General features: G+C 48.5%; 1 protein-coding gene across 2 annotated transcripts; it reads right to left on the bottom strand.

Moving 5' to 3' along the window:
- Positions 1-472: 472 nt before the first annotated feature.
- On the bottom strand, positions 473-52,693 carry LOC149362583 (uncharacterized). Of its 2 annotated transcripts, none has more exons than XM_089573109.1 (4): positions 52,363-52,693; positions 10,980-11,162; positions 8,242-8,546; positions 473-5,796 (listed from the first exon to the last, which is right to left on the bottom strand). In XM_089573109.1, the coding sequence occupies exons 1-4, from the start codon at positions 52,408-52,410 to the stop codon at positions 3,000-3,002; spliced, it is 3,333 nt and encodes a 1,110-aa protein (XP_089429235.1). In that variant the 5' UTR covers positions 52,411-52,693; the 3' UTR covers positions 473-2,999. The 2 variants fall into 2 exon arrangements, with proteins under 2 accessions (XP_089429235.1, XP_089429234.1); XM_089573108.1 differs by having other exon boundaries at positions 10,692-11,162.
- Positions 52,694-72,089: the final 19,396 nt, after the last annotated feature.

The following is a 72,089-nucleotide window of genomic DNA, read 5'->3' on the forward strand; positions in this document are numbered from 1 at the left end:
CCTTGGAACGAGGTTTATTCTTTAGAATGTGCTACGCCGGTACTGCAAAACATTTAATGCTTGCGTCTACTCTCTACCACGAGCGAGAGTGCATTTTTTAAAATAACTTCCGCATTGCGCAATCTTGTTACATTAATGTAAGACCTTCTCCATTCGATTTCTCTGTTTGTATACTATCTGCCTAGGATCGGGCACCTTCTTGCCTAGGTTGGGACAGTATCTACCGAGATTCGGGCGCAAAAACTCGGACACAGCTTTGGCCACGGGATTTGCCAAAATTTGAGAACTCGTATACTTGACGGATACCGACCTGAGGGATACCGACCTGAAAAACTACCGGGTGTTGGGGATTAGGCTGCCAGTGCTGCCCAACCGCAAACATTCCAAAAAGAATAGGCACACAAAAGATAACAAATCATTTTTTTTATTTCAACAATAAAGTAAAACCTTGTCGTAACAAACACGGCAGTCACGAAGCCTCATATATATCATATTCTTGATTTGCTTTATGCACAACACCTAGAGTGACATATATACACATTCTTTCTTAGCGAAATATACTGAAATAAACTTAAGGTTACATGAGTAAACAGTTTGATGTTATATATGAACTAAGGCACATCATTATCAGCACAAAAATCATCTAAGAGCTCCTCCGCTTCTCCGAAGTGCCCACGACAGTTGAAATGAAAGCATGCACACATCACTTTTAGAACCCTGTACCGCGCGCTTACGCCTTCAATAACAACCTTGGGTGTCGTTCCGGTGCGAAGAGCTGAAAACAGATTTCCGTTTGCTACGCTTACTGCGGCTGATACCTTCGGGTGCAAAACGCGTCCCCTGTCAGGTGGTGTGCCCTGCACAAGCTATCGCCATAATTAAGAAGCGACACATAAGCTACAATAGCTCAAGTTCGCATTCACTCGTCATAAGAGCGTGACCAGTGAGCGACTTGTTAGCAATGTTCAAACTCTCTCAGATACGCCTAGATTTTCGTTTAAGAAACCGTATAAAGTGTGCATGATATTAAGAGTAGTTAAGTCCGAAAAAGGTGAACCAGTTTGCGTCGAAGAGCCAGTCGTTTGGATAGCCGCAGAAATATTTGTCGTGGGCAGCTACCAATGGCTTACTTTACAAGTTTGTTCGAACAAGGCTTTACCTTTTCACACAAACAAATCACAAATACGACTCAGTCATTCCCGGATCACGTCACTCACGCACTCCGGAAGCGTCGCTATATTGCGAGCAAATGAAAAGAGCAACGTGCAAAAAAAAAAGCAGACACATCCTAACGTAAAGCACATATGGGAGAAAACACAGACGTTTGAAAATACTGACAGTGGGAGGAAGAAAACGAACTTTCAGCGTCGTGCTTGCAGAACAGAGCCAAACTGCCTGGAGTAAATAAATCTTCATCGCGCTACGACACGCATAAAGTACAGACTGAGGAAAATTCGGATACTTTGCTGCCTTATCTTTTTAGCACTCTTTTCTCAGTTACACATGCAAGATGGCATGAAGAAACGGATTTTTCTTAACACAATTGACGGTCCTTACTTAAAATAAATCAAATATGGCAGTTTATTTAGTATTAAGCAGCCAGAATACCGCGAAAACATCTGTTGACACTATTCTCGTGGGCTAAATGAGCGACACCGCAAGTATGAAGAAACTTGTAGCGAGCACTCCTAAGTCTACCAACATGAGACATCCTATACATCCAACATCCTACCAGATAAGAAACACCAGTGCTGCTTTTTGAAATCTGCTTTCTATTCCTAGAAGCAACGGCGAAGGAGAGCATTGAGCAAAATACATGGCTAAGAGAAAGAAAAGATGGCTGAGTTAAGGTAGTTGTACAGTTCAGTGACAAGCACAAGACAATACCAAGAACATCATAGATGATAAGACAAAACTAGGAATTTATATTCCAGTGCTTATCCAGGCAGCATAATTGGAGGCAAAAATGTTTACAAACAAAAGAAAAAGGCACATTTTTCTATTGAAAGTTCTATGGCGGATAGCCATCATCTGTATTGATTAGTGTACAAGGAAGCTACCAAGAATGGCACCCCATTTCCTCGCAGTGTCTACTTCAGCAAATTATGGACATTATATTCTTTACTCATCGCAGGTGTGTTCGGTGCCCCTGTAACATTCAGCGGGTGTAAGGCATTCAATTACCGCCTCGAAATTAGCCTATTTCTTATGATACGAATGGTTCCCAAGCAGACCAGCAAACTGGGCACTTTTGCAGCTTGATATCTCTAGAACTTTGTAATCGAAGGGAAGCTCAGAAAATTTGTTAGAGCTCATTATTGCTCTATTCTCATGCAGGCGGTTCCTCTAATCGTTTTATGAAGCTCTCCTGGCGTTATTTAGACCCGGATGTGTACCATCCCACGCACAAAAATATGGGCAGGAAGGTTTGTACAGCGTCGTGTAAGGATATTAGCTCATGCAAAGCTCGAAAGACAAAGAGTAATTTACAAAAATGATTCCTTGAACAGCGCACCTCCTCTTCACTGACGTGAAACCAACGTACCCTCTACTGTCCAAGGACAGCAAATTCATCGCAAGGGCAAGCAGCTGGAGAAACTCTAAAATACTCCCTAACGGGTAAGGTGACCGTTACTGTCAATTCTAAATTCCACAGTACCACAACGCCTTTGAACCATTTCTCAAAACTTACACTTTCAATCTTTACGCAGGGCGACTATAAGATGTTTCGATCGTTACACTGCTGTCGCAGCATCGCGCTTGTGTCAAAGGAAAAACGCTACCTGTGCGCCAAAGTTGATGTCATTGAGCGCGCATACCCGTTACTGTGCTGCGAAGCGATACTCTTGGCTTCTCAACAAGTCCAGTGTCTAAGAAAAGCTCTTACAGCCAGCCAACTTCAACACTCGCTAAGCTGAAATCCTAAATGCCTGCAGTTTACACCTGGATAAGTAGGTTTGTAAAACCGAAACTTTTCAGAAAATGATGTAGCCTGACGACTATGATCTCAGAGGTACCCCTATGTCATATGAAAGCAATGTTCTGTCGTAAATGGGAGGGGCTGTAGTTCTGTAGCCCTGTACAGTTCCTTGCTGGTTCGATCCGCTACCTCTGATGTCTCCCAGACCCGAGGTTGTCTGGTACTGCGGATAACCATCGATAGTGCTGTACTGAGGCTGATAAGGACCTCCAAACTGGGCCTGGAATGGACCTGTATCTGGAAGCTGGTAGCCACCTAGGTCCTGAGACGTCTGCTGGGCGGGATTGAACAGGGTGTTTCCAACCTGGTAGCCACCTCCATACTGTTGGTAAGGGTCGTAGCCCTGCTGAACGCCTGCAATGCTGTTGAACTGCGGCTGGGCACCGATCGCGTTCTGCTGCTGTTGCTGCTGCTGTGGTGCGCCGAGCCTGAAGTGACTCTGGCCTGAAGCTGGCGATGCCGGCGCTGACGGCTGTGACTGAGGAGGAGCTACTGTCGGGCGTTGCTGCGGCTCGAGAGACTGCTGGAACTGCGGCGCCGGTCTCGGAGTAGTCTGGTACTGTGGTAAAGCAGGCGATGTCGCGAATTGCGGGCCAGGTCTAGCGGGACTCTGATACTGGACGATAGCAGGTCGCGGCGTCTGGAATTCGAACGGAGCTGTCGTTGTCCGTTCGTCATCCAGCGTCGAAAGAGAAGACGCTGAAGGGGGAGCGGGCGTGGGAAGCTGCACAGTTGTTCCAGCATCATCGACAAATTGGCCTTCTGCTGGAGTTGAAGGTGTGCTCAGAGAAAGGGGCGTGGTTCCCAAATCGCTCACTTGGGCGAATGGTGTGGCTTCTGTGACGTAAGTGTTCTGCTGTTGACTGGGCGTTGTCTGAGACGGTCCCCCCTGACTGGGAAGTGATAATGGATTCTGGCGCTGGAACTGCGAATCGACTACTCCTGGTGCTGGTAGACCGCGGAACTGAGCACCGGGATACTGGTCAGGAAATCCGCGGAAAGGCGGAGCATTAGGACCTGGCGGTCCAAATACGTGAGCCGGCTGCACAGAGGAGAATGGGTTCGCAAATGTTGGCCCTTGCTGTCTAAATCCACCTTGTGGTGGGACGTCAACAAAGCGCTGAACTGGCAGAGGAATAGCTTCCGACGTTCTGTTTCTTACAGGAGGCGAAACTACCGTATCAGGTGGCACTGTCCTTCCTTGGCCTGGTATTGGAACGTCTTGCGCCAAGAATGTATTGTTTCTTGGAATGAATGGGGCGGCAGGAATGTAGTGTTGCGGGATGGGAAGTCGCTGTCCAGGAGTGAATCCGGGAAGCTGATAGATAGGCCTTTGAGGGTATGGTGAATTAAGGCCTGGTGGGGCCTGGCCTGGGAGCAGCGAAGGGGACTGTCCGAGTACAGATACTTGGCGTTGAGGAGGCAATGGAAATTGCTCCAGCTGCCTCAAAGGAGGTCTCTGCAGCGGCGGAACTGGATCTGGTCTGTCTAGAGGCCTCTGTGTCGGAGCGAAAGACTGCTCAACTACGGGCGCAGGAGTTTCTCGGGGTGCCGATGTCACTGGAGGAGTTACCTGTTCGGCAACCGAAGGAGTGAAAGGGGATGGTTGAGTGAATGGTGGCTGTGGTGCAGTGACGCCAACACCGAAGGCATTGTATGGGCTTGGCGGGAGGCCATGCGTTCTGTAGAATGACTGCTCGGCAGAGGGGAACAAAGGCGTTACCAAGCCGGGCGTAGAAGAAACTGTGACAGCCGGCAACGTCAGCGGTGTCGCTACGCTCGTAGTGGTCGTTGGTGGGGGCTCAGGCGTAGTAGTCGTCGTGGGTGCCGGCGTCGTGACTTCCTCCTCAGGAACGACCTGGGCGAGTTGTACAGGTTTGGAGACCTTGACGCGCCTCCTCTTTGAAGACAGACCGCTTGAAAAACGATGTGGTGCCCTGGTCACTGGAAAATTTATGGGATCAGCAAACTCGGACTCGATGGAAAGCGTCGGGCGGCGAGATCTCCTGGTAGTCTGATAGCGACTCCTTTGGCGGGGTGCAGGCGTAGGCCGCTGCTCTGCCTGTACGCCAGGGTCACGGCTTTGGTCCGGCTGGGCCACGATTGTCTGCGAGTTGCGTCTCGCACTAAGCCTCTGACCGAATCCAAAGCTAGCCCCTCCGGGAATGCCGTGAGTCGAGTCAACCAGCGTTCGCGGTGGCACGTAAGGCTCGTCTTCTGGCTCAGCTGGTGCGGGCGTGGAGCGGTCCACTTCGGGGACGCGTGCAGGTTGCGAATGGCGTTGCCCAGAGCCGAAGACGCGTTGAGGCGCCCTGTGTACTTCTATGTCCCTCGCCGGCTGTGGCTGGCGTTGTTGAACAGGTGGCGGTGTAGCAGCTGCAGGGGGTCTGCGTTGTGATGTGTGCTGTCTCTGTATAACTTGAGGAGCACCGTGACCTTGTAGTGCTCTCTGCACTTGAAGCTGTGCTTGTTGCTGGTTTGGTGGACGCTGCAGTGGCGGTGGTCGGGGCTGCACGTCAGGGATCGGGAACTGAGCCAGCGGTGGTCCTTCGTCGAGCGGTGGCGGCTGAAGTGGCGGTGGTCCCTGAACGGAAGTTTGGCGTTGTCCTGCCGGAGGAAGATGGGCCAAGGGCGGTCGCTCGAGCTTGCGAGGTCTCAAGAAAGGAAGGCTTCGTTGAGGCGTAGGCGAGGGATCGGCTTGTGGAGGCGCTGCAGATGCAGCTGGTTCCGCTGGGCCAGAAACTTCCTCACTCTTTGCTTCCTCAACAGGGGCTTCTGTTGTAGTCGTGGTGGTGGTGGTCTTCTTCGGACGCTTCCTGGAATGTGACGGAAGAGATTGCAAAACATAAGTTATTAAAAAGCTGCGTAACTAAGGCCGGCTCAACAAACTCAACTTGTCGGTCACAGCCACAGGATCTATTACAAATACTTTGTGAAAGCTCAGGCACTTCAGATCATTTGGTTATGTGCACTCTCAATCATCACTAGCAATAAGAGTGAATTCTCTTTGCAGACAAAGTGACTGACATCAAAATAACACTTGTTTTCTGCGTGCTCCTGCCGTTCACTCATTTTGTCGGACAAATTGGATTCCTTTACAGCGAGAGCTGTTATATGGAGCCCACCACAGTGGATTCAAAGCATAGACTGTCAACATTCGGTCACGGGACCAGTAGCTTGTCACCACATGACTGGAGCCGCCCACAAGACCTGCACAAGGTACGTGACTGTGCGCCTGTTGCTATCGCTGTCGTAGTCTACGCTGGCACAAAGCAAGTAGGTCTTAGACTCCACTGTAGATGCACCCATTTCCAAAAGAGAGGCATCTGGGCCGCGGCAGCTTTCGCTGAGTTTAGTGCGTTACGTAGCAGAACGTAAACACTGAGAAATATATTTTTCTCTTGATAACTTTTTAATTCGCATACACGTGAAACTGGTACTTATCATGCCAGCGCGCCATTTTATATGCGCAAAATGATCTTCATGGCTGCTTTCATGAAAAATCTTCACGTGCTTCGAATAAAGCACGCAAATATTACTCGGGCTTGTCGATAGGGATTTGCCAAATTTTGAGGGAAAGGTTAGGCCGGTAAGGAATTTATGCCTTTGGCGGAATAGGTTCAGGCTTCCTAGCGGCTTAGTATGTTCTACAAGCGAACCTCTGTACATCGGGTCAAACAGGTTGCTTAAGGCCGTACGGTCATAATAGAATACGATGGAGTACATAAAAACTACACGTGTTCAATTTATCATTCCTCTCCGAACTGCACTGCGCCGCATTTGGTTTCAGACTTCCGGAAAGAACTTCATACAAAGCAGTCTGCTAGGTTAGATTTGCTTTGCCCGTTCCGGAACTTTACGAATAGCAAGCAGGATTCTACAGCGCGTCTTTTGAAGATTATCCTTTGTTTTCAACCTGAAAGCCTTAGATGCATATCATTTCCACCTGTGTCAACATAAATACCGAGCAGTTTGCCCTGTGTTGCCGGTACTTGCTACTTTTTTTTTATTAATTTTGCGCGCCTATCACTCACAATTTTAGGTGGATACAATTACCTACTTGATTTTTTTATGATGGAAACCATGCTTACATGCATCCATGCTTACATTTCACATGCTTTCGTGCATCCATGCCTCATTCTTACCTCGCTAGGCCAAATTAAAGACCAGAGGAGACAATGTTGTAAAATACATGTAGAAGTTCAACTCAGTTTATTTTGTCCTTTTATAGTGTATCGCCAGTTTTGTAATACTAGTGACGAAATGTTCTGCAATTGGATGCACGTCGTCGGTGTGTGTAATTAATGGTAGGAAATGGTGTTGAATGAAGCAAGATGCTAACAAAGTTGAAATAGAATATGCACATATGTTGTGGGGCGTTTCGATGTTTCATAAAGTATCGTCGACATTCTGTACAATAGCTGTCGCAGGGCTTCGTTGTGAGTTTAAGTTAATATTCATAAATATCGTTCGCTACTAGTTACAGGACGCAAGGGTCTGTGGGACCTTTATTGAAGCGTCATCGGTGTTCAGTGCATTTTTTTGTCCTGCTTACTTCAGCCACGTTTCCTTTGGTTATAATAATAGGAAAGGTTAGAATAACGTAATTAGAAAAATCTAATTTGCTGATACTTTATACACAAATTTATGTCACTGTATTTGAGTACTGAAAAATAAACCTCTTAAAACAACAAGAAAAAAAACTCAAGTGTGGCATTCAGAGTTGCTTGCAGCCGTTTGTGGCATAGGTTATGCGGGTCAACGTTATAGCTTTAATTAAAAACGGGGCGCAAGTTCACAGAAGTTTATAAACTAAAAGAAATATGTGATGCAATAACAAAAATATGTACGGACAGTTGATAGACTGCACATGGGTAGAGAATGTTGGGAAGGCAGCGAGCTTGGCCGAACTACAGGGCTCCAAGTTACATCACGGGTATATCACTTCCACAATGAGAAGAATAGACGCTACAATATCTTCGGTTGAACTGACATATCATTGCTTTGGTGTAAAAGTTTCTGCAAAAAGCTGACGCCATTCAGTTTTTGAGGAATGGGGGCGAGGAAACCTCCGGGATACTCTCCCAACTGCGCGGCCTTCATCACACCTTCCGATAGTTGAGAAAAACTTGAGGTCTCAGAGCAGGATGGTTTCCGGAGGAATCCCTTAATAGTATCCAGTGCCGATGTTGTAGGAAAGCAGCATCCTGTTTACGACGGGAGGCTGTGCGTACACCTGACGATGTCGATGCTCTCCGTACCTCCTCCTGTGCGGCCGAGGCCTGGAGAGCTTAGGCTTCGGCAGCGGCTGCTGCGGCGATTCCTCGGAGGGCAGCGGTGTGGCCGCGGCAGCGTCGGGCTCGGCGTACTGCTGCCTGTTCACAGTGGGCGCGGCGTACAGCTGGCTGCGGTAGTACTCGGCCTGTATCTCCTGCGCCGACTTGGAAGGAAGCGGCACCGGGGCCACAGCGGCTGCTTGGGGCGACTGCTGCGTCTCCACCTGGCGGCTCTCCTCCTGGAACTGCGGGGCCCTGGGCAGCAGTTCTTGCGCGGGCACGTCCTCGACCTGCAAGATGAAAGTGAGGTTAGTTAATTGCGACGACAAAAACCTCTTGTGGGTTTTAGAGCGACAGCTATAGTCACAAATTAAGTCTGCCGTGAAGCACTTCTCAAAGTCACGACCACTGGAAAATGCTCCGTCGCAGCAATTAAATAGTCCAGTCTTGATTTTTGAAGCCACTGACTTGTTTTAGGGTGCAAATATTAAAGCATTAATTTCATTTGCTGTTGTGATTGGCTACCGCAATAATACGATAACACAGTACCCTGTAGGTAATGGGACATTGTCGGCAAATGCTGTTTGTCTTTTTATGGGAAATCGAAATAGATTTTTTTCTAGTAGATTCAGTGAGAATCAAGGATTCAATTGTAAGAAGCTTCTAGGAAAAGCATGCCAAGTTTTGTGCCAGCATTTAAAATGGTGATGTAATCGCTTATTCAAGTCGTGACGATATTCAGACTGCTTTTCATTGCGCAGGAGGAGTGCGGAGAAGCTCGGTGATGTAGTCATTGCTGCTGAAACTTCGGATTGACTTTGCATTTGCCAACATCCTGCCATCGTCGTAGGTGCCGCCAAATAACGCTTTGTGGACGTTACTTTCAGTGGCGTAGGTTTTTTTCTTTAGACAAACGTTTCTTCGTTAGAAATTGTAGCGCCTCCGTGCATTACACCATCAATGCTCCGCCTGCCTAGAGCTGCGCGCTGCGGAGAAGCTGAACGTTGTCGCGGATTTATGCCGCGATTGCGTCCCCATTTGAAGTGCTGGCACGAAGACTTCACACACTTTCCCTCCAAGTTTTACATATTCTATCCCTTTAAGGTGGCCCTATTCTACAAACTCTTCATTTTCCCCTTCCTTCCGGTGATTGCGGTATCGCAGAGGCAGTAGTATAAATAGTTGCAGGAAACCTGTCATGAGTAAGCACTCAATGACGTCACCATTCCAGACTAAGAAATTGTCTATTCTCTAACGAGAATGAAGAACTGATAGACAGTGCTTCGAAGTGAGAGAAAAATACCTAACGAAGTGAAGTAATTCCGGATTCTAGTCAGCAAATCTGGGAGCGAGCGAAGTCAGTCTTAGTGGGAGGAGGCGTGCGCTGAAGCTAAAGTGGTCCTTTCATTGCCCAGAGGAGAAAGGAAAGGTAGAGGGAGTTTGTTTACTTTCTTGTTGTAATGTATATTAGCACCGAATTCTGCCACCAAGTAGAAAAAGGCAATACCCTTCAAGGCAAGGTTGTTCGAATTGCGTTGCGGTTAATAACAGGCTGCAAGTCCCGGGTATGGCGTGTTGCGATCTTACGAAGAAAATGAAAGTACAGAGCTTTTTGAGGTGCAAAATCTAAAAGAGTTTTACGACAGTTTTGTGCCTGCGAGGCGGGAAAGTAACTTTAAGAAAGCCCAAACTTTCAAAAAATGCGCCTCTTTCTGCTAGCGTCCTCCCTGGACATGACAGAAGCGGAATGAATATTTTATGTGACCAGTTTACGCGAACTTAATTTTATGGCAGCCCGAAGCATATGAAATGAAAGAAGTGAACCACTAAAGTATGGTCACTGAGTGGGAGTACTTGAGCCCTGATTAATGTAAACAGAACAATTATCGAGTTTGAATCCAGCGAGGGAAGCCCCAATATTACTGTTCGATGCCCCATAATACCACATGTATCTAATATTTTAAGATATATATGAGCATACACATCACCCGAAAAATACATCGACATAAAATAAAGGTCGAGCATGTGATACCCAGTATCTTTTTTAAAGATTTCTTTAAAGATATTTGTGGTCACGACTCCTTGTCAGATGCTGCATGCGAAATATATCTGACACCACAAAGACTTCTAATTATGTACGTACGAGCACCCAAGCTTAATAATACCTGCAATCTGTTCCACCGCTCAAAGGTAGAGCGTGTATCCGCTTGCACGAGAGATTGTAATTTCTTAAATATACTAGACGGCTACGATTTGCAAAGCTTCCTTACGCCGATGATTCGCGTTCGCTCTGTTTACACGTTTAGCTCTAGAGGTCTTCAAGGAGCACTACAGGACTTTGCTCCCAAATGGTCCCAAAAAGTAACTGCAAGCTCTGAGCTCAGTCGCAATGCCACTGTCCCCACAACCGAGTTGCAAAAGGCAGGGCTCAGGACCTTAGGCGGAAGGGGCGTGGTCGCGCGGAGGGAGTCTGTCGTCACGAGGAGGCCATCCTTGGGTGGCTCCTTGTCCAGGATGCGTTCGTCCTTGAGGATGACGAAGCCCCTCTGGCCCGCGCTATAGTGCACCTTGCGCATATGGCCCCGCGAGTCCACGTAGCCGTAGGAGCCCCGGATGCTGCCGTCGGGCAGCCGGAACTCCTGGCGGTAGCTCTGCCCCGCCGGCCCATTTCCGGAGTCGTAGCCGAACTTGTACTCGCCGTCGAGTCGATCGCCAATGCTTACGTAGTGCACGGGCGCCGGAGGGTAGTAGCGCGGGATGGCGGGCGCTGACTTGGGCAGGGCGTCCCGGTAGTACGGCGGCTGCTGCTGCTGCGGTTTTCCAGCTGCTGCCACCGGTTCTTGTCGCTGCTGCTGCTGCTGGTACCGCTGGCCGCTGGTTCCCGCCACCAGCCAACAGCACAGCACCTGCGGCGTGTTTAATGGACAGGTCACAGAGAACCCCATGCACTCGTGCATAACCACATTCAATAGTCAATGCTTGTGTGGTCTGTCTATTCTTTTCGGTCTGGTACCCACCAGTTTTCTAATGAGTACAGGCTTTCCCCCGGCCTGGCGATCGGCTCTTCGGGGGTAAAGAGATAGGGGACACGGACTTTTGATCCCATGAACATTTTACCCATATTGCTCTTTACACTAAATCCTCATAAGCATCATTATTTGCTTTATTTGACTATACCGCACTGTATTATATTAAACTCGCTGCTTTGTTTTAGGCAGTTGTGTACACTTATGCAATTCGAATATGCACAATAATTTGTGCATGTTGTCTTTTTGCACTGAAGTAAAGCAAAACGCGGGGTTTCGGAAACCCTGTGGTAACGCGTCAACAATTAACTAAGAGGTACGAATTTGGACGAATGTAATTATAGATTCAGCCACGCTTCTCAACTTGCAAGTCTCTGATAGAATTAAATATGTCTTTGGCCCGAAAGGCAAACTAAGTTATCGTCCATAGAAACGCCTAATATTTCTCAGGAGAGATCAAGGGCTGTATATAATGTTATCTCGGGCTGTAGCCATAGTGACTATTAATAAGAGAGACATTGCAATCACCTCCATAGATGCTCTCTATCTATTAACACTAACCTCATTTACTGTGAGCTATGAATCCATGCCATCATGACACGAGTCAAATAACCCGCCAGTAGCTTCTTATCTGTCAAGTGCATAACGCCTACTTTTAGGACATAACTGCAGATGTCCAATAGTAGATGCTCGATGGTACCCAGGAGAAATTTCAAATTTTTTTTCGACCAGCTCGCGTTGACGAGGTAGCGGACCATAACGAGGAGCTATAAATTTCACGCGTTGTACAACAACGTGCTTCTGCCGCATCCAGTAAGTTCGCCAGTATGCAGTCGGCTGAAAAAAATCTGCAGGTGCCACTTTTTTATGCATCCGCCCTTCTGATGGTGCATAATCAGCAGTAACAAGGCGATGCACTATTGCTTGCCGACCTTCCTTGTTTCAAAACACGCTTATAGCAGCGCTTTTCTTTTAGGCGACAGCCTTCACAGCTTTTTTCTTTGGCGTTAGAGATAGTTTACTTTTTCTCCCACGTCCGTCTGCGCTGTGGTACGATAAGGACCAAGCGTGGCTCTCTTGCTCTTTTGCGCGTGGCTCTTTTCCGGCTCACTACATGGCCACGTCTTTGGCCTCGTTTTCTGCTCCTTCCTGCGAGGCGTTACGCTGTCTGCAGTCCTGCTTCCTGTGCCAAATTCCCTACGTAGCCACACAGCACAAAACAGGCGCGCCAAACCTACCCAACTCGGCTTCACGCGTTACTTCGCATTATTGTGCCGTGTGTTGCTAGTTTTGTTTTAATCAGTCTTAATCGCCGTTTAGGCGCTTGCAGAAATAGTACTGTAAGGCGTTTTGCAGTTATTTTCGGTTTCTCGACACAATTTGGAATCTAAAAATTCACAGCCATAAGGGTTTTTTTCTTCATTTCAATCTTACTTGTTAAACTTGTGCATCGAACCATTAAATAAGGCACCCGCCTTGGCCACTTTCCTTGTAGAACAGATCGAAATCTCGGTTAAACGCTTCCCAAATGGCACGGATAGGTTGCGCTAACGCGCCCATAAATAAACCGCGGATACAATCTGCGAGTTGGAAACAAGACCACTCGCCTATAAAGCCACTGGGTGGCTCGGGGGGAGTCAGGTAACAGCTCGGCCCCCGTGTGCGTATGCAGCTTAAGCCTTGCTCCAAATCAATTAGAAACAACTAAGCTAAGCTAAGAAGTTAGAAACAACTACATCTAAGCTAAATACAACTCGAATAGCGCTCGAAAGTATTCAGTACTTGTTGGCATACCCAGTTGTGTCAAGAGTCGTTCAAGTTGTGTTTACTTGGCACGCACTCCCTGTTTACACTTAGTACTCTTGGCGAGTGTTTTTATTATTGTTGTTATTATGCCGGAGCAACACTCTAAACATGAATCAGCCTGTATAGGTGTAGAAAGGGTGTAAGCTGTCGTCTAGCGCACTTTCTTTTAGGCACAGCACATGCTGCCCAAGCACTGGAGTAGATTTAAAACACTGAAAATAAGGAATACATACAGCTGGCAAAGGGAAAAAAAATTCTCCCTTCAAAGGATTCGAAGTTCTGGTAGTTACGAAGATTGTAACCGAGGTTTCAATCTCCTCTCTCTGCTAACCCTCAAAGCCTTCGGTGCCGCTTTTAAAGTCTCCTCATATTGCTAACTGCATCAGATTACTATTCTTAGCAGTATTAATATGCCTCTGTTGCCAAGCGTACGCATTCAGTATATTTAGTGATCGAAATCTATTATGAGACTCAAAGAGAGTGCAGTATAGAGGAAAGCTTATTTCCTTTTTACTGCCATATACGGTTATTCCTTTTTGTAGCGTCTCTGGGTGGCCTCTAAAAAGCAAATATGCTTTCAGAAAATCCAGCAGGTAATTAAACGCAAACGCTGAAGTCAAACAGAATGGAAAATAAAAGTTTTCCTCCGACTGACGGTACCATGCAATGTCCGAGAGCGACCATAAAGTAAAAGACGTTCATTGTGCATTGGCGCTGCCTTTCTGCACTTCCCCCACTTCTTCGGACGGGAGGCTCTCTTCCGGAACTGTCCCGGGATAAAGTCGTTGAGTGAAAGCACGCAGAAGGCGGCCTACTGCTTTTCGCTCTTGGCGATCTGGATGCATAAAAGGTGAAAAATAAAGGAACCACGGGAGCTTGATTTAGACTCCTGACATCGTTCCAGCGGAGCCCCGCGAGCCCTCACCTTCTTGACCTCCTCTGACAGCGCCTGACCGCGATGAGCCCAAAAGAGCAGGCAGTCGGCCCGGTCAAACAAGATTGAGGAAGCTCCCGTTCGTTGTGCCATGCAGAGAGCAGACACTGATTAAGTCCGTGTGTGTTTTGTGTTTTTACAGTTTACACGCGCAAATACCGCTTCCATTCCGCAGTACTATTGTACTAAGTACTACAACATAGTGGCAATAATGGTTCAGACGGTTAAGCTTAAGTTCAGTACAACGCAGCGAGCTACAGAAAGAAAAATTATAATGTAACGTTAAGAGACCGGAAGCGGGTGGAGTGGGTGAGGGAACAAACGCGGGTTAATGACATCCTAGTTCAAATCAAGAGGAAGAAGTGGGTTTGGGCAGGGCGTGTAATGCGAAGGCAAGATAACCGGTGGTCCTTAAGGGTAACGGAGTGGATTCCAATAGAAGGCAAACGTAGCAGGGGGCGGCAGAAAGTTAGGGGGGCGGATGAGATTTAGAAGTTTGCAGGGATACGGTGGCCGCCGCTGGCAAAGGACAGGGTTAATTGAAGAGGTGTAGGAGAGGCCTTTGCCCTGCGGTGGACGTAGTCAGGCTGATGGTGACGATACATGATCCAAACGGAAAGAAAAAGCATTTCCTGGTACTCTGTAGTGCGTTCGGGTGGCAAACCCATGAAATCATCCGCATCAGAACGAGCGCTCTCATCTCACATTGCGCGGAGCGCAAGGCGCGCCGACTCCTCTTGCTGTCGTCCTCGCTGCCGATTCTATGTCGCACGTCACCTCCAGTGTATGATGAACACTTTATACCGACCTGTTTCAGCCAGTTCTGGTGCAAAAACTCAAATAACCTTTAGGAATAACAAAACCCTAGGGATAGTCACTCGGGTGTAGCATCAAGTCAAAAGGTTCTAATGGGTACGAGCGGCCCAAATGAAACCGCGGCTCCTTATGCTCTTGACTCCTCTCAGCCAATCAGGGTGGGCTAAAAGGGCAGGTTGTGATGTCGTCCTGGTGCCACGTGACCTCTCTTGACCACTCATCAAGTTTCGTCTCGGATATGGCCAGGGTGTTGGTGTGACGGCATGCCCTAGCGCTAGCGAATTAAAATGCAGATAATCCCATTAGCTCTTTTCGCTGACATGTGAAGTTTGGACTGGAACACACATTTTACCGATGATTCAGGGAGGACTGCTAATAGTATTTGAAAAAAAAAAAGATAGTTCACATTTAAAGGGCGGTTTCTTCGATGTAGTAATGCACGCGGTAGCAGACATCGTGAAACTGAGAACATTAGTTAAATAGTAAGCTAATTAGGTTGCACATGCTAGTTACAGCATTATGTTATCGCAAAGCATATAGTTAATGAATATCTTTAGCTGCCATTTAACAATAGTCTTATCATACTTCGATTTTCAAAGATGCGACTTTCGTGGCCCCTGTAGCACCAGGAATTCTGGTACCTTGAATTCTGGCTCTCCGGGGAAGGTAAGCCAAACCTGTCTGGCCGAAGAGTGAACACAGCCACACCCATAAACACACTCCGCTAGGCGCTCTTTTCCGTGGCGCCGGGCGGTTTTAAAGCGATAGTGCGCTGCCTGCTCCTGACTACCACGCAGCCAGGAGAGCGATGATGAATGCCTTAACTTCCACCATGTGTCCGAAGCTGCTTACCGCCTTTCCGGCTTCTTTTTCGCAGTAGACGCCACGCCCACCGGCCGGTTTGGGCCTGTGTGCCTTACAAGCACGCCATCGAATAACGTTTGCTTGTGGATGTCGCTGCGTGCGCTATACGACTGGCCACAGTGACTTTCCTACACACCCTCTTGTTTTTTTCTAAAGGCATCCCCTCAATTTGTAACAATTTACTTTTTGCACCCGACGGGGAATTTCGTCATGTTTTTCATGAGTGTTGCAGTCATAAACGTAGCTAGTTGTGCGTCACACGTCAACGGTACAAGTGAAAAAGTAAAAATGGCTGCCGATTCTTTGTAACCTCAGCACCCCGCCCGATTTCAATCCCTGGGGAAAAGCCCGTTCACCCACTTTCTGTGTTTCCGTTAACCGCACCAGAAGAACCGGACCATATAACACTCCTTGCCTGTTTTCTGATGCGTAGCGCCACCGACACATCTACGCCAATGGAACCGACCTTTGTAACTAAAAATAGCTGCATAGCTGCAGCAGAATGTTTAAGCTATTATCAGCAGGCCTCGCCGAAATTTTCTGTCTGCGTGTGTGCGCGCGTAATTGTGAGCGCGCGTGCGTGCGACATTGCCTCATCAAATCACGTTAGTGCCGCAGAGCGCTAAAACTTAAGGCCGCGGAGATTAAATGTATTTTCGCGGGGTTCCGATAACAGGGACGGACAGAGCCTTAGACAACAGAGAAGCTAGCTGGCGTGAAACTCGAGCGAACTCTTTATGGTTGAAGTAGTAGCCAGAAAGAAAATACGACTCGGACGCGGCGATAGCAGTAAGTGCACTCGAAGATCGTTGAGTTAGAAAAACCTGCCACTTTCTGCCGTTCTCAATTTTGAAAGTGACTGCGAGCATTTTCAGATAAGGTGGCCAAAACTCCCCGTTGGATCATGAACGTAGTAGAAGCTGACGCTTGTGATAATGGTCACTCTAGAGTGATCTGGCCGCGTCTCGAGCATCAAACAGAAAATGAGAAGCCCGCGTACCGGCGACAGTAAACAAGAAACATGCAAAACAAGCATAACGATACTTAGCCGTGATATCTACATGTCTGAAAAGACTGAGGGGTGGTTAAGAAAGATTTCATTTCAGAAATAATTTGGACGACCTGTCCGCAGAAGCCAGTCCTCAATGCTAGAAGTCTGCAGCCCATGCCGGGAGTCCATTCGTTCTTATTAGTAAATTCGTCTACCGAGAACACGTTGGTCAGGGTTCGCAATCACAAAATCAGTAGTGCGTGCTCTGAAATATGAGATCACGAAGTGATTGGCCCGCGCACAGGAGCCCGCCGATCGCGATCCAGGTCATTTAAGAAGAGATAACAATTGTAAGGCAAAATGATAGGCGCAGCGTTAAGATACAGTAAGAGCGCTGAGTGGATCAGGTAAAAAACGCGAGTTAATGACGACCTACTTGAAATCAAGAAGACATGGGATTAGGCAGGGCATGAAATATGAAGCCAAGATAACTGATGGTAATTAAGGGTAACGAGTAGATTCCAAGAGAAGGCAAGCGTAGCAAGGGACGGCAGAGAGTTAGGTGGGCGGATGAGATTAAGAAGATTGCGGGGATAGGCTGGCCACAGCTAGCACAGGACCGGGTTAATTGGAGAGATTATGGGAGAGGCCTTTGCCCTGCAGTGGGCGCAGTAAGGCTGGTGATTATGATAATGAAAAATTGCAAGTCTTGTCGCCGGTTGTGGTGATGAATGATCCGCCTTCGAAATTCCACCAGATTGTTTTGTAAAGTGACAGTGCATCCACAACATACGCTTTGTAACCTAACCCTTACAGATCAGGTATCGCTAATGCATCAGTCCAGCCATTGTGCAAGGAACGCTGCTCTGGCCGACCCACTGGACAACGGGAGCGGCGGCAGCGGTCAGGGCGGTTTCGAAACCGTGTCTTACCGTTTCTAGCGCTCCTGCGAGGCCCGCACGCGAAATCCTCAGGCCGGTCGGTATAATCACGGCATACACGTCTCGGCGAGCAATACACGCCCGGCTCCTTGGGCCGCGGTGCTTTGAAAGCCTCGCGGTGGCCGCTAACTTCATTCTTGCTTTGTTTTTCTTGTTCTGCAGGCAGAGGTCATTACAGGCGTTGCTACACGCTTGTCTGTTCTAGTTTGTTTCAGAATATAAGACAAAGGAAACTGATTCTGCGTCGAGAAGCGTTTAAGGACTACGGGGACCTCGATTCGCTTTGCGCATTAGCCGTGTACCTCGGTACGTTTGTATACTGCAATGGCGAAAAGAAAGCCGTAATCTCAAGGAGCACGTCTGCCGCGCTACGTAGGTTGTTTTTTTTTTTTTTTTTAATTCACTCACTATGCACTTCAAGTCAGAGGCTGAGCAAGCTGCAGGCTAATAGAACAAGGCGTGCGTCACGAACGCGCGTTACTTGTGCTAGTTTTAGTATTGATTCTTCAATTTTGCAACAATGCGCCGGCCTCGAACGACGTCGTTTCGATGCGATGCAGCGGATTACGTTAGGAAACGTCGGGCGTCTCTAGATGGGCATCCATATTACTTCAGACGGGGAGCGGCCTTGGAGATTCAGACAACTGTACGCTACCTGAAGACCGCCCGGGTAGCAGTTTATCGAAATCACGTTTTCTACATAAGCAGCATGCGGGGCGTTTTCTTGACGAGCGTGGGTTTCAAGATCACGTGAAGGAATCATGATGAGTTGAGTCACAATGGCCTAAGCTTTTTGTATAAAAAGGTTGACAGTTTAAAAGTAGTAACAATAATTACCGTCAATGGTTTTCTTCAAACCGCATCCTAGTAATCATCATCAGTGTCTATTGCACCGCGTAGGTGCTTAGTTCATTGGGTCCCTACAGGCAAACTAAAAAATGACAGTCGCCTCAATGCCTGTTTGCATTGTGTCAGGCCCATTTCTTTTAATCCACCAATATACGTAGACTTTAATTCAGAAGTTGTATTGTCAAAGTGTAGTAATGAGCGTAGCAGCTTCAAACGCCGCAAACTGCAGCTGGATGACGAAGTACTGCAGATTTAGTCATAAAACACGCTCTTAAGTCCATGATGGAGAGTGGGCAGGTAGGTGGGTTTCTTGCAAACACAAAGTGAACAAGGGAGAGCGAAGCCTCAGGGACTTGCGAATGTTTGGGCAGAAGGATTCGGTTTCGTCTTCACCTTAAGCCCTTGGAAGAAGAAATGAGAAGTCGCACTCTAAAGGCGCACATTTCTTTGAGTACGCCAGCTTTCGATGCGAGCATGATGCCATGCCATAGAATCTAATCATCCTCCAATACCTTCGCTTCGGCTCATGTAGATACAGCTGGCGAGAAAGACTTATAGTTTGAGCGAGAGATATAAAACTTTATCATGCGCGCCAGTTTTGAATCGCTGAATTAAATGTGCCCGTTCAGGCCGAATCTACGCATGGTGTGACGGCTACCCGCTCCATGTCGCCAATACCATGGATGAAGGGGGGGGGGGGGGGGGGGCACGAATTTTCTGAAATATGAAGCCCTGTTAGTGTGTGTGTCTGTTGTCAAGAAACTGAAATAAAAAAACAAGGCATATAGACAATAGTAAAGAAAAAAAACGAATAAGAAAAACCTAATTGCTGAAGAACAGCACCGTGGCTGGTTAGTAGGCTGCGTGCTTGGTGCTATATAACCCCGTGCTACTGGTTTCTGCTCCACTCTTTTTCATGCGCCTTTCGGAATTACAGGACACGAAAGGACTTTCCCTGTCTGCTGCGCGTTTTGCACCGGTTTATAGTTAAGCCTTGTCCAAGGGCACAAGAATGGCTCGACGCTGTAGTGCGACAAGGATAGACCACTGCGCGACAATGGAGCAATTAAGCGCACTGCTAGGAAACAGGCGGAAAAAAGAGCTCGAGCGAACTAGTTGCGAAGAAACTAACCGAAACGTGCTGTAATTTTTAACCACGCCCCCATTTCGCCTCTATCCACGCGTGTCGGCGAATATCTCTGGTCTGCGATGCCGGGCGTGACGAGGGGAGATTGTGCGCCACGCATTTCTTTTCCCCGCTAAACAGCGTTCTTAAATGAGTTCGTAACCCCGTCACCGTTCGCGAAAGCGTCATCGTGCCGACAAGGAGAAATATGAGAGGGTGCGGAAAAAAATGGAGTGATAAAAGAAAAGGGAAATAGTCGGCAAACAAGAGGCTCAGAAGGCGGCCTGGAATTTGCCTGTTGTGCTCCGTCGGGCAAAACCGAAAGAGGGACCTCAAAGCGACCGCTTTCGCGGAAGCATAGTTGAAGAGGAGGAGAAGGAAAACAAGGAGGAGAAGGGTATGGGCCAGAACGTATCGATCACTGGCCGATCGCGCTGACTGGCCCGGTTGGGCTCCCACGCGAGATCGCGCGCCAGCAACCGGAAGGCCCGCAGCTCTAACCGCATGCAGCGTGTACACACACGTGCACAGGCTCCAGGCATTCCTTTGCTTGGGGGGTATGGCCGAGTTAGGGCTAGGCTCTCTAGAGAGAGAGAGAGAGAGAAAGGGGCGGCGGAATACGTATCCACTCGCAAACCGAACGCACCAGAGCTATTGCTCACCGCCACGAGCTTTGGCACGCGTCTCGTTGCATGCCAGGCACTGTATACGAAAAGCGCTGTAAGGTAGTAGACGCGTAACAAGTTTACCGAATGCATGCGTGGACACGCCGTTCACGCATGACGTGTGACAAGTGTTCGCGAAAGAAAGAGATTGAAAGCGGAATGCTAATGAGTTGCGTGTCGCAGCGGGCGGCTCGCGCGAACGAGGACGCCTCGCAGCGCTTTGCTGCCAGTCGGTGGTTGAAAGGCTGCGAGAAACGGCACTTCCGTCAGCGCGCGCGTGCCAATCGTTCCCATCGCTGATGCAGTTCTATTGAGAAGGACGGGATTTTCTGTGACACGGTTAGTTCTCGCCGTCTCGTTAAGCAAAAAAGACGAGAGGCCGGCGAGGCTTTCGAAAGGGCAGGTTAAAGCGCACGGCCGGCTTCCTTTCACTGTGTGGTAGTCATGCTTTAACCTCAACCGAACGCGCCTAATGAGTCCTGTTGTAGAAAGGGAGCGGAAGTGGCAATCATGGACCTTGTGATGGACGCAGAAACGGCTACTGCGTTAGCAAAATTTCTTTGATAGTCTATAGGCTGTCCATGGACTTTTGACTATAAGGCCCGTAGATTTCCTATAGACAAACTCTATAGGCTAGTTTATAGGCAATACGAAATCTATAGAGAGTCTATAGACACTCTATAGATTTATGGTCATACACTTTCCATGTGCAACGTTCTCCGACAAAAATTGTGAAAACTGGGGTATCGTAAGAAACAGGTATGGAAATATTGAAAGTAATGGTCCATTCTTCTGATATTTTGCAAAATCTTTCTTTTAAAGTGTTTCCATCTATTGCAAGCAAAATTAAGACTGCCACAGAAAACCAATGGGGAATGCTTTTGAGGATAGCAAAACCGATAATAGAAAAAAAGATCCAAGGCTGCCATCAAGTGATCTGGGGATATATTCATTGTTATAGTGAAATCTTCCATTATATGGAAAAACTGCGTTCAAAAGGGTTTCGCGCTCAGAAATGCTTTTGTCCATAAATGTTGGGTGTGAGTAGACTTTTTTGTATAAACTATGAATAGACTAAAGGAAATATAGGAAGGCAATAGAAACTATAAGAAGTCTATAGACTATCTATAGACCATTTTTTCAGGGTTTGGTTTTGGGTTCCTCACAGGGCCTCATACAACAGCAGGAGCAAAATTGACACTTGTTTAACCTTTGCTTCTTAGAATCGTGTACCGTAACTAGATCCTCATTTATGCTGAAAGGGCACACATTGCACCCCGTGTCTTAATCATCACACACTGTACCGGACGAAAATAGCGGCGTGTAAATGCCGTTCACTTTCACGGTATAGCGTCGTCTGACTGCATGAAAAGACGGATATTTCTATTCGCGTGATCTTACCAATTCTTCGTGCACTTTTTTTATGCGGTGCGTGGTCATCCAGTGAGGTAAATGCGTTGTACACGTGAGTGGTAGATCGCATATGAAAGCAACGTCCTCCAAATGCAGCGCCAAGCTACCGCAGAGTCCTGTTATGATGGTGAGAGGACCAGTCTCGTGTAGCGTAGGAAGCAGTCCACGCGGGACAAGGCTGTTCCCGTGCCCTCTCTCAGCAATACAGCCTAGTGTACCAACTTTCCGCTGAGTTCTTTCCCGAGAAACAGGTTGAATCGGTGAGCGCTAGCGCCACTATACCCTGCCAAGCACTGAAAGCAAAGCTAGAAGCTTGCGCACGACTGCGAAAGAATCTTTCTATCGTTTAAATCGAGTATTTCATGAAACTTACTGACTTTATGCAAGGTAACATCTTCGAAAACAACGACGCTGACACCGAGACCACGAGGATGGCTGGGGCACGGCAAGGACGTACGGAATGCTCTCCGCTCTGAGCTGCTTCCAACCGCTCAGAACAGAACGCGCGTGAGTTTTGTCAAGGCTACCTCGAAAAGAGAAATTGAACCGAGTCCGTAGAAAACATCGTATCTGCAAGAAGAACGACGCGACTTCAAGGCCTAGAGCTCGAGGCGAGTTCGACAGCGATCCGCCTATTTCGCGGCTCGCCTAGAGCCCATGCGTGCCGTATGAAAACGTGACGCCGTTCAAGACGCCCGCGGAGGCTATTAGGCAATGTAAATGCTGAGCGGGCCGAGACCTGACGGATAAAGGGACGATACTGGCAAACAGCCTCGTGCAAGGCGTGCGCAGACAGCCACAAAGCGCTTTCGATAAGCCCGTTGCGAGCAGATGTGGGGTCAGGAAAACGCCCGAGTCGCTCGTGCCATCAGATATATAAATGGTTTCTGTCGAGAGGAATGAGAGTCTTACACTGAAGGCTTCTGGGAAGCTATGGAACAGACTCCCCCCGTAACAATCGCTACATTGTTCGAATTCAAAGCAGGGATGCGAGATGGGCCAAGGAAAAGCGTTGTAGATTCCGGCTTTGAGCTCAACTAGAGAGCGGATACTTTCAGGCCTGTATACGCATAGATTCCGTTGATGCCATTGAGGTTCGATAAGAATGACGCCTCGAACTTAGCGCGCCTCGGATGAAGTGTTTCTTTTTATTTGAAACTGTTTCACTGCTTCACTGTATGCATACATGTACAGGCCTTAAGAAGTGCTTGTAGTCTCATGTTCTCTGCCTAGAATCCAGTACTGTGTAAATAATACCCACCAGGTGGAAAAAGCGTCGCAGTTGCGCAGCTGAATGTTGGCTGTAGCGGTAAGTATCTATGACGATAGCTTCGAAGACAGTGCATTGAGAACACTGTTCGCTTAACATAATATATTCTTAGCTGTTTTTAATAGTTTCTCTGATCACAAGAGCCTCCTAAGAACTCGGCCTGAATATGACCACGTGACCCCGTCCTTGCTGATTCCAGTCTGTTACATTCTGGGAAACTGAAAAAAAAATGACATTACGTTAATGGCTCACCAAAGCTAGCCGTATAAGTAAAATTAAAGTGAAATATCACGCTAAGTTACATGAAGGGTTGTGCAGTGAATCTCAGGTCAAGTTGAAAATAGATGCTTTGGTTCGATACACACGTAAGGACTGTTGCTACATTCCTCCTCAGTGCTGCCGAGAAGCAGTATATTTTAGTCCCCCAGATGTACCCTTGCCAACGAATAAAAAAAGCTACAGGGATGCACCAGTCTTGCCCAAGCCTCTCCGTAGAACCTAACCGCTATCTCTGCGGCCGAATCTACCGTCGCCATAAAGATGAAATCACAGGGCATCGGCAGAGAAACGAAGCGGTGAGAAGAATGGTGACCGATGTGAGGCTTGAACGAGCAAGAGCTTATATTTTTCAGAGCACAGGTCAACATTCCTGTGGTGCTTGCTTCGTGCTGTTTTATAATGACCACTTGAAATGCTACATGATATTTCTGAGGCACTTGCGTTTTTTACGCTCCGACATAAAGCGAGGTACTGATGTTTCTTTGATTATAATCACATTATTGATGTGCACAAGCAAAATGGTGAGCTTCATGTACTTGAATGCGGGCCAGAAAGTTGAGCGGCTGGCAAGCTTCGCATCGGTCGACAGCTGAGATTCTTACAAAAAGGCATACAAGTTGAAAGTGTAGTGTTTCTTATTTCACCAAAAGATCCAATGCCACAAGAAGTTTTTTTTGTTAAATGCATTTGCTTCTGCACCGTAAAAACCGACTTGTGCAAGCTTCATTTCGTCCACATTTATCATTAGAGTATTCTAAGTACCTCAGGAAACGGCAACTTACTACAAGGGCAGTTGTATTAACAAGTGACCCAAAAGAACTTCCGCCCGTAGGACTGCTCTTAAGTGCACAGAAAGGTATGCACACTTCGGATCATTAAATTGTGGTCTACCACCTGAACTGAAGCGTCAAACTTGTTCGTAGCGGCACAGTAGCTTAATCACGGAGCCATTAGCAAAATATCTCCCTCGATATTTTGGAATCACTGCTGTTTGTAACAAATACCTTCATGGCGGTATTTGTAGCCAGCTGACTTCACTATCGCAGCAAGCTACATGCATAGTAGCTCAAGACAGCAAGGACGACAGACTGGAAGACGGGACGAACGCTAACTTTCAACTGAAGATTTATTCACACAGAATGGAAAAAATGGCTGAGGCTTAGCTAAGGTTAAGCCTTGTCAGATGCGAAGCATATTGATGGCTAGGCTTGGTAATACATGGCTTTCCTTGGTTGAATACTTGGTCATTTTAATACAACCACTAGAAGCCTTCGTCGTGGGGGAAGACAACGGCATGGCTACAGCGGAACGCCGACTAACCCCGAGACGCGCGTTGGGTGAGCGCCTGGATTGCCACGGAAGCCGCGTCCGCCTGCCCGGTGGAGCGACCGTTTCACCTACACCGAGAGTGAACGCGCGTTCGAAATGCGCGGGAATGCCGCTCGAGGACATTCCGGCGTCTGTGCGATGGCATCGTTCTCCCTCTCCCAGCGCGTGACGGTGATCTGTCGTGACGTCATCGTGTCACGTGGTTGGTCGCGTACAGCTCCGAGCGACGGCGCGAGGTGGGGGACCTGTTTCTCATCTGTCATGACGTCATCGTGTCACGTGGTGTGACGTCATCGTGTCACGTGGTTGGACGCGTACAGCCACGGTGACGGCGTGTGGCATAGCTCTAGCAATATGCTTCGCATAATATGCACACTTTGATGAGATTAAGAATCCGGTCACGCTCACAAGATGCTGTCCAATACAGGAATCGCGCGCTCCGGTAGTGCGATGGAAGGTGTTCTAACGGATGTGGCGCCAGCCTTGAGATTGAAAATAGCTTCTACTATCTCCCTGACAGTTTGATTCTTGTGTACGAAGATACCTTCAATGTCTTGAAACGCCCCCGCGATGGCTCAGTGGTTATGGCGTTCGGCTGCTGAGCAGAAAGACGCGGGTTCGATCCCGGCCGCAGTGGTGGAACTTCGATGGAGGCGAAATTCTAGAGGGCCATGTACTGCGCGATGTCAGTGCACGTTAAAGAACCCCAAGTGGTCGAAATTTCCGGAGCCCTTCACTACGGCGTCCGCCATAGCCTCAGCCGCGTTGGGAAGTTAAACCCTCACAAACCGTAAACCATCACTGTCTTCAAATATTGCTCTACTTTTCATTGCCAATCTGTGCAGCGTATTAGATAAGCAGGGAACCGGCAAAACAGTAATGCCTACTTAATTAACCATCCCTTTCCCTTTGTGGAATTGCCGCCGCGGTGGCTCAGTGGTTATCGCACTCGGCTGCTCACCTGAAAGGGGTGGGTTCGATCCCGGCCGCAGAGGTCGAATTTCGATGAAAGCGAAATTCTAGAGGCCCGTGTACTGTGCGATGTCAGCGCACATTAAAGAGTCCCAGGTGGCCGAAATTTCCGGGGCCCTTCACTGCGGCGTTCCCCACAGCCTGAGTCGCTTCGGGACGTTAAACCCCAATAAACCAATAAACCAAACCCTTTGTGGAATGCCCAAAAAGTATAGTCGAAGAATACTGACTCCAGCGGCCGCAATTACATCAGACAAACAGGGCGTTGTCAAAACGGACGCCTCATTGAGCACTAAGGTTGTCTGAAGCACGCGGAGCCATCTTCTAACTTGAGCTTACACTGCAAAGAACACGATTGTAGAGCGATATTAGAATACAGTGAAGCTATCTTCCTACGCAAGAATCAAACAGTCTGGGAGAAGTAGAAGCATTTTTCATTCGCAAGGCTGGCGCCACATACGTTAGAGCACCTTGTAGTACCGCACTACAGGAGCGCAAGATTCCGGTGTTGAACAGTACCTTGTAAGCATGGCCGGATTCCTCACCATATTGTCACGTAGTAGTGACGACAGTCTGGACATTGAGGCAGACAATGAAACATTCGTCTAAAAAACTGTTTATCTGGCTGACATGCGCCCACAATGGACTGAATGACTCGGCGGCGGCGAAAGCAACAAGCGTGCTCGGCGCTCTTCGAACAGTATGCCCGCCGCCCTCGGCCGTGCTCAGTTTAAAGCCGATAGCGAACTTTCGAGATAGGGCGTACAAACTAACCACAACAGTTTGGAACAGCCTAGAATCGGTATAGCCTGGATGCGATCAATCGAGATAAGTCTGGTCGCGTCTTGCATCGCGAACAAAGCAAAGCAATAAAGCCGAGTGTCGGCACCTTTGAAAAATGAGCAAACAAACTGTACAAAAATTCGAAGCAATATCAATGTTTGTTCATTTCCATTCTGTGTGCATAAACCTTCAGTTGAAAGTTAGCGCCCATCCCGTTTTCTAGCCTGTCGTCCTTGCTTCTTGCACTACCATGTATATGCAAAAACAACTAGCCCAACTTTCCGTTAATTTAGAGCAAGCAAGTTTCAAGTAAAAAGCTGACAATCTCCTTGAAGCTTTCTTTATTTTTTAAATTTCATCTTAACCCAGCTTTATAGGATTGCGTACTTGTGTTTATTCGTCAGTATCCACCTAAGCGCAGCCATACGGCTACAAAGGAAAGCTATACAGCTTCCACAATTTCCGTGTTTTCCTTTGTAGCCGTAAGGCTGCACTTGGGTGGACGCCAACCAGTAATTACTTCCTTGTTACAAAACTACTCCACCTTGAGGGGATTCCTATATCCTTTAAACATTTGACCATAATTGCGTTAGGTGGAGACATATGTCGATCCCAAGAATAAAAGAAGGGCTGTCCGATCTAATAGTTGTGGAATGTGGTCAGTTTCTTGTTCCACGCTCAGTGATGGTAATTCTCAGCGCTTCACTTTTTTATAACATAACAGTGTTGTACTGCGTCCACACAGAGCTTGTTTGACTTCTCCAGAATGCACATCTGGTCTTCTATTCGCACCGGCTCTTGGCAACCAGTGACGAGCATTTAAAACGCGAAGAGAAAACTTTTCATGTTTTTGTCACTTTTTCTTTATGTGGTAGCGGCAAGTTCGTCGAATCGCACGTAGGGTTCTTTGCTAGCAACTTTCCTTCTTGCGAACTGCAAAAAGATAAAAGAAAAAATATAAGAATAATCCTAGAGGGCTGCCTTCTGTGTTTTTGGTGCTATGAAAAACATCGAGAAAATTCATTGAAATGAAGCTTTAAAAATGAGTTTTTAGAGTGCTTTCCCAATCTGAAGAGCTGAAGCCTTTATTGAAGCTTGTATGCCCGTTTCCCGTTGGTACAAAATTCCCCGCAGGCTACTTTGCCTAATCGCTTTTCATTCGCTGACGACAGCGCATAATTTAAAGCTGCAACACAAGCTATTTCTAGCAAGGCATTGGCCGATTTTATCTGCTTGCCGGCCATGGCCTTCTGCGCTTTGAGCGTCGCAACATATTCCATAACTTGCGCGCTTGCAATAGTGCCAGATTTACCGCTGGTACCCTTTTGGCCTCAATTGGTATTCTGCGCTTTACATCCAGGCGCCAACATCTTTAGACACTCATGCGAAGAAAGACACGGACTCCAGACCGCACTTTCTTTTTTTATATCCTCAACGAGTCTTGCGCAATGCCTTACCCACTAACGGTCAACTGCGAAGACAGGGTACTCGCATTCCGGTTTGAAACCGCTTCGCTTAACGGCATCTATCTTCGCTCAGACGCGAGGTCAGCAGCTCCTCGTCGCCCCAATTTCATTTTCACGCAAAGATCGCCCGAAGTCCGGCAGTACCCGAACCGGAGACCTCTCGTGACCACAGCGTGGCCTTGGGGCCGGATGTCACGCACTCACGCTTCGAGGATCGCGAGGATCGCGAGGACGCGGTCTCAGCGCTAAATGCTTGCACGCCAAATTGGCTGGATGACCTCAGACGCTGGGCAGTTTTATGACCAGAGACGGAAACCGGCCACGAGTCCCGTCCGCAACGAGGCGCCCGGTTGCATCACTGACCCGATGTGTCTGCAACCTCGTTCTTCCAGCCGACCGGAGTATAGCGCGCACAGCTGCGGTTTTTATTTAGTTCTATATGTGAGACGCCCATATACTGAGCAATTTCAGATGTCACTGCACGTTTAACAACCCTAGGGTGTTCGATGTTATTTCGAAGCCCCTCACTACGGAGTCCCTCATAGCTAATGCCCAGCTTTGGAACGTAGAACCTAATATACCAATGAATTTATTTATATCTATGTTCCTTTTCGTGTTTCACACGAATCCTTGTAAACCGGCATTAAAACACTGTCATTTTTTTCAGTCTCCAGGGATTAGCGCCTCACACCGCCCTTGAGACCAAGTCTAAAATATCACACACAAAATGTAGTGCAGCCGCGAAAAAAATCTGCAATTTGTGCACACATGAGTTAGGCATAGACTGATTAATCCGATGAAAAAATTTATGAAAACTTAACTAACTTTGGTGAGTATGAATTTTCGATAAGCTGTAAAATTGTCCAATTTGTGTCGGTCCTCGTGGAAAGACAGCCCACCTAGCGCAAATATCAGATCGCCGTCCCTCTTCGTCCCCGCCTGCGCCCAAACACAGCAAGCCAGTACCATGGATTAACACGTTTTGGCGGGCTAGTTGGTTATGCATCTTGAATAAACAGCGCGAACGACGACAAGCACAAGTACGACAAGTACGACGACAAGTACCATGGAGCCTTTCGTCTCAAATGTGCACACCTTCATGACCTGGAAATTAGGAAGTACAAAAGACGTTACATTGGATTAGCTCGCACTCCATCACTGCGTCAACGATTATTGAGCACTCCGTGTATCCAATGTTGAACAGGTACATGGGTAGGTTACCGGCGGTTCAGCGATGAGCACTTGTGTCTCGGTCCCAAGGGTTAATTATAATACCACTTCTCTGTTTGGCACTCCATAGCCTTTGTTACTTTTGCGCCATAAAACCCAATATAACTAACCATTTCTCTCAAGCCACCTCTCTTACCAGGAAAAACTAACAAACAAAAGCGCATTACGGTAACGGAATTCGAGCAGCGCCTCAACAAGAACATCCCCCTTTCATCATATTTCTCAAACAGATGATTAAAGGGCCGGATTAATTTATTGATCTCTCAACAGGCTATTTCACATTGGATAGCGAACGCCACTCTTTCAGCAAAAGCCCGTACCACTTTTTCTCTGAGGCCAACAACAATTTTAATGGCAGAAATCGAGCCAGGATGACTTTTCAGTGTGGACAAAGCCTCGTTTTGCATCGAAAGCAATTACGCATCAAAGACCGACATGATGATGATATCTAAGATCAACGCTCATGCACTTACTGTCTTAGATTTGCTTAGTCGCGCTGGCTGGACGTGTAGACGAATGCCAACCATTGCTCAGATTCTTGCTCGCAAACGACACACGACCGTTTCATGTGTCATTCGCAGTAAGGCCACATAATACGCTCAAGTTGTTCCCTTGTGCATAAACTGAAAGCGAGCTGCGTACCTTTTTTACGATATTCCGTAGGGATGCGGCAGCTGGGAAAAATTTGGACAGTCGTCATCTGGTGAAGCCACTAGAGAGCCCCTGCTAGGAGTACAGGGTATATCTCACAAGGACAGGATCTCACTCGGCTTCACTCTGGTCGAGACGCCATACACTTGCCCCAAACCAGCAAGAAAAAGTACATGGCAAGAAACACGAAATACCGGACTTCCACACAGAGCGCGTGATTTATGCGGGCTAACTGCAGCACGTGCCATCGACCGGCCACTCGCGCCTTCCGCAGCTCATCTCCCAGCGGGCACGCGTCGGTCCTCCAAGCCCAATTTTCCGCACGTGCTGCTATGCGAGCAAATTTATGGGGAAGGAAGAAAAACTAAAAATGAAAGGGGGAAAAAAATAACTGCCTTCGCCTCCCGCTTACAGCCCGCACGCCGTCAATGAGGTGAACGAGTCCCTTGCCCAAGGCGCGGAGGTATAGGCAGGCAGGCACGCGATTAGTAGACACACTTTCGCCGCCGCGATCACGGCGTCGCCGTTTCGCTCCATCGCGGACGTGCGGACAGGCCCCCGTCGCGATTGGAATAACCGGAAGACGAGGAAGGTCGTTATCGCGACCTCGAATCGAACCTGCGCGCCCCGAAGTGGCGCGTGTGGTGAGCAGCAAGCGACGGGTGATCGACGAAGCGACGACGAGGCGAGAATTCCGCGTCGTCCTCGTCGTAGTGGCGGGATCGTCTCGCTACGAAGTTAACGCCCAACTCATGTTTCAGAATCGACGGCAGCAGGGGCGAAATATTTAGGGTCTCCGAGTGGGGCGATGTCTAGCTTTCTGTTCTTGCATGCAGTCAGCTCAAGGTCTCTCCGCATATCTCCACGGGAGTCACGGCGGTTCATAGAGAGGAATAGACCACCTTGGCACATATTTCATGATTTTAGCGACAAGATAGCTTTAGTCGATGACAGTCTGGTAGACGTACAAGAGAGTGTAACCGTAAATGATATTGAAGAAACATGTCCGTGCACAGCTACGGTCGATGGCGACACAATGCGTACCGTGTCTATTTCAGGCTCAGTTTGAATGGAGGAGCACGATTGTTGTATGGCTAGTCTATTCCTTTCCAACAGCATTTAATAATTCCTTCTTAATTAAGCCTCGCAGTGCACAACGCTCCGAAGTTATTTCATTTTAAAGGCGTAAGTGGGGACCCTAACTGACTTTTCCAGTCGAGTCCATTGGTGAGGACCCAGCACTGAAAGGCAAAAATATCCAATAAGCGCGCGGTCGAAAATATGACACATTTTCTTCTTCCATTGACTGTCTTATGTCTAACACAACTGAAATCGATGGTGTGTTCGCAAGAAGCCGCTAGGACAGCATCGGGAATACCAGTTTGATTGTATTTTGTTTCGCTGATAAACCACGAAGAATGCACCTACCCCAATCTCACGCTCCTCCTCAGAATCTTTCTGTCGGGATGCAAATATTTTGTCCCGTTCGCTTTCAGTCCTCCTGTTATCTCTTCTCGCATTCTACGTGTCTTCACCTCCACTATCTGCGTTTCCCACCGCCTATCTGCAGTAACACGTCTGAGAGCCCAAGTGATTTCTGACGATAAACCACAGAAATGTGGCGCTGGTTTCATCGCGGACGCATTGTAAAAGAAGCCGTGTATCCCACGTACACTGTGAGAACGACCGCGTTACCAGCGCGGACATGCGATCGGCCGCATGCACTGTGTCCGGTGGTGCCGTGAGGAATTGGGCTGCCAGGTTGGCCCCCTCTGGAACCAGGTTTTCGGAGCTTCGCCGCAACCGCTCGGCCCCCGCGGCTCTTCCGCGGCACGAATTGTGTCCGCCGCCTGATTGCCGATGCGTGCAACAAGGCGATCGCGCGTACGCGCCGACATAATGGCTGTCGTCGTCCCGCCGTGTCGCGGTCTGCACGGAAGAAGTCATGCTCCAGATGACTGCTACTCCTGCCGACTGACACCGTGAGCACGCGTGCCACTTAGCGAGGCAAACGGGACCGCGCGCTTGGTGCAGGACGTGTACACATAGCGAAGTCACTACGACACGAAGGGCTGCGTGATGTAGCAGCGATTCCATAATGACACAGCAGCAGTAGATTATCCAGCAGTACAAACCGCGCCACAATAAAGACGCTTGTATTGCACCAAACGAGTGATTATGCGGGATGCTGCAGGGTGTACGGTGTAACTTCTCAGCAGCCTACCCTTACGAAAATGTCAATAGACAGACCAAAGGCTACCTAAAGACTTTCTCCGGGGTGTCTGATGCAACTTTTGTAAAAATATATACTCTCGAAATATCCTTCTTCGGATACTTCGGCTCCAGTATCAGAGGTAGCAGACATAGTGCACGAGCCACGGGAAGGCGAGCCACCGGGATTAGGACTGCACCCGCCGCCGTATCTCAGTGGTTGTGGAATTCATTTGCTGTGCACTATATTTCGAGATCGAGTACCGGCTGCAGCAAGCGCATGTCTCCAGAGACGAAATACCACGACGCCCATGTGCTATGCGATGCCAGCACTCACAACCTGCGGTGGTCGAAATAAAATGAGGTGCTCGGCTACGGCGCTTCTTGCACTTCCTCCATCATTCCTTCCTTCACAGCGCTTTGCATAATGCCACCGAGAGTGCGACTGCGCTATTCCTCGTGAAATATTGTGACGCACTATAAGACGATGAAGCGGCCAGTGGCGCTGGCAGGAGCTCGTGCTAGGCCCGCGCCATCTTTCATCACGTCTAGTTCTTCGGCTTGCCGTCCCGTAGCATTTCGTGTGAGGTGCGGGGTACCTTCATCATCGCGATCTCGGAGCTTAGGAGCCTGCTATCCACAGAGGTCTTCGATGGAGTGTTCGTGGCTTCACACCTCCTGGCGCTTCCCCAGCCTGCCAGGTGTGCCCCGACGCCGCCTCTCTCCTCCGTCCCGCCCCAGGCCCCGACCAGAAGACGCGACGACCTGAGACACCACTGACCACCCGCACATGAGAATCGATCAACAAGACATGACGACCTATGACTCCACTGAACCGAGACCGCCGCCACTAACCAGAGACCCCACCGACCACCCACCAGTACATGAGAACACATTACCCCTGCCCCTGCCTTTGGGTGCGTCCACGGGCCTCGGCGCTGACTTCCGGAGATCAGTGGCTCCTCAGTATTCGTGGACCTGGCTTCACCCGCTCGTCTGCTCGTCTTTCATATTGACGGCAAGCCCTTCATCTCCTCTTCTCTGGTCATCCCTTTTGTTACACCCATCGGAATGTACTATGTATCATCGTCTGTGCCGTTCTTCTAGTTAGCGATCGGGACGATCCTTCATGGCCCCCAGTCATGTGACGGAATCGAAGATGATGAAGCGGGCAGTGGCGCGGGCAGGAGCGCTCGTGCTAGGCCCGCACCCATTAAATCATATCATCGCCATCTGTCGTCACTAGTTCTTCGGCTTGCCGTCACGTAACAATACCATGACCATTTTACAAGACTAAAGGAACAGCAAGGTGCTTCGTAGGGAGGTAACAAAGCGTCGTTCTCCGGGCAAGAGCGTCAGAAAGACCAGATGAAGAAGGATGAAGGTGCCGAAAGCATGAATCAGCGTCAGCGACAGTAGCCTTTTGGCATTAGGCTGAGCACAGTCCTCGGATCGCTGATCTTGGCACGACACAGTAAGAAACGTAGGAGTGGCCACAGCACAGCGAAGTTCCTCGCTGTGATGCGCGTGTACTACATCTATGCGCTTCGGTATAGACCAGTCTTCGTACACCGTAACACCTCCCAGAACAGAGGAGCGCGAGGACAAAAGATAAAGTCAAATGCATCATTAATGTGACCAATCAGTCCGTGCAAGTATAATTCCATAAGCACGACTGATACGTGCGTGCAATCGGGCGTGCTCGGTCAGTCCCACAACGATCATGCACGTACATTCTTGCGAAGCTTCTTCTTCATTTAGGCCACGCACAGGCAGCGCCTGGTTTGGACTGGCGGCATGCCGGCAAAGCAAGCCGCTGTACCGCAGTGGCGCCAGCTTTCTTGCTCGCGTAACACACGCTCAGACGCAATGTCACAGTTTTAGGGTGCCCGACAATGGCGACTTTCTCCAGCTGCTCGACCATACTGTGTGAAAGAAAACCACTGTCCCGACCGATAAAGCACCACCGCAGCAGGCCCACCAGCTTCTTAGCGCTGAAGGCAAGAGGCTCGATAGTTCCCCTTGCGTAAGGCTCGAGAGTGCGCAAGCGCTCTAGCGGACAACCGTTCCGTTTTGCGTAACGAACCGTGGTACTCAAAGGGCCGCCGCTTGCAACGGTCACTTAAAATCGAATCACGCGGCCGACTTGCCCCCGAGGACGATGGAGGGCATGTCCTTGGGCGCTCGTAGGGACAGTGCCAGCATGCGGGGTGAATGGAGAGGTCCCGCATGCGGTGACCCGGCCGACCCCGCCATTCAGAGCGAGCAGCGTTCAACCCACACTCGGTTGCTCAAGATCGACGCTGGGGAACGTTGACCGCTGTTGCGTTTGTGGGCGCCAGAGGTCTCTCCTCAAGCCCCCAGATACCCTTAGCGTATGCGCGCCGTGAGTATGGCTACTCGCTCCTTTTCTTTCTTGCTATCTTCAATCGCTCTTCCTCCTTAGTGGGCGCTCAATACCTTGCCGCGTGCACCGGTCTATATTCTATCTCTCTCTCCTTGCGCATAAAGATTTTTGTGCGAGAGTTAAAAGCAAAAGCGAGGAAACAAAAATTCAACTTGGACTGCTTTGAGTTAAGCGGGTTGGATGGAGGCTTGCGTCCACTTAGCCGAGTTTGGCTCTTTCCGGCAACCCTCTCGCTGCCTGGAGCCGTCGTGTGCCTCCGACCGAACAGCGGATAAGCAATGCGATTGTTCCGACTCAAGTCGCGAAGCCGGCCGAACGTACACACGGGACGGCGCGAAACGCCGCCTGACCGTTCAAAAGCCGGGTTCATTGTTCGCGAAAAGAAGATAAAAAGAAAAGCGAATTCGGAGTGGGCACAATACACTCCGCATTTGCTACCGTTTTCCTGCTTGCGGGCCAGACGACCGTTACGGAACGGCGCGACGCTGGCGAGAAATAGCCGTTATCCGGTCCAAGGTGGGCTGGACCCGGTTGTGACGCGGGCAGCGCTTTTGACAGCGATAAACAAAGTCAGCGGGCAACAATGGCGACGGCGGCGATGACTTACAGGAAACGAGTGTGGCCTCGAATAATATTAACGTGGACAATAGGGGAAAACGAAGGGGTTTTTTATTTATATATCCTATTTCGCTCGCACAAGTTCACGTATATATGCAAACTGGCAGCCTAAAAACCGCTTTATTTTTCTCCTTTCAGAAATTTTTTGCGTTCCTGGGCGCAGACCTTGGTTCGATTGAGTATGAACGCGATTCTCGCTAATATTTTTCCTTCAAGCAGTAGCATTTTGTGCGTGTGGTGCCCCACCGAGCAATCGCACTCAACCTGAGGTACACCTTAACAAAACACACTTACATACGCGTACGTCAAAACATTTCAGCTGTAGGCGAGCAAGTTGGACACGACGAATATTGGAAGCGAATTCAAAGCCCAGATGTCACATTACTCGCTTAAACTCCAACGCACGTGCTATAAACGAGAAATACAAAGGTCATTGCGCTATCCCACTACGCCCCAGGTATACACGGTTGAGTCTGCAATGCTTTTAAACCACAAATACGTCGTCCTCAAGAATCGCGGTCACGGTGTGAGTAATATGCAGGTGCTTCCAGAGTGCTGCACCGGTGCACGTGTATATGAACTGCCAGAGTGGATCATGGCATTTCGGCGCGAAATTTCTGGCATTCCAGTGTTTTGCAGCGAAATTCCTGCAACCTCTGAAAAGTGAAGAGTGAGCTCGCAGCCTACGCGTTTTTCCAGTTCGCTCCACGACTGCCTGCGTCGTGCATATTAAGTGGTTTTTGTCTCGTGAATTCGTATATGTACGCAGTGCTATGCACTGCCTAAGCGCGACGAAGCGTGCAGGTGTGCCCCCCCCCCCCTTCCCCCTTTCCTTTTTTTGTTTAGATGTACAAGTCATCGCTCTTGGTTCTGAAAAACGTAGTAGGTCTCTCGTGGGTTTCCCATAGCACTAGTAAGCCTCGGAGCTGTTCGGTCGGGAGTTTCTTGTAGCCTCGTGAAATTCGCAGTGGTAAGGGCTTAAAACTAATCACACTAAACAATCCAGAAGCAAAACTTGTTGACCTTTATATTATTGAAAAAGTGGGCTCTAATGAAAACAGAAAAAGAAAAAACACGTTCATGCGAACATTGCTTCCAAGCTGAAGAACTTCACACCGGACAAGAAAAGCAGAAAAGCCCGAAAAAGGTACATTCATTCATCACCGGCTAAGGCAAAAAAAAAAAAAACAAAGAACCCTTAAGAATGGACTTATCCTTTTATATCGTTCGCCAACATTGTCTATTTTTCTTCATTATTACTTACGTCTGCTGCGTTGTGTATTTAAATAGGCTGTATTGTTTCGCGAACTCTCGACATTATGTTCTCTGCGAAAGAGAAATAAGCACAAATTCGACAACGATCGAGGTCGCCAGGAGCATTTTAAATTTGCGCCGCTGTATGTGAGCCACACAACGAGCATCTGGTAGCCGATGTGTCGAAACGAACTGGAGGCCCACACAAGTTATTTTTATTATTAATATTTCAATAACTTGGCCACTAAACATTTTAGTAGAGTGTTAGATACATGGCCAACCTCTAATAACTCTTTCCCGTTAAACTTCTTTCTGCGGACAGACACGAAGTACAACACTGACTTCTTTCCTGGGCATTCTCAGCAAAAAAAGAAGAAAGAAAAGAAAATAGCGTGCCCGTTTTATCCGTTTATTTTCCTCCTCACTAGAGCACGACCTTTGCAAGTCAATCGAGTACCCAGTAAAGCTCAGATTTTCCCAACCGATTCCGCGAAACTAATGTATGAGCGAACAAGCGACTTCCTAGACCGCACCCCCCGTGAACATGGCCACAGATTGCTTATCTCCTCGAGAAACCCTTACGAGAGTCAAACACGAAGTCAACAACCATAACGACGCCAACCCACGCCAGGAACGAGAGGCGGAAAGTTTGCACGCCGCGATCCCGAGCGAAACGGGCGAGGAATATCGGCCTGATTTGAATCGAACTTTCTCCCCCCAGTCTCGTCGGGGCACGCGCGATCACGCGAGAAAACGCGCGCACCTTCCTTCCCATGCACACGCGGTCCGCACGCGACCGAGAAAGTGTTTTCGTTGGGGCACACGCCCGAACGCGCCCTGGTCGCATTCCTGAAGCGGAGCCACCGTTGCCACCGTTGCCGCCCATCGCGCTGCGTTGCGTATTACACACGCGTTCATTCTAAGCTGCAACGCAGTAGGGCGGCGTGCGTGAGCTGTCCACCTCTTTCCTCGTGAGCGCGGCTGTAGGCAGAGTGCCGAAACGTCCACGGCATGACAGAAGAGGGCCTCCTCTTTCAAACGATGGCTAGACAGATAGACGGGAGGCACGTTTTCCCCCACAAAAAAACTACGCACCCTGTCTGTGCTCGACGTGTGCTATGCGAGCGGCCGACGCATCCGGGTTTCCGCGCTGGTGGCGTTCTTTGTTCTGCACTAGACTCACTCTCGTGCGTTTTTCTTTGTCTTTCTTATGCCTTGCCTTTTCTTCTTTTTTGTTTTTCAAGTTCAGCAGTATTTCGCCGGCTCCTTGAGTCATGCTCGTGGTCTGTTTCGCACAATGTCGAGGAGCATTTATGCAGAGCGGTAGCAGAGGTAACGGAAAGCGCGCTGCTCGTAGACATGCTCACGGAACGTGTTGCGAATTCTTACAGTAAAGATAGTGCTCAGTGTCTGCCTTCCTTCGCAGATCGTATATCAGAGAGAAAACGAGATTAGATAGAGGTAAGCTCTCTCCACATATGGGCGACTGGTAACTGCCAGAGTAGCACGAATATAGTAGCTGTATGGGGAAGTGTACCTGGCTTAAGGAAACATGACAGACGACAAGATCAAAAGCGAGCGAGCGAGAAAAAAAAAAACTGAGCTGGTAGGCGGAGATCGAAAACAGTCTCGTGTCCACGCCTGGATACGCTGAGGGGCCCGATTCCACAAATACGAAAGTTATTTCAACACTCAGTACGTTCAGGCCGATAGCAAATCAGGGCCCAATCATGGTGGAGCTTGCCGGACTTCCTCGGCTCGCATGCCTTATGACACGACGCCTGCAATTCGAGTTGGGGCGCGGCAACCAGACATGCACACTTTAAACTTGCAGCAGCAAGTCGTCAAGCTTAAAAAGCGCTCCGAAGGAGATTGATTCCCAGAACTGGCAATTAGAATCAACCTTGGGGAGTAATCGCTAATCGAGCAATGTGAAGAGGTGCTCCGTTCCCCACCAAATCGGAGCCTGCAATTCCACCCTTGTTGTGAGGTCCAATGATGCCACAGAGCCATCAAGCAGCGTGCTGAGGCAGTTAGACACGCGTGTTTCCGACCATTCATTTATTGTTCCTGGGTGAAAGGACGAAACGCCTACCGTTGCCGTAGTAAGCCTACGTATGCGCTCCCAGTGTAAGATTGTGGATTTCTGCGTGGAAGCTCGATAAATATGACTGCATCGTTTTGGTATTCTTTTAGTGGTTCTGTGCCCTTAGAAATGCAATTGAAACAGTAATGGGCCGGGCGCTTCTCACGTGACCAACAGCACACATTCTTTATTTCTCTAAAGAAAGAAAAAGGCCCCTATGCAAAAACTACATCCAAGATAGCTTGACTAGGCCCGGAGCCCTTTACGAGGCAACAGAGAACATATACATCACTCAGAAATAATGACCCAATTGACTTACACAAGGTAACAGAGTTTTCCGATGTGAGCGTTACTAGCTTTAGGAAAATGCTTTAGTGCTGGGAATGCCCCTCTGAGAAAGCTGCTGGCCTCTAATTCCGTTGCATTTCGTTTGCAAAATGCATTTTAGAATGAAAAATAGCTTCAAATGAATAATTTATATCTTTTCAAGGTTTTCGCCCCGCGGCTCACCGGGATGTCCTGGTCTTCTGCATTCCGCTTCCTGTCGCAAGAAGAGATATTTTCCCCAGAATAAAGCATGGAAACGCTGTTGTGTGCTGTAAGCAGGCTTCAGAATGAACTGGGACCGCCTATTTGGCAGCATGTGCTGAGCAAAATAGTAAATAAAAACACGGACTAATTCATACCACCTTGTCGTTTTCTTTAGACCTGCAAGGGTGTGTCAACTATAGAACTTTTCAACCGGCAGCCTAATTAAAGGAGCAGCCGTACTGTTTCTCAAACAACGGCTGCGCTCAAGAAAGGGCTCCACAGTTGAGCCTATCGGTGCCTCATTCCGTGCTTCCTTGGCTTTTCCATCATTAACTGATGGTGACCTTTCTCGGAAGCTTCTCCTGTGCTTAGCTGTGCAACCGAAGAAAAGTGTTCAAGGCGCGCTCTTAAGCTAACTCTAAAGAGAAAACGGAACCGTCGTCGTTACTCCCGTAACAATGGGATGACTCACACAAAACGTCGTATTCCGCACGGGAAACCACATGAATAAAACTTCCTCCGTTTCTCCGACGGCGGCCAGCGTGAGTACCAGCGTTTCGACACTTCGTATAACCGGCGCTTCAGAACAGAGCGCCTGGCGTGGAATGCTAACCATCCCTGAGGAACCGCTTTCGCCGGCGGGCAGCCGCCATTAGCAACGCTTTGCTCTGAATCTCAAAGACGTCACGCCCAACGAGCGCTACGCCCATCACCCGCCCATTAAGGCCGCACACAATCGACTCACCTTGAGCGGCCGTGTAAGGGCTACTACGCCGAGGTGGCTATACAGCTCGGCGCACAAAGCCACTGGCATTGAAATAAAGCGAGAGAGTACCTGAGCAATGAGAACAATTCCCTCTGTTATTGCCGCTATAGACGGCCAGAGAGATATGCCGCCTCGAGCGGTCGTCCTGTTCGCCCTTCCGCGTCGCCGATCTGGCGGCGAAAGCTTCAGGAGTCGGGCGGCTGCCGGTGTGCGACTCACACGCCTTTCACAAAGCCGTGCTGCGTCCGGCTGAATGCTGACGAGATTCTCTGTGGGTAAGTCACCGACGCAGAGCCCAGAAATAGCCGGGCAGCCTTCGACGCCAGTTTGGGTCACGATAAAATGCGCGCTTTAACAGCAGTCGTGAGACGCTTCGCCCGCACACAGACTTCCGGGGGAATCGGACAGACTGCAAACCTGAGCGACAGCCTGACGCGAAAAAAAAAAAAAGCTTTGTCTTTGGCAACAAAGAGAAAAACAATTGTAGGTGACGTGATCAGTACCGCTCGCGAGGCGCAGTCACAAGTACCACCAGCTCCACTGTTTGCTAGAATTGAAGCGCATCCGCCTGGGGTGATTTTAGAAATACTGTGCTGTTGACAGAAGTACACTTTGGGCGAGTGGAAAGCGTGCAGAGAAAAAAAAAACGGCTGGAAGGGGGTGGGGCGTTTACTGCTGCTTTATTTAGCATTTCTTATCTTAAGGAAGTCAAATTTAAAAAAAAACGGTAGCTCGTCATCAGTGCTCGGTCCCGGACATCGAAAGTAGCCTTAATATCTAGCACTGCAAGCTTTGCATACGCCTGTATAAAGAAGAGATCGCTGGCCCTAAGGTATGGCGGGCGTACCATCAAGCCTGCGCATATACGAAACGTGCACTCCGCCTGTCTATTTTGGGGGCTCATGTCTGCGCATACTGGTCTCGTCTACGAGCTCCTGCATGCCTTGAAGTGAACTGGGAGTGCCTCGCTCTATTGGCGGCTGCACACACATACGCACAAACAGACGTTCACCCTCGCACACACATACGCAGGCCCTCGCGGAGCTGACCCCAAAGCCACGTGCGCCGGTGTGGACGTCGAAACGGTTTCACCAGCAGCCGGCCCCCGGAAGGAAGTGGAACCGCTCATTCCACTAAAAATGGAGTCCCCCCCACCCCCCACCCCCCCTCCCCGAAGCCGGCTGCCTTTGCCCCTTAACGGCGCTTGCTTCCTTAATTTTTGTTGTCTTCCTTTCTTTGTCGAGAAGCAGAGAAAGAGGGCCCGAAGCGTGTCTCCGTTCCGGTCACCTAATCTTTGGGGCGACAAACGCCTAATTCCGGGCACCGATCTCGGCTCTGCAGGAACCAGTCCCCATCCCCTTTGGTTCGGTCGCCGAAGTCGCTGTGCGATTGGGACCGCGCCCCTGTTCACCCGGCCCTAGGCCTTGGGGCAGCTTTCAGAAGGGGAGTACGTTTTAATCACTCGGTCAGACACGTGGACTGGAAAGACCAATTTAGTCTCGAGCGATTGCTGAATCATTAGGCGTAGTCGAGTACGGGTGATGAAACATACTCGTTCACAGCCGGAAATCACTGTCCGCGCCGGCGGCTCGAGCGTTTGGCCATTATTGACTATCTGGTTTTAACTACTGGCTCAAACCAGATCAGGGTGTAGAAGAGTGTTGTGTGAAAATATTGGAGGATATTTATAACGATTGCAAAGCTACCATAGTTCTCCATAAAGTCAGCAATAAAATTTCAATAAGGAAAGGTGCCCGGCAGGGAGACACGATCTCGCCTATGCTATTCACTGCCTGCTTACAGGAGGTATTCCGAGGCCTGGAATGGGAACAGTTCGGTATAAGTTTCGTTCGTTCGTTTGTTGAGGTTTAACGTCCCAAAGCAACTCAGGCTATGACAGACGCCGTAGTGAAGGGCTCCGGAAATTTCGACCACCTGGGGTTCTTTAACGTGCATTGACAACGCACAGTACACGGGCCTCTAGAATTTCGCCTTCATCGAAATTCAGTCGCCGTGGCTGGGATCGAACCGGCGTCTTTCGGGTCAGCAGCCGAGCGCCATAACCACTGAGCCACCGCGGCGGGGTATTTGGGGATAAGAGTTTATGGAGAATACCTAAGTAATCTGCGATTCAGTGATGACATTGCCTTGCTAAGTCACTCAGGACATGAACTGCAAAGCATGATCAATGAGTTAGACAGGCAGAGCAGAACGGTGGGGCTAAAAATTAGCATGCAGAAAATCAAAGTAATGTTCAACAGTCTAGCAAGAGAACAGTAGTTCGCAATTGGTGGCGAGGTGCATGAAGTAGTAAGGGAATATGTCTATTTAGGGAGGCAGTGACAGCTGATCCGGATCATGAGAGGTAAATAATTAGAAGAATAAGAATGGGGTGGAGCGCATATGGCAGGTTCTCTCAGATCTTGAATGGCAGTTTACCAATATCCCTCAAGAGAAAAGTATACAACAGCTGTATCTTACCGGTAATCAGCTATGGGGCAGAAACGTGGAGGCTAACAAAGAGGGTTCAGCTTAAGTTAAGGACAACGCAGCGAGCTATGGAAAGAAAAATGATAGGTGTGACGTCAAGAGATTGGAAGCGGGTGGAGCGGGTGAGGGAACAAACGCGGGTTAGTGACATCCTATTCGAAATCAAGAGGAAGAAATGGGCTTGGGCAGGGCATGTAATGCGAAGGCAAGATAACCGCTGGTCTATTAAGGGTAACGGAGTGGATTCCAAGAGAAGGCAAACGTAGCAGGGGGCGGCAGAAAGTTAGGTGGGCGGATGAGATTAAGAAATTTGCAGGAATACGGTGGCCGCAACTGGCCAAGGACAGGGTTAATTGGAGAGACATGGGAGAGGCTTTTGCCCTGAAGTGGGCGCAGTCAGGCTGATGATGATGATGATGACTTGCTCAGAGTAGTGTCTCAGTGACAGCCGCCTGCATGTCCTTCTGGCGAGCAAATTTCTTAGCTTTATACCATTAATCCTAGTTAATCATTATCTCCACATGAAACCGCCCTCCATAACGCATGTTCAGTTATGCCAGAGAGAAGCCGTGATTGCGCATCAAAAGCAATTACAGCCAACAGCATGGCTTTAATGACGCATTGTCATTGGAACAAAGGTTACGAACTAAGTGAGCTACCGTCTATCTGGTACCGCCATCTGAAACGTAACTTAATAGAGCTTGCCTTTATCATCCGCAGAAGTCAAGGCTTCGTCGCAGAACGACAGTGCAAAACAAACAAAACGTTGGCCGACTGCTCTTAAGAACGGCCTTCGAGTCGTAGTCACGTTTGCTAGCAGTTAATCTGATCGGACCCGCCTTCCCAACTACAGACACCGGTGTGTTGTTTTTGTGCAGACACCGACCGACATACTGAACCGGTTGTTCACTTCAATCTCACGGCAGTTGCGGTGAAAACTGCCAGAATCCGCCTACCAGATTAGACTTTCGACTTCCGACAACCGGCTGTTCAAATATTGAAAAAGACAAACATTAAAGTGTGTTGTAAAGTCTCAATAACGCAACACCACTCCCCAAAGCCAAAGCTCCATCTCAGTCGCGTTTGGCACGCTTCAGACTGTTTTCGACTGCCAGAGCTGAACAGAACCAAGAAGCTGTAAAGTCGGAAATGTACGCTTTCAATATTACAGAGGGCGAGTCCTCTCTCCTGTCTTCTTTTTGCTTTTTTTTCTTTGCCACCATGTTGCCACTTTACGTCTCCGCTATCTTAACCTGTAATCCTTAGCCGCTTCCAGCCAGTCGTGACCATCCCACTGCACGCAGTGAAGTCGTGGACCCGAACCAGCCATTATGCAAACGCGCTATACCGTAATTCTCGCATAACGAAGCACATTTATCTTCAAACTGTTGCACCCCGCTAAGAGCAGCATGCTGCCGCGGCCTCGGAATTCACAACAGACTCGAGCAGCCCGCAGGCTGCCATCCCTCGATCACGCAAGAAAACCGCGTCCATACAATCAGGAGCAACCGGTGCTTCGACGCGGCGCGCGTGATCGCCGCTGACGAGTCCAGCGTTTCGCCATCGGTTACGCCCATACGAACACCATTTACCTTCGGAGCCGCTGGAAGCCGTTCCGCGCACGCAAGACCGCTCCCTCTCGGAGGGTGCGGACAGAACGGGAGGAGGACAGCACACACTATGCGGGCGGCAAAGCTCCTTATGCATGCCAAGGCAAGTGTTGATGACGTGTTCCACAGTGGCCAGAACAGCCACGCGGTCTTTGACATCACTGGCGTCCTCGAGCCTATAAGCGATTACTGGCTCTGCGTTTAAGTTTCTTGCTTTTCTTCGTGTTCAACAAGCGATGTAGAGATTTCTGACATCGATACCGAGTGCGATGGGCGGGAACTCCGGCAGCTCCAGACCAGCACCTCTTCCCTACCCTACCCCTTCTCTTTGGGCAGATGCGGTAGACCATAACTATGAGCGATAGCCTAACGCATCTAAATGGCACAGTTTTCCGCTCCAGTTGCCAGCCCGCCACCTTTTCGAAGCAGCAAGCACAACTCGCCGGCCCCTGCCCCGGTAACCAATAGCGGTTACGTCAATGGGCCGAACGAAAGCCCCCTCCAGTAGGTGTCATGAGTAGTCACTAGTTAACCACCGCCGTGACTCGAGGCGTCAAACAGTCAACGGCGGTGCCAGTACGTGTGACGACATCGCAACACGTCAGGTATTACGCGCACACACACTGGCCGCAGAGACGTACACCCAGATGGTCTGTATACGCCGCCAGCTAAGCGCTGTGAGCCAGCGTCGCGTTAGTGCCGCTGACAAACTAGCGCGTTTCGCAGCCTCTCACGGTTACGCCCATGAGAACCGGCCCTACACTGCGCGCCCGCATGCGCGGACAACAGCTCTTGCTCCACTTAGGCGCAATCATCCTTGCGGCGGGCTTCTGTGACAGCGCGCGTATCGCGTGCGATGTCTACGCGTACATGCACGCACAATTACGCGTCAAGGCGTGACCTTCGCCGGACTTCGCACACTCTGGCGTGATGGCGCGTTTCTTGCTACTTTGCCTATTGCTTGACATGGCTGTTTACATTGTCGTTTCTTTTTTTTTCTAGCCTCTTCTTTCTTTCTTTTTTTTTTGTCCTTCCCTTGAGAGGCCGCACCGCTGGCTTCAACTTTCCTTCCCCACGCTATGTGTTTGTTTTCTTGTTATTCTTCTTTCTATCTCCCTCCGTCTTTCTTTTTCAATGCAAATTCATGGACGCCAGCGGACGCACGTAAAGGGCGTGTGAGTCGCAAGTGAGTCTATATAGCCTTCGTTCCAGCGTGGCTTTGGCAAGAACGCCAGCCGACATCGTGTTCCTGCGCTCATACCGGCGCCTAATAGTTTAGCCTCCATTTAAGGCAGCCGGCGCAGCTCCAACCACTTTCTGTGCCTGGGCAGCAATGCAGCTCGATGCTTTACAGCTTTAAATAGGAACGGAGATTAACATCAGTGTTGCCTACACCCACAGCGCATCGGTTGGAGCGGTGAGCAGTGCAATTGACTGGGCTTTGCGCTGTAATGCTTACGTTTATGATTTAGGTTAATTTCGGCTCGCTCCACTTACAGTTTCAGGAAAGTAGCGCGGCAGTCAGAAGTACAGCGTCATACATACCGTGCGCCGCCGGCACAGCACATGTAAAAAAAAAAGTCCTGGTTGGAATAGAGCTACGCTTCTTGTTAGGCGGTTTCGAGTTTCTTGAAAGAGAAAGTAAGAAAATGTATCAACTGCGGGCTTGCCATTCCTGAATTTGCTCTGTTCTTCGATGCCTTTATATCACTGCTAGCTGTACTATATACTTCTATAAGTAGTGCTGTAGTATTTTTAACAGGTCGGCAGTTGTCAAGTAGCTAGTCCGTGGGATATCTAAGCCTTCTTGCCCAGCAATCTGCATAATGCCTTACCTAATAAATTCGTGCTTCTCGTAGCCATGTTCCGTGCCTTAATATTCAAATTACTGCTCTAGGAACCCGGTCAAACTAATGCGGTTCTTGATACGGAACAAGGTTTCTGTATGGAGGACATATCTCAAGATTGGCACTTTCTCATTGGCATGCTGTTAAATCGAATTGGTGCTAGGTGATGGCCTTGGCAATATAGCGTTTTTTTTTTTGCGTTGCTTCCTCACGACGACTTAATTATGACGGCTGAAGTTCTTAGTGTGATTTATATTACACCGTTCACAATCTAGAAAGTGGATTTTCTGGCTCTAAATATTAACCGGCGGAGAAGCGATTGCAGATGGGAAAGTTGTACAGCAGACGTCAACGGCAGCTTCGTGAGCACAGTATATATAGTGCTTAGTACGCAAAGCAACTTCTGCTAATGGAGTCGAATGATTGCGGTAAATGCTAAGCGGTTCAATATCTACTGCATTCACAGAAAACTGGGCCAAAAAATCACAGAAACTGGTCATGAGTCAATATCTAGGAGCAGGTATCAGTTCAAAGAACCATGCATGCTAAGTTAGAAGGCTGACCACGCTAACCTAGCGGCATGGAATATTAATTTATCGTTCCTTGCAAAATGGTAGTATTGTGCAACAAAATCCAGCAACAAAATTCAAATGGACGCGAGGTCGATACTGCGTACTGACAGGGCTGCAGCATATTGACAGCGTCGCTTTAAAATTCATACCGAGAAACGCGACCCCGACGAGAGGCGCTAAGAATAAAAATAAACAAAAGAGATGTAGGACGCGCGTCCTGTTTAGCATGGCTGCCAGCCGGTTTCGATAGGGAGGATGACCTTAGGCGTTCGATCGCGGCGTGCCGTTAAACGCAGTCGCCTCGCTCGCATCCAGCGTATCGGCCGACCGCGACAAGTACACCGGTAGCGTGCGCGGCCACCTCCGAAAGCGTGTATGCAAATCGCGAAGCGACTTAGATTCGCGATTTGTAAACGGTGGCGGCGCCGTGGGAGGAAAAAAAGTAAAAATTGCCGGCGCGGATGACCTAGCTTTCACCTTGAACCGAAGTGTTCTAAAAAACCAGATTCGCAGGAATGTGCTGGCGAATGACGACGTGCGTGCGTGGGTTAGACAGCGAATAGAAGACGCTCTTGCGTCAGCGCAACAGGTTTTGGCAGTTCGGCATGTGCCTGTCGTAGATATCCTGCACCTATGACGTGTTGTCAAGCTGCGTCTACATGCCTGCAGATGGGCGATGATCAGATGCAGAGTACTTTAGGGATAGACTTAGGCGTAAGTCAAGGACGACTGATGCAAACCCGTGCATATGTTTCGCATTTGTTTTTTTTTCTGTTTTTCCTATAAGGATAAAGGATAAAGATTGCGTAAGTGACCCGTCTATCAAACTGTATCAGAATGAAGAAAGGTTTTTGGTTTCCACATGTGTGTGATGTGACAGTTTGAAACTATAAAAGGAGTATCGTGTTTTCAAATAAAGTTAGTCGCGAGTCTGCGCTTGTTGTGTTATCTTCTTGTCCTTGTCTTTTTGTGCGCAGTACCCCCCTTGTATTCACCATGATTGACCGACTAGCCCAACAACGTACGCTCTTTCCTATAAGTGTGTGGTGACGACGAAAGCAGCGGCCAGTGCTGAACATTAACGCTAGTTTGTCTGAGATAGTCTGCAATTAAGAGTTTTTCGTGATACGAGTTCTGTATGGAACATTAGGTCGCAAATTGCAAAAGCAATCGATCAGGAAGCAAAAAGCAATAAAGACAACGTTTACCTCGCTTTCCAAAAAAAAAAAAGTGCTACTAAAATGCTCACAGGGGAGCAAGGGAGTGGCTTTCGCGGACGCATAGCGAGCGCTTAATATAAAAAATCAGATAGGTGAAGAATGCGTCCAAGCATCGAGACAGCACGAATGCAACAACAACAACAAAAACGATCAATAATCTGCTACAGCGCTGTCGACTATCGCGCAGTGACATCACGCCGTCGGAATAAACGAGGCCGAAATGTGAATATTTCGTTCCCGCGCCGTCATTAATAAGAGGAGGAATGACGCGTGTACTGGGGCGCATTAGAGACGTCGCCGCGCGGAGAAAACGCCACCGCGAGAGACACAGGCTTGGCGCTTGGACAGCATTCTTCTGAAATAAGAACGGAGTCGGTGCGTGAGAGTGGGGGGAGTGGGTAACAGAACAAACGCGCGTTAATGATATCCTAGTTGAAATCAAGAGGAAGACGTGCGCTAGGGCAGGGCATGTAATGCGAAGGCAAGATAACCGCTGGTCCTTAAGGGTAACGGAGTGGATTCCAAGAGAAAGCAAACGTAGCAGGGGACGGCAGAAAGTTAGGTGGGCGGATGAGATTAAGAAGTTTGCGGGGATACAGTGGTGGCAACTGGCAAAGGACAGGGTTAATTGGAGGGACATGAGAGAGGCCTTTGCCCTGCAGTGGGCGTAGTCAGGCTGATGATGATGATGATGAACCTCTCCTGCGCGACACTGCATGTCCTCTTGTAAAGGTTGCTGGTTTTCTTTTCATGTTCTTCGGCGCACATCTTTTCTCTTTTAACTGCCCATAGCTGACCGTACCCAGTGGCGCCCATCGATAGTTGATGACATAAGTCGACAAGGAGGTTCCGAACATTAAGACGGCAACATTAGTTCGACAAGTGTGCAGAAGAGATAACATGGACAACAACAATGTAACTTCAGAGTCATGTTGTACGTGCAGGATATCAACGTATCAGAATGATAAACAGGAGGCTTCACAGAAAGTGGTACAAGCCGAGATGCTGCACAACTGCCTCCACAGCACTGCAGTACAGGTCCATGAAAGCTGGGAGGTGGCATAAACGTGAACGCACCGCAAAATAGGGTACCATGAACGCAGTGCCCATACGAGAACAACTGAAAGGCAAGCCACGCGGGTGTCATCAAAATAGCGTGGTATGTCCTATGACATACCACGCAATGAATGGGCCCCGTTAGTGGCGTAGTACTTAGATTCGTTACGTATCGACGTTGTATACATTTTCGCAGAAGACAGTAACTTTTTAGGGACTACTCCTTACACAGTTGTTATGGCATCTCACAGTTCTCTGCATTCTTCCAAGTGGAAAAGTAGAGCCCATGCCATCTGATTATGATTATCACGTAAATTTGAGTGTCGATATGCCTGTGCTACACGCATGTTCCCAAGACTAATCTGTTTGTGCGCAAAGAAAGTAATTCTTGCTGCAATGGCAAACTTCATTAACACGAATAAGAAATCTTTCAGTACAGTCACTTTTTTGCCTCCTGTGAAACTCTAGAAAGGCATTCGAGATTATAGTACAGTCCTGTGCTCGAAGTGCTGTGGCAAACAGTATCTTGGTTTCCGTATAGTCCCTAGCACGTAGTCAGAAATCAAATGAAGGGTCTAACAACAACAACGTATTCAGAAGCTATGATTGCTAGCAAAGTTGCGCGTTACAGCGAAACAGCTTTTAAGTATTGGCCAATGGGCTAAAAATTTCTCACGCGACTGTTGCGTGAGAACGTCTGTTTACAGTGTGAACGCGGAACACCTGGGTGTCGTCACTGTGAAGCGGGAGACGCGATGATATCTCCATCCTCTGACTCAACACATCGGGCTGCATCGTCTACGCTTTTGAGCGCATCTCCCACCATCTCTGCCTGCCCACACAATGCGGGGACCTCGAGATATGCGCGGTTACATAATCAGCGCCGTTATCCCAAGGGACGATCGGCCGCCTCTCAAGGAGGCGTGTGATGATAGCACCCTTTCGTGCTCGCGCGTGAGCGCACGCATATATCTGCGCGACGGCGAAACAGAACCGGGTCGTCCCTTGTCTCTTCCATCCGGGGTGTGTCCGTAAGCGGGACGTGAGGAAGTTAAGAGAGGAGAGGGAAGGGGGCGGAAGTGAGGAAGAGAGAGGACCGGAAGTGTCCTCCGTCCGTCCGATCGCGGTTGAAGCTTAGCGGGAGGACCGCCGTGGCGGCGAAAGGAACCGTGTCGCGTCTATGTATACCGAGTCGCTGCTGGACGCCGCCCGAAGCGATACAGACCACTTGGCTAGCCCCATAAGAGCAGCTAGGCTCCGTAGGAGCGGCCGAAACGGAGATAAACGCCCGGAGTGCGCAAGGCAGGACCGTGGCTTGATCTTTCGAAGTTGATATATTTTCCTCCCGTGGGTGGGCTTCCGCCGGCCACCGGGTGCGCTAATGAAACCGTTGGGAACTGACAATCGCGTCCATCTCGGATGTCCGCTGTCTTTTTTTTCGCTCTTTTTGCTTTTCTTATCTCTTTTTCACTTTGTTCCCAATTTCGCTGCCCGTGTAGAGAGCGTCCGTTCCTGCGTTCTTGTTTGCTCCGAAAAGCGAAACGCCTTGTCGTCTGGAAAGGTAGGGTTTATATTGTGTGCCGGGAATGGCGCTCGTTAAGAAGGAACGCGGCCGAACTTGATTCCCGTGTTCGCTCTTGTTCGCATTCATGAGGCGAAGCAACGGAGAAACGGAAAGCAGGAAATAAGCTGTCTCTTCTCGGGGACCTGCTCGAAACAGGGACTCACGGAAAGCGACAGAAAAGAGACAACTGTTGATTGGTATCGCGCACTTAGTGGACGCCGAATTCGCTTCTGTTTTCTTAGATAAAAGCGCGCTCCTGCACTGACGCCGGCGTGAGATCAAATCAGAATTATATAGCATCGCTTTGGGAAGAAAACTACAATAAAGCCGAAGAATAATTAGGCGCCTCAGGCTTGAGCTCATTTAACGGCAGCTTTCATTACTGTGATGAGAAAAGAGATGAAAAAACAGGCGGACGACGGACATGTACGCGTAGTAGAGTGTATGCACCGGCGAGTCGACTGAATATCGGCGTTTTCTCGAACAAATGTTTCCCTTTCGGCTGTAATTACTGCTTGATTGCCGCAATAGCCTCAAGTAACGAAGCCTTTGAATGCAAGAAGACACACCGCGAGCACGAATTGAACACGAAAGATTTTTTTTTTCTAACCGGAACACTTACACACGTTTCTACTCTCAAACTGCAGCGGCAAATTGGTCGTGCTTTTGGAAGAAGCAGTCAAGGCTATGGTTCAAAGCAGGCAACTGGCGGTTCATCAGCGTCATAGTACGGGCTCTAACAATAACGAATAAAAAACGCTGTCACTTCGCTGCGTCGGTTCGCTGCTCCGTTTCTGCGTGTCCCATGTGTTAAGCCAGTGAAAGGGGAAAATAACAAAAGGCGCATAATGAGGATATTTCGTCCGGCGGTCTCGCAGCCAAAACGCCAGTACATGCAAAGCCCATTAACAAACCATATTCGATTTGGTGTAAACAGAAGGAGACAACGTCACAACACAATGAAGTGTATGACTGCCTAACCGCTAACTTGAAATGGGCACAGTGCAACGCCTCACTAAACATTAACTGCAAGTTATTGTGCTCTCTTATTCTCATGCTTTGAGCCCAGTTGATCGGAGCAAAAATAATGCGTAATGATAGTGTATATACGTTATTATGTAAAAAAAAATAGTATACCGGAACGCGCCGCGAAATATGGTCGAAAAAGAACTACTATCTGGCGTGCCTCGGAAAGAACTGCGGGAATGATGCGCAGAAAATCCCAGTTCCTAGAGGTATCGCCCGCACTGTAAATGAAAGCGCATTTTTATCGGTACAAACTTGATAGATAAGCGTTGAAATTTTCAGCAGCGCTACTTCAGGTTTTCTGTCATTTTGTATCGCACACAGCCTGTTATGGACCATGCGGTCGTTAATAAAATCGTGGCACAGTGAAAACAAGGTGAAAAGACGAGCCCTTGGATGCAATGCAGCTTTAGTCGCTTTACGTTATATATATGTATATATGCTCTATTCGGCGATTATAATAATTTATCGTCACTATAGCTAGCTAAAACCGGCAGTAAACCTTCTCAAAAGAGATTAAAATACAACCCTTCTAACTAAGAAGACAACGAGGTTTTCTAATAATGTGTAAACGTATAAGCGGTAAACGCGATTCGTTTGTGCTACATCTGGGCTTTAACCGAACTGAGGAAAGAATGAACTATTACGAGAATACTAGCGTAACGATCCAAACTTTGCTCGTGTTAGGGAAGCAAAAAGGTCTTTTCTGAGCTAACAGGAAATTCCCTGCTTTCTCGAACGAATCAATCTAATCCTTTAAATAGCTCAAATGTGACCATTTCAACGAAATGTTCCCTGGCAGACTCAATACCGGTAGTCCAATGCCTGCGGTGCAGTAGTGAGTAAGCTCCAGAAGGTTTTAGTCAAATTTCCCGATACGCAGAACCCGAATGGTGTGTTATCTGGAGTGCACTAATTAGGTGCCTTGATCCTGATGTTATTGCACAAGCCGGTTCACGTCATAATGCTGAGGATTCCTTTATAGCAACCGCGAACAGACTACTCCTATGAAAACTTTTGACTTTTTAGAAATGTGAAATTACGGATACCTACTTCTTGCCTAAAGGAGAGCAGTCCCTCTACCCGAAACGTCTCTCGGATGAAAACGAGATTCTCCTAACCTGTCGATGCGTCGCAATGCTACGTCACGCAAGCTTCTTTTGCGTGTTCTATGAATACGCTTTTGAAGTCGAAGCAGCTCCCTGGGAGATTAGTTTCTTTTGGTTTTTGCGTACTTCACTGAGGGATCCAAGGTGGCCAGCGTACTGAGCGACTTAGTGGTGCAGAGTGCCTTCTACGCGACGATGCAAAATCTATTTCTGCTTAGTCTTATTTGTAAGCGTAAAAAAAAGATATACTGCGATGATAGAGGTGTACACCTGAGACACGCTATGTAGTCCACAATCCCACGTCAGATACTCAGCATCGTCAACTCACCAGGAGCACGGGAATCGTCATCTTCGTCGGCGAAGCTCCGCGAGTCATGAGCCGAAGTCCCGGTCGGCGTCGGCGCTTTTCAACGCACGGCGAGACGGAACGTGCGCGGGTGGGGGCGTGGAGGCACCCCGAACGAATAAGTCCCTCGTCCTTTCTTTTCCTCCTGGGCGCCTCAAGCGAGACCGGGGCAAGGTGAGATGCGCTCTCACGGAGACGACGACGACACCCTGCGCGACCGCGGCTGTGTCCAACCACGGCTGGCTGCACACGCTCCTCTCCCTGCGTCGCTTGCGGGCGACACCAGCACAGACTCCAAGACGACGATGCACCAGGCTCGGGCGCCGGCGCTGCACTGGCGTCGTGGAGGTGCTCTCACAGCACCGGCCGGGGTTTGGGGGGTGGGGGGGAGGTGGTGGCGTTTAGCTCTCAGCGCGGCCCCCTCTGGCTTCTGGCGGTGTTTGTCGCCGGTCTAGATACACCGCAGTTCCGGCCAAGATACCCGCAAGAAAGGGAAGCGAGCCAGGGAGTGAAAGGGAAGCCACGGCAGCAGGTGAAAGAGTTCAGGCTGCCGCTGCGTTGCCTGAGGTGGAGAGAGTCGAAGTCCACGCAACGTCGCCGGGGCGAGGGAGTACAAAACGCGCTCGCAGGAAACCAAGGCGGTCAAGAGCAGTTCTCCCGAGCCAAGATGGAGGAGGAGGAGGACTACTGGTGAGCGGCACGCGTCCGCTGCACCGGCTTCGTCTTGGTGCTCTCTCGCTTCCTGGATGCCCGCCGCCAAAGACACTCTCCGCACCCGTGCGGCGAGACCGTTCTCCCACTCTTATATACGTTTTCTTTTTTCTCTCGAGAAGCAGGATCAGAGACGGCGTGAAAGTATTTAGCGCAAATAGTGTGTGAATGTGGGCCCCGGCGTTATAACGGCGCAAGCTTTCTTTTATTGTTTTTTTTTTATTTTGTCCAGCTGTGACCCTCATTCCGGCGATGTTCGTGGGCCGCGCAAGGTGCGAACCATTCACGCTCGTCAGGACGGGCTAATTTTGAGTGAAACGTCGGTTTGGTAAGGTTAGTGAAGTTAAGTGGTTGTTCCTGGTTCGTGCCCCATCAAAAAGCGTCCGTTTCCGGCTCTCTTAACGTAGCCGCGTCTGGTTTACATTTCTTTCTTTAAGTAAATGCTATCGCATAAGCTTGTAACTACCAAATATGCTTGCCTTGCAACTATCATGTAACAATCGGTGATTAAACAAGGACATACATTTCTCCTCAGTATAAATATCTGCTTAGCTTGGACATAACTGCAGCCCGAAAAAAGGCAACCACATAGGGATGAAAAAAATCAAAAAACATGTTTTCTTCCCTATGTGGTTGTCTTTTTTCGCTCTGCAGTTATGTCCGAGCTAAGCAACCAGCTCGCCCAAAAGCTTGTTCTACTAAAGCACAGATATCTGCACTTAGCTGTTCTGAACACAGGCACAGAGGCCTTTTCACAGAGCTCTCGTGAAAACAGCGCTTTTATCAAGATGCGAAAGCTTTCGTTGTAGCAGTGCGACGCTGGCAAGAGCACAGGAAGCGCTGAAACACTGTGCTCAAATGGCATTGCAGGTTATACCGCCAGGGCCTGTTTGGGAGAGGAGAGAGTTCCAAGACGCACCTTTTGGGTATTTTGCGAGCTGTGATGCTTTAATAGCAGTCCGACTTCACCATGCAAATCTACCCTGAGGGCTGCTTGCCTTCGAGCGCAAACGTCTGACAATCGGATGAATGGCTTAGCGCAGAACGTGGAGAACTGTTTCACGCCGTTGACACTTCGGAATACTTGAGTCAGTAAACGGTGCCTATGCATTGAGAAGTAACTAATAGCCGAAAACTCGCGCCGGTATAACAAGACCACGCTAAGGGGAAAAGAAAGAACTTCCTCGGAAAAAATACGTGCGGTAGCACAATGGCTTGGCTATTCATATAGAGGTCGATTAATTGAGCATAGGCCAGGGCAGGTGTTCGGCCCCGCTGGCTGTGACGATACGCCACTTGAACTCATGTTTAGGGTTAACAAGCGGAACACGCTGCGCGCGAAGTTAAAAGCAGAACACCGCGAAAAGACTGAACTAATAGCGCTTGTTGTGCTGTGTAAAATTTTCAGACATCTCGCCAAGGAAATGGCGATTTATTCGCAGGTTTTCTTGGATACCAACAGAATTTGATCGGATATTAATCTGCTGCGAAATTTAAAGAAAAGAGACGCTGTTTGCGAGACAGTGCATCCCGTACCGAGTACATATCTGCTACGAAATTTAGCAAATGACAGCGATCCCCGGCCGCGGCGGTCGAATTTCGATGGAGACGGAATTCTAGAGGCCGTTTACTGTGCGATGTCAGTGCACGTTAAAGAACCCCAGGCGGTCGAAATTTCCGGAGCCCTTCACTGAGCTAAACTAAACTAAACTAAACTAATCTAAGCTAAACTAAAAAGGACGGTCGTTTTTAGCAGGACAGTGCTCGGTACCGGGTGCAAATCTGGTGCGAAATTAAAAGAAAACATGTTGGCATTGGCAATGTGCGAGAAAAATATCTTAACGACAGTTCTAAACGTTCATTCGCCGCACGTACAATGAATTGCACGGTATTTAAAGGAATAACAGCTTAAGCAGGTTGTTTTGCAAGGGTAGCTCGCAAAGAAGAAATACTCGTGAATCGGCTGACAAATGCTGTAGTGTGTCTACGTGCATCTTCAAGTGTGTACACATGTGTGCTTTGTGTCAGGAAGTGCGTGCCTAAATAAAGACCCACGGTACTTAGTTAGTTTGCATACTGACGGTGTGATGATGTTCCAGCGTTAAATCTGAATGCATACTTAATTCATGCTACCTTTTCTGATGCGGTAATTAGCTTTTTCAACGCTGTGTAACTTACACTGTGACTCGTGAGCTCTCGTTGTGTCGCTTCATCTCGGTCGCCATTGCTTTCCCGCTTTATTTATTTTCTTCTTTCTTTGTTCCTTTATTTGTTTAATTATTCTTTCGTTCCTTTGTTTCTTGTTAACTTCACAAAGATGTAAAAAGGCTACAAACAGGATGCGATGACCTTCGAAGCTCCATCCACGCACTGAGTTAAGGACTCACTTGGATTTGATGAAAACCAACGAACCCCCCCCCCCCCCTCCAAAAGGAAGACTGTCAGAGCTTATAACCATCCCCACAGGCGAATAAGTAATCCCCTCCCCCCCACTACTTCTCTCCGCTGCCATGTTCAAGTAATCAGGACTACCTAGTCACGTGACCACGGATGTGCCATTTTCCGTTGCAGCCACATGTTTAATATGGCTCAGGCGCATCTCGAGAGCCTTTCATCTAGTAGAAGGTTAATAAGGGAGCTTTTAGTCACGGCATATTACACGGAGGCACTGCTTGCCGCTGAGAACACTTCCCTTACGTAAGAAAGACTATATTATTTTATGTTATGTTACATAACGTGAAATGATTTCTTGATGTATTATGTTATGTGGAATTTAATGCACCGACGGAGCACGTGGGCCGTGAGCTACGGCTCCGTTGCGAGAAAAGCAGGTAGACTGAGAGTTCAGACCCCTAGTAACATATGCGTGAACAACTGACTATGCCATTCTCATAAAAAATATCATTCGCTTTCTCTGAAAAGGATTTAACGAGTTTTGACCGGAACTCCGATGCAATTGTGAGCTGCGTACTTCCGGACATTTTAATCAACAGCCTCATATACTGCTGCGTTTGGGGCAGCGAGAACCGGTCGGAAGAGTGTTTGCAACGATGCCCGTAACAGCCACACTGCACTCATTAGGTGATAGGCGAGTCACCGTTGGTTTGCTTGCACATGCAGTGCAGGAAAACGGAAGCCTCGATAGCTACCCCGGCTACGCTGCCCAGGCCAGTCTTAATACACGCTTGTCCACGCAGGCGTATATATATATATATATATATGAGGGGGACTCCCGCGAAGGTTATTTATACGGACGCACCTTCCTCCGCCGTTCCACGAGATTGGCCACGCCTCATCGTTTTGCTGTGCTTCTTGTCTCTGTTGTCGTCCAGTTTCTCTATCTGCTCTCTCTCCCTCTCTTCCTTTCGCTACGCATTATTCTACTTTTTATGCCCCCTGGCGCGCGATGCTCGTTTCTGCGGACTGCCGGAAATTGCTGGCTTCGTTTGGTTCCGGAACGATATATTCTGTTTCTTTTTCTTGCTCTAGTGTTGAATTCTGACCGGGAATTCAAAGCAGAAAGCACTTCCCGACGAGGAAAACGTCGCAACAGGAAGCTCCGAAGTAATTTTCAACTTAAAGCGGGCCGCTTGACGAAGTCGAAATCACGTAATCAAACTGTACGTAACTCGGGGCCTTACGTACGTGCAAGTATAAGCTTGTCGCTTGTTTTCAATGGCGGAAGTCATTACGCATCGGATTTTCAAGAAGAAAGTGGCGCCGTTCGTCTGATGTCTCAAGGAAGCCTGGCGTATATAGTACAGGCACAGGCGGCGGATGGCGTTTGCGTTGCGGGGACTTGTGATTTCAATTAAGAGGTCACTTTTTAGCTGATGTTTTAAGTGCACACTGCACGAACTTTGCAGACTTGATTCCCACTGGCGCAGCAAATTCTGATTCGCCACACCGGCGGCCTGCTGGCATGCGTGAATGAACCACTTTTCGCAGCACAGCTTCCGTGTAGCTCTTCTTCGTTGGTGCCCAATCTGCCCGCGGGTGATCGAGCGGCCGTTGGATAGACAGTTGCCGCTTACTTTACCAGCGGCGCGGCGCACCAAACTAACTGTTCACTACTCCTGACCAAGTTAGTCTTACTAAAGCACAAGAACAACGGGAAACCTGAGCTTCATTCGAAGCTTCGGAACATCGATTACCTACACTCTATACACAAAGGTGTAAAAGTGGAATAAGCTGTCATCTGGAGCTAGAGCGGTCGAAGAAATAGCGGCCACGCAAATCCTGCAGCGGAATGCACGGAAGCGATGCGCATTCTTGAACGGGCCTTGAACAGAGGATGTTGATTTAAGGCCAATTTAAGTCGCGCTTTTTCCCCGACCTTAACTTCCCGTTTGTTCATCGAGAAATGCTATTCATCCTCATTTTCTCACTTTTTAGCCTAGGAACTCACTAATAAAGAAGCTAATTTCTCTTTTGCGCCATAGCTGTCGAGCTCTGCCTTTAAGTGAAGTGCTCTGTGGGCACTTGTTGCTTGTGGGCAGTTCGCCTGCAGCCACAACAACGGTAGGACTCTCCTGCATCGTATTCGTTCGTTACGTTGTTATCTTACCTTCGTTACTCATAGAGGAAGGTAGTTTAATCATAAGCATGAGGTTGCTATGTCTGACAAAAAAGCCCTGAGGCTGACTCAGTCAGTTTGCTGGTCGCAAAACAGCCTTATCTTGGAATATTTCGACTGAGTGTTTGTGGGTGTTTTACGTTTACAGCGTTTTCCTTTGACAGGCGCTCTGTTTTAGATGTAATGTGCATATATGATATCTATAAATGCTAATGTGTCGACCTAAAGTAGCTTAATAATGACCCTTAAAGAATTCGTTTTTCTATGGCTACAAACTAGATAGCAATGGCGACTGCGATAAACCGTGAGGGTGCACGCCGTTATTTATTTCTTTATTTATTTATTTTCAAGTACCTGGAGCGCCCGGAGGCATTTTGCAGGGAAGGAATACGTAAAGTTCACAAAAGACCTGCGAAAGGAAACAAGAGAAGAACGCTCACGTAATAAAATCAGAAACAAGAAAGCAAAAAAGGAAACGAAAAGGAAACAAAAATGGAAGCCGCACAAGCCATTGCACATCTAACAGAGACCGAAACGACAACCCGCAATGGCATTCGGCAACATTTTGAAGTAAACGCTTCCACTGACTGACGGTGCGCAGAAAAAATTGACGGACGAATACAATAGCCGGTACTACGAAATTTGAGCACAGCTCATCACGGCTGGCAGGTAGTGCGTTAACCTGTCAGCCACCGTCAGGGATCTTCCCGTGGCAGCCACCTTCCGGTTATCGTGACTCCTCCGCTCTAGCTGTGGCAGGTGACGTTTCGCTTTGCCTCTGCCTGCCAACACGACACCTGTCACACGCCACCTGTGACCACCCACGTACCTGAAAGCGCTATTGAAAGCGCGTTTCCTTTCTTTCGTGACATGCCACAGATGGAAGCTGATGAAGACGACGACGTCCAATGCACAGCGCGAGAGCGCGTTGCAGTTTAACACGAGGCGTGATCAGAGGGAGGATCGATCATTGCTTTGTGTGGTGCCTTGACGCAGTTTTTTTCTGGGACATACTGCAACGGACAATCAAAAAGGACATTGAGATCTCGCCTTACAGTATAAGGTTCTTGCCTGTCCTGAAAGGCTCCGGGATACCGTGCGATCTGTTAATGCTGATTGGACTCTTTAGCCTGTGGAAGAGCTGCATGATGGATCGACACGCAGAACCCCCTCGTTCATTGAAGTATCTGTTAAGTGAACAGCGCGCCTTGGTGCGGGGGGTTTATGGAGCGTAGGACCGACCACTTGACTGGTTGCCGGTTTCTGACGCATGTGCATGTCTCCCGCAATTTTGATGTGCGGGTGGAGTGCAGTGTACGAAGACATGAGAATGTGAGTCTGCATTGTGGGATAGTGCGTATATACGTAAAGCATTTGGCGACAGCATAGTGCTCTGATCTGTTCGCGCCGCCGTGGGTTCGATACCCAGTCGCGTCGATATTTATTTTATTACTCCAGGTTGGCTAAGGTCACCCTCATTCCAAGTCTCATTTATTTGTCGCCATTTCCCGCACCAAGCGACCAACTTGGGAGGCTTCGCCACGCACCCGCATTTTCCAAGTTGTAAGGTCCATAATGCTTTACTGCATCTAAATTAAGCGAAGCGCGCATCAAGGTGCCGGTATTCGTACACACTAGCATGCATGATCACAGACAGTCTCAATGTTATAGGTAGTATAAGAGGGTTGTCGCTCAGCATCCGCCCTCACCTTTCAACCACGTTTTTATGTGGCACTCACGGTAATAAGAACGTAATACGACCGCCGCTATGGACGACTATCAAGGTTCGGTTACACTACTCATAAATACTTCCGAAAGAAACAGATTGGACAGCCGTCGCCGTAGAGCGCTTGGTATAGCATCGGACGCAAAATTCTGAGGTCATGGGTTCGGATCCCACCTGCGGCATGTAGCTGCTTTTTCTTCTGCTTTCTAATCAATTATATTTTGGCGAATAAATAATTACATCATGAATCTCCAATTACTTCCACCACAAATAAAAAAAATCCCCTTATGTTCTCTGGTTTCGGTGGCTCTTGGCTTCCGTCTTGCAAGGCATACCTACAGTGCGAAGCTGCCCGACGCACATACACGCGCACATTTGGCAGGCTTATATCTCGTGTGCACTGAAGAGTATAAATTTTGTGCATACGTCTTCATGACGTGTCTGCTTATTTTTTGCTACTCTTAGCTTCTTCCTCCACTCTCGTTTCAGTAGTGCAGCAGCGATCCCTGCTACACTTCTCATGGCGAACACGCGAACTGTTCGTACTCAAATCAACGCCATTCCAGCTGCTCATTCAACAAGCATACCCTGCAGCCAACGCCTCGTAGAAGGCGACAAAAGGCGAGCCTGCCAGGATTTTGAATAACCCTTATTACGTTTATTCTCACCCTTGAGCCGCTTCCCGTTCTCTTCTCGGTGGCTTCTATACGTAAGCGTTTCGACCACGCCCGTGTCGGCACGGCCAGCGTCAGACATGCCGAAGGACGCACGGAAGAGCTGCCGAGCTCGAAAAAAAACATGGCGGCATACGCATACTATACCACATAACTCCAGCACACCCTCTCAAAGCGCATTACCAATCGCAGACCTTCCGCTTTTTTCATATGAAACCAGAGCCAATATTTATTGCCGCGATTTGCAAGATGCCGTTCAGTAACCACTACGGGGCAGAGCAAAGCGCGTGATGAGGCTGCCAATTTGAAGAATAAACCAGACATCGCTTCGTTCCCCTGGCACCTAAAACCGCCGCAAATAATTTATCTTGAGTTGGTTGGTATACGAGGCGACAGGTGCAAAACGCAAAGAACGGAGGATGCAGCCTAGAAAACGGTACTGGCGCTGAGTTTCCGGCTGAATCTTGATTAAGAATTTGCTTGGCTATTTCGAATAAATGTTCAGTTGAAGACTCTGCGCCTCTCCTCTGTCTTATGCTCTTCGTCCTGTCTTTTACTGCGCTACATTTAGTCAGTCTGAAGCAGCCCCCTGCGCAATCCATGCCGGAAACGCCTGCCATGAAGTGAAGCGCCGCTACGTAATCCTGAGCGCTTACGCAAAACAGGCCCACCACAATGCCAGCTCAAGAGTGCACCAGACCAGTGCCCTGTCATTCCTGCTTGACAGCAAGGTTTCGCTTGGAGGTGAAATGCTGCGCTTAATTATTCCTGTTTCCAGCCCCAGTTGCTGATTCCAAGGACGCGAGATCAAATCCCGGCAACGGCGGCTATTTTTCGTCGGAAGTGATGTGCGCTGCGCGATGTCAGCGGACGTCAAAGAACCCCAAGTGATCGAATTTAATCCAAAGCCCTCGACTACTGTGTCCCTCATAGCCCGTGTGTCCCTTCGAGACGTTAAATTCCACATACCACATACACCACACACCACGCCGGCCAGAAACAGCTGGTGGATCGGGCTTTACGTGAAGCTCAAGCCAGTGGACTCCTGAACCAGTGGGGGACCACCCTGGAATATCTTTTTTTTTTGTCTAATAATGTTGCTTCCATCCGTCCGTCCGTCCGTTCGTCCGTCCGTCCGTCCGTCCGTCCGTCCGTCCGTCCGTCCGTCCGTCCGTCCGTCCATCCGTCCGTCCGTCCGTCCGTCCGTCCGTCCGTCCCTCCGTCCCTCCGTCCGTCCGTCTGTCCACCCCCCACCCCACCCCCCCACCCACCCACCCACTCACATTCCACATACCACATTTTTCTGTCTTCGGCCGTTTGACTCAGTGCTGACGCAAAGAAGTGAGCAAATGTCGATCGCCTTTAATTCGTGGTGGGCATTTGCCTTTGTAAACAAAATGCCTGTTGCCGCGATATGTCGCGTTGCCTCGGTATATAACCTAGCCAGAGTTTGGTGATTGAAAATCTTGTTCGTATACTGACAGGACTTCGATTCGTTCCTCGTTATGAGCGGTTGTTTTGCTCTCCATTGCCAACACTGTCCCGGTGAAGTCTTGGGCGACAGCCAAGGACACTTGCTCCACGGCAGGTACATACGAGCATGCCAGTGCACATTAAGTAATCAAAGAAGCAGAACTCTTCGAACCAAAATAAGCGGGACGTGCAAGTGTTGCATGGAGACGGCACAACGTAGGGGGACGCACGAGCATTGCCCTTGGTGTGATAACAAACAAGAGAAAAGCGTTCTAAGAAGGACGGTGCAGTCGGGACTTCCCGGCTAGCGAGCCTCACATACCTACACGCCTTCCTGCTGTGAAGTACTCGCTGCCAGGCATAGATGCGGGTGCATTAAAAGAACTCCTAATTATGCGTCAACAATTCGCATCAGTACTAGCACAGGGGCTTTCTTCTAGGCCTCGCGAGGCAAGAATAAATTTTTAAAGTACAGTCGCACTTGTCTAAAGTAGCCTATGTTCCTAGTCATTGCACCCTGAAACTACCCGGTTTGTAGTTTTTCATTTTATTTTCTAAGTTGTTAACTCCTTATCGTGCCATAAACAGCATTTTAAAATGTTTTTTTTTCTTCAAAAAATAAACCAGCTCCTACTGAAGTTTATAATGAGCACTGATAGCGATGCCTGTTTGTCAAGAGTGTTTTGCATTTGGATTGTGAAATTCTAGCGCGAAATTTTTGCTGCATTCGATATGCCTACTTTGTGCTTAAATCCACGCATGCCATTTGTTTTCTTTTTAGTGTCTTTAATAAGTGTTGATTCCGCTTCCGTTCATGCCGTACAGCTCCTCATGCCTGGGCCAATCAAGGCCGGCACTATTGAAATGAATGAATGAATGAATGAATGAATGAATGAATGAATGAATGAATGAATGAATGAATGAATGAATGAATGAATGAATTTTCAACCACTCAGAAGCTTAGCCGCTGGTTTGGCTGTCATAATAAGACTGCCTTGACGAGAGTCAGAAAAGGAAGGATCAAGGATTCTCTCCATGCAGTTTTGCTTTGAGCTGCTTCTGCAAAAAATTCTGTTTTTTTCGTCTCTCTCTTCAGCGGCCCATGAGGCATTTTGGAATCCAGCATTCTATGCAACACCACAACAACAGTGCTGTATGATCAAGTAGTTGCGTTTATGCGACAGCCTCGTTGCCTACACCAGGATGGTTTCCAAGCGCTGATATTAACCTGCATAAGAAAGTCAACATACAACCTTCAAGGTACTGAAGCTCATTTTCCTCGCATTACAAAGCGACAAAAAAAAAAAAAGCAGTTCCAGAGCGTTTTCGTTCGTCGTGCCCACTTAAAAGCTACGCGAAGGGCTGGTGGATGGATTAAAACCAGGTCACACGAAGAAAATGAAAAAAAAAATGATCGGTTATGCTTTATCCGATTCGTTGCATCACTGCGTAACCATAACTTCAAGCCCTGCAATGCACGTATTATTTCTACACCCTTTCGACACGGTTTGTCGTCCGTAAAACCTCGCTTTACTTCCTGTGTTGGCTGCCAAATCCTCGAGCCGGCGAGGCAACGCAGTGGGGATTGGTCGTTCTCAACCGCGCCGGTGTGAGTGAACCCGGAGAAAGCCCGAATTACGTAATTCTCGTGGCGGATAACGAGACAAGACACGTGGGGAACGCGTGTCGCCTCCCCAACAGCGCGCGCAGTCTGGCTGCACCGGATTAGCAAAGAGGAAAGCACAAAGCGGGAAAAAGCGGACCGCGCGCCGTGCATGCAATGCGCACGGATGTGACGGCGCGCGCAGCTGGTCTTCCGGAACGGAGACGCGGACCTCACGTTGGCTGCGGAATGTGCTGCACGCAAAATAACAGCTTCGCGGAAGAAGACGCTGCTCTGCATGCCTTCTACGTCAACGCTGCCTCGCGGATATGTTGTCACGGCATGGCCACGGGTGCTGGACATACACGAGCTAGGCACTCTCATGTGTCTCTCTCTCTGAGCGAGAACAGTTCGAGTGAATGAAAGATAAAGTTATATTTAAAAAGCGTTCCCATTATGCGCTTCCCACGTCACCGAGAACCGTATAACCTTGATGAAAAGCGTCCTCAATGGCTCCGCTTAAAGCAAAAATAAAAAATGTATATATAATGCAAGTGAACATGTAAATGGGTGAACGTTCCTTGCGACTGCGGGGTCTCCATAACCATCTCGCTACGGTTACTACGCGACTATGGTATCGCGCTGCAGAGCTCCGTGTAACGGCGGCCACGGCGCCACCATTTCCGTGGGCCCGAAGCACATTAGAGCCATTCGACTAAAGTCCCGGTGAACTCAGGGGAACCAAGCCAGTCTAAGTGAATCCGCAGCTCCCTGCCATGCCTTATGTCGGAGCTCAGGATTGACTCTGTACCGTAATAATCCAGTTCTTTGGCAAGATGTGTGTGCGGGCTTTCTCTGTAGTAAAGAGTGCCAGGAAGCGAGGCCAATGGCGGGCTTTGCGTGGAAGCTGGAACAGGACTGGAGACTCCGCCAGGTTTATATTACTGAACTGTTGAGAAATATGGGCCAGCCTTTCATTTCCGGCGCTCCCCATGTGCACGTAGGTATGTACGTATTGCATAGGACGGCGTCCGAGTGCTATATGTGTGATGGCCCTGCACCTCCGGTATTACCTTCTTGTAGGTCAGCAGGTGAACGCCCAAATCTTCGGTTGCGCCATACACAGACAGTCAGTTGGACGGATGAGATTAGGAAGTGATTGACTGGAGAGATACGGAGATAAATGTCCTTCAGTGGAGGTTGGTTATGACAACAACGACAAGGGCAACAAAGCCATTTCAATCAGAGAAAGACCCAGTTACAAATCTCGCGCTAAAAAAAAGGATAAATAAAACGCGCTCGCATACGTCAGGGGCACGGGGTGACGCTATTGCGATTAGAGTGTGGAGGACAGAACACGCTTGCATGACAAAGTAAGCAATCGGGATGAGACCACAAGGCTTCGTTTCTTATTTCACTCTTCCTCCCCAGATTTTGAAGGGACCTTCCCAAAATGAAGGAGTACGACGTATTGCGTGTCAGTGGAACGTGGCATTGGGAGGTTTGGGAGCGGCTTTGGTAAAAGCTTATGAAGATTCTGGGGATGGTTATTGTGGGAAATCAAACGACTCTTGCATGCATAACATAAATGCGAGCAAAGATGGTGAAGTCACACTTTTATCACAAAACCGCTTTCGCCGAGCGTAAATACTAGAGACAACTTATTTCGCCAGACCGTGTTATTACTCTTATTTCACTTTCCCCACATGTGTCTTAGTGCCCGAATTCCTCAAGTGCGCCATTAGTCGACGTCTCGCTAGTCACGGGGAACAACACTCGTGAAGAAAGAGCCTTGTCACTAGCGCCCGACTGCTCTGTTCGTCATATCCCCCATCGTCGTCTTTAACTCTCTAGGGTATCTTTCATTGCTCAAAGGTGTAAATAGTGCGAACGTATGTGTCTTGCTGATTTGTCTGCACCTCCCTGCCTCCTCGTCCTTACTCTTTCAGGGAAACCACTACGGACCCGCCTCACAACAACGTACATAGATCTGAAATCAGACTTCGTACGTGTAAACAGAGATATGGGAATGGTCTCCCTACGGCTCTGGATAACCTCAAGTGGCCCGAGGCCAATGTCTAGGCAACGTAACTAAATGTGGATTTGGATAGTCCACTTAATTAAGCTTTCCGTCGAGACAGCCCTGCGGCTGCCCCCGTTTTGGGCCGCTGAGCTGCGGTAGCTGGGCCTCCGACGCAGGCAAGACGCGCGGCTCCACAACGGCTATCACACGACACGCCCAGGTGCACGCACTGGTCGCAGCTCGGAGCCGAATAGAAATGGCCTGGTACACGGTTAATTGGCTGCGCAAGATGCCGTCGACCAACCGGCATGAATGAATGTCCGGAAGGTTTGAGCCAGACGCACTACGCTAATTGTTGTTGCTGTTGCCCTCTTCAGAAATGGCGCATGCCCACAAGGTATTGCGAAGGTTTCGTGATGATAGTATAGTATAGTATAGTATAGTATAGTATAGTATAGTATAGTATAGTATAGTATAGTATAGTATAGTATAGTATAGTATAGTATAGTATAGTATAGTATAGTATAGTATAGTATAGTATGTAGTACAGTTTAGTATAGTATAGTATAGTATAGTATATATGTAGTACAGTTTAGTATAGTATCGTATAGTGCTGTATAATAGAGTATTATATAGCTAGGGGTCGGACTTCGGAGTTTTTGTTTTTGAAAATTTAGCTGACACTTTCGGTGTTTATATCAGAGCGCACCATAGTTTTCTTTTCGGCGAAATATTTTCGACGCACGAAGTTTCGTGTTTGAAGCTGAAATATATGATGTCACTGCGCATAGTCAAGAATGCCGTATCGTTAATATTGGCCCCCTTTTTTTTTTGAGAACGAGCAGCTGATGCAGCATTAATAAGGACATAAATGGTGTATTACGCGCTCTGCTTGAAGAAGTCATAACAAAAAAGTGAAAACGTCATAGATGAATGATCAGGCCCGGAAGTGGAAGTTTAGTTCCAAAATCGAGAACGAGATAATCGCTCGTCATGCAGTCAGCGTGCTGACGACCGCGATGGAGCCGCCATTCAACCGTCGTGGAAGCCATCGCAACAGCGCTTGGCTAAGGTGTGGAGCGTCCTGTTCTGTGACGGTGTGTTGAGTTCACGGACCAATGCCCTAAAACTCACAACCAAGGCATCTGAATTTCAAAGATCGTGGTTTCCGCAATTGTGAATTTTCTCCTTTCACCTACTGAATAACGATATAGTTGTGGCATGCATGCCAGCAACCCTGACCTTTTTCGGTTAAAACAGAATTTAAAAAATAAATTCTGTGCATACTTTTATCCGTGTTTTTCCCCCTAAGCATATCATGTGAGGTTTAATGTCCCAGAGAGGCATCGGCTCTGAGGGACGCCGTAGTGGAACGCTGCGTATTAATTTAGACGAGCTGCAACGCATGGACTGACATAACGCATTGCATGGTGGCTTTATGTTTTGCATCGATCGAAACGCGGCCGCCACGGCTGTGACCGAACCCGCGTCCTCGGGCTCAGCAGTGAGCTTCCGCGGCGGGACAGTTTGGTGATCGGTGCCAAAGAAAATGTTTGTAGAGAATCAAACGCAAACGGAGGCTGTGTAAATATATATATGAAAAAATTCAATGAAAAGATAAACATGGGAGACGGGAAAAAAATTTTAATTCTAGGATTTAACATTCCGAAGTGACATAGGGGCAGGGGTTGGACTTTTCGATTTTTATTTCCTGAATTCGGCGGACTTTTTCTGGTGTTTATTTCAGGACTTGTTTCAATTTTTTTTCAGCGAATACTATTTGTGACGTATGAATTACTTTCATTGAAATTGAATAAATTACGTTCGTTGAAAAAATGTAATAAAATTTGCAAATTAAAAGAACATAATTGAAGAGGATATGCCCATGTGTTGTGGTCACAAGTCACTAAAAGTCTCTCTGAGCGTTTCTCTTAGCCTGAACAGTTTATTTCCAGTATTTAATGTGCGAATAATAGCATTCGGAGTTGTACTTGCGGAATTTCTGCCGTCAATAAAAAGTGACCCAGTTTAAATAAGACTACCGAAAGACATACTCTAGTAGAATTTTACTTCCAAGATTTAAGTTGACTTGTTATTTTTGGGTTGCCGCGCTGCGTTGAGCGAGAGAGAGGAGCATCACGTGGTCTGCATGTTGATGGCAGCGATGGAACTGCCGCTCACTCCTCGCGGTAGCCAGAACATAATGATTTTTTGCGACGCCCATGAACGATTTTGCGTGAGTGTCGTACACGCAGCTCATAAATCTACTTAGCGGACTAACAGCTCTAAGCGGCTGATAACAGTGAACAAACAGCGCTTAGGTGTAGCAGGCTGCGAGGAGGATGGTGTTCCCTAGTCTGCACAGGCGTCTAATTCAGTGGAACAATACCTCAGATCATACATCTACGCTGCTTATCCAACAATGCCATCGGCACATCACGCCCCTGCCTTCTCTACTTTTTTAATTTTCAACTTATAGTACTATCGTACTCTACATTCAGCTAGCTACGCCCTCGCTGCATGCCAAGAATACTGCCCTTTTTGGTAAAAAACGAATGTCAAAAACTGGATTCGGCTTAGCTTTATCGGTGTTTGTCGGTTCAAACCAAAGTCAAGGCCCTGCATATGTGCTACGAGGGACGCCGTAGTGGAGCGCTCCGGGTTAACGCGGTGATTAGACTCCCCGGGGTTCTTTAACGTGCTCTGACATCGCACAGTACACGGACGTTTTTGTAGTTCGCGTCCATAGAAATACGGGCGCCCTGACCGGGGCCGAACTGGCGTCCTAGGGTTTAGCAGCAGAGAAGACGATATAAAGAATGAAACACAAAAAAAATGTCGGGAAATAAAGAAAGGTAACAAAATTTGCAAACGAAAGGAAAATAATTGAAAACGATATGCCGAATGGACGCCAAAACAACGTCAATTATCTGTTACTTACAAAAAAGATGGAGTATGGGACGTCGTGACTAATTTACCGCACGCGATCAAAATCATGTACCCGTTAACGCTCCAAAGACTTCTGAATAGTGGATCTGCAGCTCGAGTGACTGAATGAGTGACTGAAAAGTTCGGTAGCGGCTCAAGACAAGTTGAATGATTTCTGTGCTGCAAACATATAAATTTTCCGTGTTTCATTTTGTTAGCTTATCCGGCTAACTAATATAGAAAGAAAGAATATATATATGGATAGAAAGACGGACTATAAGTTACACTTAAGAATATGGAAGTTTAATATATACTCAATGTGCAATGCCTTTCTTACGCGCGCACTCTAAGAACATCGTTTCGCTCAACGTACCGCTCGCGCACACGCTCTGACACACACTGCCGCACAAAATCGTCTCGCTCGTTTTCCGCTCCTGCTCTGGGCCGCACAAAGTGTGATCTGCTCTGTGTCAGAATTGACACTCTCACAGTTACAAACACACAAATACGCTCAGAAAGGACGAACACGTGCAAGAGCCCCCCTTCCGAGAAACGCCGGGGATGGGAGCTGTCCCGCGTCCGAGCCTCGGCTGTCCCTCCGAAAACGGGAACACTTCTTCGGGGCACAGCGCGCACCGCCGCAGCTCTTGCCCACGGACTCTCGCACGGGGGAGGAGACCCGCACCCCCTTACTCGTTAAAAAAAAGGACGGACGACACAAAAACAAATGCAAAACATGAAAATGACACCCGCTAACAATGTTGTGCTAGCTGTTTTATTTCGAAAGCAATACTACTCCCAAGAACGGCCTTTCGCGTAGCGGCGGCCACTTGCCACGTTTGACCTTTAGAATGACCCCTGACGTCATACCATGCCTAGTGACGTCACAGCGTGACGTCTTACCAGGAGCGAGAGACGGGCTACCAACTCGGCTCGTCGGGTAACGGCGCGCCGCGCTCTTCCCACTGCTTTCGCAACCTACCAGGCTTAACCAAAGCTAAGCCCCGCCAATTTTTTTCAAGTCAATGTCAGAAACGTTTCCACATGACGACACTCGTAAACGGAGACAACCGACGAATGAACTTACTGAGACGAAAATGGAAGTTTTCGAGCTCTCAACAACCCATAATTACTTGTCACTAATTTTTAAATATTAAAATCCCTTACTCTTAGGTTGCGAAGCACCAGTCATCAGCGCTAGCTGGTAGACGAAATGATCTACACAATTTTCTTTGGAGGAGAAATTCTAGAGGCCCGTGTGCTGTGCGATGTCAGTGCACGTTAAAGAACCCCAGGTGGTCGAAATTTCCGGAGCCCTCCACTACGGCGTCTCTCATAGCCTTAGTCGCTTTGGGACGTTAAACCCCATAAAACAAATCAAACAATTACGAAGTCATACAATCTGCCACTGTCCACTGAGCAAACATAAATAGCCGCAGCAGCCAATGAGTGATTGGGTGGATACATGGCTGAAGGGTCAGCATCACTGTCTGAGTTAGCGTCTCTGGTTTGAATTGGTTGCCCAAGTTGTCCTTCGCTAGAGGGGAGAGTGGTAATAGGGTGGCCGTAGGGTGTCCGTGCCCGAGTCGGCAGCTTCGTACGTAATCTTTGCCAAGAGTAACCAGGCAACGAGGTTTGTTCCTTAGCCTCGTATTGCAGCACTTGTGGCCTCTAAGTCTGTGCAAGGTATACTCTAAGTAAAAAGGAATAAACTGTCCTTTAATGCACTCCCTTTCATAAAAGGAAGTGCACTAGAGGACAACTTACTCCCCATAGAGGCGTGTTCGTGTTTAGAGTGCAAGGAGAAGACTTGTCTCCTCACCTTGCACCGCCTTCAGAACACATTATGCGCGTCGTCATTTTTTCTATCTTAATCTTAACTCGAAGAACCGAGAGATTGTCGTAATCAAAGAATATACTACATAACTTCCTCCTCGGTCTACATCTATTCTTCTTCCTCCTCTTCTTTCTGACTGCCTTTTTCAAATTCGTTAGAGGCCCGTTTCTTGGTGTCATGGTAATAGCAGACCACATGTATAGGCACACACGGGGCTTTTATATTACCTGTATTGATGCGTAAGTGATGGCAGTGATATGATTTCACTGCCCGTGGCGATAGTAGGGCGAGCACTCCGCCCTACGCCACTCACTGCCCGCGCCGTCGCCTCCTCTCTCATAATGTCCTTTCGGGTGGTGTCCGACCGTCATTTTTGTTGTTTTCTAAGGGTTTAGTCACACGTACCTGCAGTGAGGGGTCGGTCAAGAATCCGGGTAACGCAGGGAAGCTAGTCAGCGGTCTATGATTTTGGTGCGGAAGAAATGGAAATAAAATGTAAACTATAACATGCGTGGCTGTGAGTCACCAGGAGCACCTATAAAAGTCAAAGGGGTGGATTGAATTCGGTCAAGCGAAAGGATAATATTGTAAGTTCTAGCACGGCAACCAATGGGGTTCAAAGAGGAAATTTTTGTTTATTCCAAAAGAATTCTATCTTCTCTTTCAGTTTTTCATTATCCTGTACTTCAACTCCCAGGCCCACCCAGACAGTATTCCATTTCTACGACGTTACATCAGAAAGTGCTGAGATTAGCGTTATAAATACTAAGACTTTTAAGATTATAGTTTTCAGGCTTGAAAAAGCAATGCCCATCTGTGACCCACGCTCGTTCAAGTCACTCCAGAGCGAATGCGCCGACCTCATTCCCACTCATGCTCTCTCTGCAGTCTTGCTAACCATGGTGGCAGCCATTAAAGTACTGCCTCTTGGTAGCCATCCGTTACTCTATGAACAAAATACAGGGAGCACTGACCTGGCAACAGCGACCTTTCCGGATCACGTAATTCTAAGGGGTACCATGATGGGAGTGATTACTGTGAAATTAAAGCCTACTGAGACAACATTCCTGCAGCTTTTTTTAATATCAGGATGCTGATATGTACGAATATATCCTGTTTAAACAAACTTTAACCTTTGTTAATGCAGTAAGCTTGCTGCCAGTTTTGTGTTTCTTTTCGTAAAAAGATTGTTGGCGGTACCTGTGTGCCGGCGAAGAGGATTACATAGACTTTCGTCCTTGGCTTTACTCGCCTGCTAGGCAAAGCTGGGACGAAGAGAGGAAAGCACAGGACATGACGCGTCTTGCCCTGTGCTTTCCTCTCTTCGACTTCTGTTACTATCTGTTTCTTTCAAGTCACCTGGGTAGTCTTTGTATTCCATCGATATACGGAGGACATAATAAAGTGCTATGGTTGGGTCAATAAATTTAAATACCCGCCACGAAAATACCCGCATAAATGCATTTAAATATTTAAGATAGATTCTAATACACGCCCGCATATGCTCTCGTGTCTCAATCCTCTCCACTCCACCAACAGGTGAGCGAAGGTTCCGAGTGAACAATGTGGTATGCCTGAAAGGTTTCCGAAGTCATTAGCGTCTCCATCGAAAGCTGACCGCTGAGCTGACTTCCGGCGCAGCCGGCTTTCAATAGAGATCGCTCTCCATGCAGTGAAGCAAGCGGTGAGTTTTAAAGGCGAAGTAGGTGTCACGGTACAGTCGAGGCACAAGAGCGCGCGCCTATAGAGCGCCGAGCAGAAACGTAAGGTCAGTGTTCGTCAAGGGTGTTCGCCGAGGTAACGGTGCAACGCCCGGCGTCGACGGGAAGGCGAGAAGGAGTGCGCCAGATGAAGGCGCGCGATACGGCCAAGTGTTCTTCAAGGACCCGGCCCCACCGTGCTGAGCCTATGTGAAAGCTGAGGGGAGACAGTTTGAACAATGTCGTACGCGCCTTAGCTCGTAATGGGTTAGCCTATTGTAGTTGGGTCAGGAGCCATAATATTCCTCGAGCATTTTCTTTATTTTTACTGAAAGCCTCTAATGATCGGCCTAGACCAGAGCGGGAGAATAGCGTGAATATTTTTCAAAGAACGCGTGTCCGAAGTATTGACGCGCAAATGGTAATTTTCCATGAAAACGAAGAGAATAATTATTTTG

The sequence above is a fragment of the Amblyomma mixtum genome, chromosome 2 (assembly GCF_055824585.1).
Source record: "Amblyomma mixtum isolate Tamu chromosome 2, ASM5582458v1, whole genome shotgun sequence".
In the NCBI taxonomy this organism is placed as follows: Eukaryota; Metazoa; Arthropoda; class Arachnida; order Ixodida; family Ixodidae; genus Amblyomma; species Amblyomma mixtum.

What these genes read in the sequence shown, in the direction of transcription:
- LOC149362583 (XM_089573108.1), bottom strand. Translation starts at nt 52,410, where the DNA reads ATGACTCGCGGAGCTTCGCCGACGAAGATGACGATTCCCGTGCTCCTG. An exon ending in TGACGATTCCCGTGCTCCTG is followed by an intron (nt 11,163 to 52,362) that starts GTGAGTTGACGA and finishes AACACGCCGCAG; the next exon opens with GTGCTGTGCTGTTGGCTGGT. An exon ending in CCTCGGCCGCACAGGAGGAG is followed by an intron (nt 5,797 to 8,241) that starts GTACGGAGAGCA and finishes GTCACATTCCAG; the next exon opens with GAAGCGTCCGAAGAAGACCA.